This window comes from Arachis hypogaea, chromosome 7 (genome assembly GCF_003086295.3).
Source record: "Arachis hypogaea cultivar Tifrunner chromosome 7, arahy.Tifrunner.gnm2.J5K5, whole genome shotgun sequence".
NCBI classification, from domain to species: domain Eukaryota; kingdom Viridiplantae; phylum Streptophyta; class Magnoliopsida; order Fabales; family Fabaceae; genus Arachis; species Arachis hypogaea.
The window spans coordinates 71,659,157-71,731,245 of NC_092042.1; the positions used below are offsets into that span (position 1 = coordinate 71,659,157).

At 37.7% G+C, this 72,089-nt stretch overlaps 2 protein-coding genes and 2 non-coding genes across 4 annotated transcripts; 3 read left to right on the forward strand and 1 right to left on the reverse strand.

Moving 5' to 3' along the window:
• The first annotated feature begins 8,288 nt into the window (after positions 1 to 8,288).
• LOC112703378 (uncharacterized) lies at positions 8,289 to 14,140 on the forward strand. Its single transcript, XR_011864116.1, has 2 exons — positions 8,289 to 8,800; positions 13,753 to 14,140. It is a non-coding gene; the product is annotated as an uncharacterized protein (transcript).
• A 19,735-nt stretch (positions 14,141 to 33,875) lies between these two features.
• Positions 33,876 to 43,383, forward strand: LOC140173167 (uncharacterized). The gene is made up of 2 exons (XM_072199607.1): positions 33,876 to 39,989; positions 43,235 to 43,383. The coding sequence occupies exon 1, from the start codon at positions 35,273 to 35,275 to the stop codon at positions 35,882 to 35,884; it is 612 nt and encodes a 203-aa protein (XP_072055708.1). The 5' UTR covers positions 33,876 to 35,272; the 3' UTR covers positions 35,885 to 39,989; positions 43,235 to 43,383.
• A 1,031-nt stretch (positions 43,384 to 44,414) lies between these two features.
• LOC112703380 (uncharacterized) lies at positions 44,415 to 47,840 on the reverse strand. Its single transcript, XM_025754802.3, has 3 exons — positions 47,015 to 47,840; positions 44,772 to 46,539; positions 44,415 to 44,621 (listed from the first exon to the last, which is right to left on the reverse strand). The coding sequence occupies exons 1-2, from the start codon at positions 47,327 to 47,329 to the stop codon at positions 44,782 to 44,784; spliced, it is 2,073 nt and encodes a 690-aa protein (XP_025610587.1). The 5' UTR covers positions 47,330 to 47,840; the 3' UTR covers positions 44,415 to 44,621; positions 44,772 to 44,781.
• Positions 47,841 to 68,378: 20,538 nt separating this feature from the next.
• On the forward strand, positions 68,379 to 68,486 carry LOC112704503 (small nucleolar RNA R71). The gene has a single exon (XR_003155126.1). It is a non-coding gene; the product is annotated as a small nucleolar RNA R71 (small nucleolar RNA).
• Positions 68,487 to 72,089: the final 3,603 nt, after the last annotated feature.

Sequence of the window (72,089 nt, forward strand, 5' to 3'; positions counted from 1 at the left end):
ACAACCAAGCCGAGTACGAAGCCCTCTTGGCTGGATTGACACTGGGAAGGGAAGTTAGGGCCAAGAAACTAGAGGTTTGCAGAGACTCCTAAGTGGTTAGCTCCCAAGTGAATGGGAACTACCAAACACGAGACTGGTGCAGAATTTCGAATACCACAACTGAACCAGCAAGTGCACCGGGTCATACCAAGTAATACCTCAGGTGAATGAAGGTCGATCCCACGAGACTTGATGGACCAAGCAAAAATAATTGAGCGAATCACTTAGTCAGACAAGCAGAAAATAGTATTTTGGGTTCAAAAGCATCAAACAACAATTAAGGAATTAAGAAACCAATTAGTAAATTTGGTCTGAAAAGTACGTGAGAAAACAGATAAGGTTTAAGAGATATTTATTTTTCCAGATTAATAGTTCTTACCAAATACTTTAATCATGCAAGATTCAATTCATGGAAAACTTTAATTGACTAAACCCTAATTCCTTAGTGAATTAGTATCCTCTAACCTAATCAACCGCCAATTCCTTGGTCACTTAATTAAGATTAAATGTTTAGGTCCAATTCTAGTTTATTAGCCACAAAAATCCTAAATACCCAAATATAAGATGATTATATGTCACGTATCACGTTAAGTCCAGGTAATTAGTAGTCTAGGAGGAGTTACTTTCAAGTTGTTATTCAAGTGAGTTAACTTTTTCAAGAATCAATAAGAATTCATGTAGAAAAAGAGCTATTTTCCAATATACTCAAATTCATAAGATGATGAACGAAAGTAATCCTTGAATTAAAATCAATACATCAATTCAAAGTAGACTAGCAATAGTATTAATCCATAGAATAAACAGAGTTCCTAACCTTAACAGAGGAGATTTAGTTGCTCATGGCTTAGAGAAAATTAGGGTTTCAAAAATGTGTAAAGTGTAGAATGAGGTAGTGAGAAGAAAATCCAACCCTTTTATATCTAACCTAATTGATTTGAAAATAAAATAAAATTACTACTAAAGGCCCAAAAGATTGTGTTTTATTTTAACTAATAATGAAAAAAATAATTAATTAATTATTATTTAAATCCACAAATGAAGACTTCCGTACGAATCCATGTGCGCGCTACTGGCACTAAATGCCAGGTTCGGCATTTAGCGCCACTAGCGTGTGTGTTAGGCATCTTTTACGAAGCTCCCGACGCTAAACTTTAGCTTATGGAGTTTAGTACCAACCCAACAAAACGGTTGCATGCGTTACGAGATCCTCAGTGCCAAATGTCTAGTAACAGCATTTGGTGCCAGCTTGGCAACATCAAACTTCTTCCTTTTTTTTCTTCATGAACTCTGCCAAACTCGTCCGGATTTTTATGAAATAAATAAAATTACAATGCGCCTCAAAGTAGCATCCAAATAGGCTTCAAACATTATAATCTCAATAAAACTTACTAAATTCATATCTAAAATAATAAGAAAATATAGCATCTCTTAACTTGTTGTTTAGTGTACTCCTTGGGGATGAACCTCATAGCCTTGTAGTTTGCAATATCCGCAAACCACAGAGCCCTCTGAATTATAAAGATTTGTTCATCCGGAAAGGCCTCAATCACAAGAGTGGATTCTTGCTTTTTTTTCTCTTCAGGTTCAATTCTTGAGAGGCGATCAGCTACTTAATTCTCAGACCCTTTTTTTTCTATAATCTCAATATCAAACTCCTGAAGAAGGAGCACCCACCTGATCAATCTTGGTTTAGAATCCTACTTGGTTAGAAGGTACTTAAGAGGAGCATGGTCAGTATAAATAATAACTTTGGAACCAATTAAATAGGACCTAAACTTATCAAATGCATAAACAACAGCCAATAACTTTTTTTTCTGTAGTTGTGTACTTCTTTTGTGCGTCATTTAGCACACAACTAGCATAGTAAATGACATGCATAAGCTTATTTTATCTCTATCCGAAAATATCCCCTATAGCATATTCACTGGCATCATACATCAATTCATGCGATAAATTCCAGTTAGGGGGAGCTATGATGGGAGCCGAGACAAGTCTTGTTTTTAGAGTTTCAAAGGCATGCAAACAATCATTATCAAAAATAAAAGGAATGTCTGCAACCAAGATATTGCTTAAAGGTTTAGCAACCTTAGAAAAATCCTTTATAAATCTCCTATAAAATCCTGCATGTGCTAAGAAATTCCGGATTGCCTTTGCATTAGTGGGTGGTGGTAATTTTTCAATTACCTCCACCTTAGCTTTATCAACCTCAATTTCTTTGCTTAAAATTCGGTGCCGAAAAACAATACCTTCAATTATCATAAAATGATATTTTTTCCAATTCAAAATAAGGTTTGTTTCTTAGCACCGTTTCAAGACTAAAGAAAGATTCTTAAGGCAAGAATCAAAAGAATTACCAAACACAAAAAAATCATCCATAAATACCTAATGAGCTTTTCAACCATATCTGAGAATATAGAAAGAATACACCTCTAAAAAGTTGTTGGGGTATTACAGAATCTAAACAGAATCCTTTGATAAACAAATACTCCAAAGGTACATGCGAATGTCGTCTTTTCCTGATCCTGAGGGTCTACAGCAATCTGATTATAGCCAGAATATCCATCTAAAAAATAGTAAAAAGCATGGCCGGCTAACTTCCCAAGCATCTGATCAATGAAAGGCCAGGGAAAGTGATTTTTTCTTGTTGCATTGTTGAGCCGTCTGTTATCAATACACCTACACCACCCTATGACGGTCCTTGTGGGAATAAGCTCATTCTTCTCATTCTTGATCACTGTCGTCCCTCTTTTTTTGGGAACCACTTGCACAGGACTCACCCATGGGATGTCAGAAATTAGGTAAATTATCCCGATTTTCCAAAGGTTCATCATCTCTTTTTAGACCATCTCTTTCATAGTTGGATTTAGTCGCCTCTGTGGTTGCACAACCAGTTTAGCATCATCCTCAAGTAAGATCTTGTGCATACACTTAGCGAGACTAATCCCCTTCAATCACTAATGGTCCATCCAAGAGCTGTTTTATGACTCTTGAGCACTCTAAGCAATGCTTCCTCTTCCTCATGCCTTAGAGAGGAGCTAATAATCACTAGATATGAATCATTCTTGTCTAGGAATGCATACTTCAAAGAGGGAGAGAAGAGCTTCAACTCAAGCTTTGGAGGCTCTTCTTCCTTGTGAATAGCGTGTGGTTCCTCCTTTTAAGGTGGTAAGTCATCAATCACAAGTAAATCATCCTCTAGAGGGGGTTCCAAAATCTCGTCAAGCTCTTCAGCTTCAAATGCCTCTTGAATCAGTGGCTTAATAAGATCAACTCTCATACACCCCTCAGAATCACTAGTGTGTTATAAAGTCCCAAGCACATTAAGGACTACTTCCTCTTCATTGACCCTCAGAGTCAATTCACCTTTTTGAACATCAATAAGGGCTCTCCCTATAGCTAAAAAGGGTCTCCCCAAAATAATAGAGTATTCTTGTCCTCTTTCATATCCAGTATGACAAAATCAGCAGAAAAAATTAAATGGTCCTACTTTCACAAGTAAATTCTCAACAACTCCCAAAGAAAACATAATTGAACAGTCAGCAAGTTAAAGAGAAATATGTGTAGGTTTTACCTCATCAATTTGGAGCTTTCTCATCAAGAAAAGTGGCATGAGATTGATGCTAGCTCCAAGGTCACATAAGGCTCCCTGAATAGTAATGTCTCCAATGGTACAAGGAATTAAAAAGCTTCCTGGATCTTGCATTTTCTTTGGGAGATCCTGCTGAATAATAGTACTACATTCCTTACTAAGCACCACTATCTCACTCTCTTTCCAATTCCTCTTGTTAATCAACAACTCTTTCATAAACTTTGCATAAAGAGGCATTTGCTCAAGGACCTTTACAAAAGAGATGTTAATCTGAAGCTTCCTGAAGACCTCTAGAAATTTGGAAAACTGCTTGTCTTTGGAGGCCTTCTGAAGTCTCTGAGGATATGCCATCTTGAGCTTGTACTCAGGTGCTTTAGCAATGCCGGATATTTCTCAAAATCAACCGGAAAAGAGTTATCAGGTTGTCTAGGAGGGGCATGCTCCTCTTTGCTCTATACATCTTCTTGAGCTTCTTTTTCAACCGGCTCCTCACTAACCTTTGCTTCTGAACTTGTTATCTTACCACTTCTCAAATGAATAGTCTTGCATTCTTCCCTTGGATTAGGCACTATGTCACTAAAAAGAGTATTAGGAGGCCTCTCAAGTGCTTGCTTGCTCAAACTGACCCACTTGAATCTCCAAGTTTCTGAGTGAAGATTTGGTTTTCTGCATAAAACTGAGTACTTTTGGAGAATTCTGCAATAATAGATTCCAAGTTAGATGACTTTTTGAGGTTGAGATTTTCCGAGGAAACAATAACAATAACCATCAAGGAAGGAGATATGGATGACAACCTCTTAATGATTTGACTTGCATGATTTGCCGGTTCTCACTATAATCGGGTGTCCCTGGAAATACTGCCTTAGCCTCCGAAAAGAAACCAACAAAGCGAATACCACCTTTTCTAACCTTGTGTACCTTAGCTCCAACCGCTGGAGCACCTTACTTATGAAGTATACGGGTTGCTGTTGTTTGCCTTTTTCTCATACTAGAGCAGCCGCCAAAGCTTCTTCCATCACCGCGAGGTACACGTACAAAGGCTCCCCTTCTCTTGACTTTTCGAGCAGAGGTGCTTCCGATAAAATTCTCTTAAAGTGGTTAAAGGCTTCGTCAAAATATGGGTCCCACTCAAAGGCCATTTCCTTTTTCATCAGGTTAAAGAAAGGCAGCCTTGGCTGCCAACGCATCGAGGAAACGGGATATAACTGTCAACCTCCCCGCTAACCTTTGCACGCCTTTCACACACTTGGGGCTTGCCATGAGGAGCATGGCTTCAAATTTATTCAGGTTGGCCTCTACCCCCCATTGAGTGATCATGAAACCTAGGAACTTCCCTACTTCTATGGCAAAGGCACATTTTAAGGGATTTAACCTTATATTGTGTTTTCGAAGGGAGTTGAAGATGACCTGCAAGTCGGCTACTAGACTGTCCAGTTTTGCCATTTTAACTAGCATGTCATTGATATAAACTTCTAGCAAATTGCCTATGTGTTCCTTAAAAACCTTATTCATCAGTTAGTAGGTTGCCCCTGCATTTTTTAGGCCAAACGGCATGACTTTGTAAAAATATGTTTCCCCTAGCGTTATAAACATCGTCTTCTCCTCGTCAGTTCGGTGTATCGAGATCTAATTGTATCCCGAGCATCCATGAAATCAAGAACTTGTATCCCTCCATCGCGTCCACCAAGGCATCTATGTTGGGGAGGGGGAATGAGTCCTTTGGACAGGCTTTGTTAATGTCTGAATAATCCACGCACATTCTCCATTTCTTATTTGCCTTCATCATGAGAACCACATTTGAAAGCCACATAGAGTAGTCTAATTCCCTAATGAAGCCAGCTTCCAACAAGCTATTCGTCTACTTGGCCACCTCATTTGCTCTTTTCGAGGACATCTTCCTTTTTCTCTGCACGATGGGCCATGCCTCCGGTTTTACAGCCAATCGGTGGGACATAAACTCTAGGTTTATTCCCGGCATATCGGTTGGGAGCTAGGCAAAAAGGTCTCCATTAGCTCGAATGGTTTCAATCAGAGATCCTTTCAACTCATCGAGTATTGTAGTTCACAAATGTGAATTTATTCTCTGTCTCCCCTACCTGGACTTTTTCCAGGTCACCCTAGGGCTCGGGCCTCGGATACTCATACATTCTTGCATCTGAATCTGCCAAGAACACGTCGGCCGCTTCCTTGGACCTTCTCCGTAGGGACAAGCTGGCGTTATCACAAGCGACAACCATTTCCAAATCCCTTCGAATTATCCCTACTAACCCATCGTCTGCCACAAACTTCATTGATAAGAATTTTGTGCAAATGATTACTAGCAGGTCGTTGATGGTTTTCCTTCCAAGGATGACGCTATAAGTTGTGGAATCCTTGAGGACTACAAACTCAACTGTGGCGGACTTCCTACTTGCCCCAAAACCAATACAGATCGGAAAGATGACGGAGCAGTCCAGTTTGATGTAGTTATCACATAATCCCACGACTCTACTGCAGTGGTCCTTGAGGTCGCTTTCCTTTAACCCCAAGGTGTCAAACACGTTTCAAAACATGATGGACGAGTCTACCCCTATGTCAATTAAAATTTTCTTGACCAAACTCGTCCTGACTCTTATCGTAACCACCATTGGCGGGTCTTTCGTGAGGTCACCACACCACCGATTTCCAAGTCCAAATGATATTTCGGGGAGTTCTCTAAGAAAGGCCTCTCCCCGGCTACAACGGCGAATACCTTGGCATTTTTCTTTTCTGTGGACTTTGACTTTGTGGGGCGTCCCTACCGACCAACACATTCACTACTACGGTTGGGGTTGCCGGCCTGCGAGGGGTTTGGGTGGCTAGCTGCCGTTTGTTGGTAGCTACCACCTTGCTAACATTCTCATCATTTATATACTCTCTTGTCACGCGTTGTATCTCTTGCATTGTCCAAACAGTCTTGGTGATTAAGTATTTCCAAAAATCTTTATTTACTAGGTCATTGGTGAGGCACAAGCGGGCCACGGAGTTTGTGAGGTCGTCGATCTCCAAGAACTCATAGTTGAAACGGTCCAGGTACTTCCTAGTGGGTTTGCCAGCCCGTTGTGTTATCTCCAAGAGATGGATCGAGTGCTTTGCCTTGGAAATCCGAGTGGTAAATTGGGCTAGAAACTTCTGAGTGATGTCTGAGAAAGGGGTTATGGAACCTTATGGGAGAGAATTGAACCAACAAATCGCTAGCCCGCCAGGGTTACGGGAAATGCGCAGTACATATTGACTGCCTCTCCCACACTTTTAGGTTAATTCTAGCTACGAAGGCCGTGATGTGCTCTTGTGGGTCTTTAGGAACATCATACCTCATGTCCGTCGGTTTATTGAAGTTCATAGGTAATCGGACTCTGAGGATGGAGAAGTGGAAAGGGGTGGCACCAATCACCACAAGGTTTCAGCATTTCCTTTTTTGCTCGTCCCTATGCTCCCGGCTTCTCGACTTGACTCGAGAGTGAAGGAAATGGGTGCGACTGTCAGTCTAGTCGTGCCTATCGTTCTTCTCTCCGTCATGCTGCTGTTCTTCCGATCTTCTCAACGGTGACCTAGTGCAAGAATGGCTCAGGCAGGCCTGTGCACGAGAGAGTATTTCGACTATTCTCAGGGTTTTAGCAGTCTCTCGCCGCCAATTTTCATTCCAGATTTCGGACCCTATGTCTGAGCTCTTGCATGATCTGAGAATTGTCGTTGCCTGTACTCCATAATGGACGCCTTTTTAGGGATTGATTTTGGGAGTAGTCTTGATCGGAAGGGGTCGATCGACGCCTCCGAGAGGTACCTTTGCCCAGTCTACTCATGAGACAATTGGCACTCGTTGTTCTCACCTTCTCCTGGCTCGTCCTTCAGGTAGAGGAAAGCCTCCATTCTCAGCTCGTGTTAGGTCCCCACAGACGGCGCCATTGTTCATGAGTTCGTCGAGTCGGTTGGTAAAGGGATGTTGAGGATGAAGATCGGGACCTGAATGTGAGTTCTGAAGGGAGAAGGTGCATCAATGCGTCGTCAGTTGATCGACGGGTCGCGCCATTTGTAAGGGCACTCCGATGTCGAAGTCAATATTCATATAATAAGGTGGCTAAATTAGATTTTGATGACATATCTAAGGAGATGAGTAGATCCCTCTTCTTTATTCTCATTCGTCGGGTGGCCCTCTTGTTTGAACCTATCTCTTTAAAAGTTTCTACCAGTTGTCCAGCTAAAGAGATCGTGTCACATAATGAACATTTCATCGCATGACTAGATCATAGATTCGCTTAATGAACTTTCAATTCTTGTTGAGTTAGGCTAGAACATCTTTATCATTGAAACATAGCCTCGACCAAAAATTAAAAGGTTAATTCTATCCTCACTGTTTTGAATTTATTGATCAAAATAATCTTAAAGAGTTATAAGAAGTAAAATAACTATTTTAAATATTACATGTTTTCTCTTCCATTTAATAGTGTCATAATTAGTAAAATTTAAGTATTATCACACATCTGTAGAAGGCAAATTACTAGCAAGTATCCTTACGACATTTATTAAGATTTCTAAAGTAAAAAATATGGCAAAATATTTTATACATTTAATGTTATTAAAAATATCAAAATTTCTGCTTTAACATGCTTAAGAAAGTACAAATATTTGTTAGTAGTTGTTTTTTTTTTTTTTTGAATAAACAGTTATTTAAGATCAAATAAAATTGGGTGGAGGACAAATAATTATTTGACGTTGAACGTAGTACCATTTGATATTTGGAAAGTATTTCTCTTTTTTTTTTTTTTTGGACATATGGAAAGTATTTTAATTTTTATGTAGCTGCATTATTATACCACGATAATAAATATATAGTCCAAAGTAAGATGACGCGGCACGACAAAATCAATGAGAGACATTGAAAAAGTCTACATTTTTTGTCTCATCAACACAAATGTCCAAAAAAGAGGTGGCAACGTTTAACACCGCCATTTCATATATATATTCTTCATTACGTTATTATTCCTTCATCCTTAAGGTTCAAGCTTGAGTTATATATAACTTTCATCGCTAAGCAATCGTTAAAAAAAATAGCACTAACATCCTTAGCTTCTTAGTTATTATTCATGGCAGAAAAAGATGAAGGACAAGGATCAGCTAATCCTCCTCTGGAAAAGCCTAATGAGGGGTTGCCAAGTAAGTCATAATTTTTTGCTATTTCTAAATATTATTATATTTCGTGCAAATTAAAAACAAAAATTGATTCTGTTAACTCTTTAATTAATTTTGTATAATCGCAAAATCATTCATGTATGTGTGAAAACACCGAAAAATTATATAGAGGTTTAGATTAAAATTCCCCTCAATCTATACTTTTATACTGTTCTGTGTTTATGTTGGTATTTCAATTTTTACGCATTTAAGTTATAACTTTGGATTAAATTGTTGTTTATATTCACTTTTATTTATTTTATATTTTTAGTTTTATATTTAACTTACCATATCAAATAGTAATTGATAAACTCTTGGAAATTAATATAGAACAACTAAGATTATTGTCAATATTTGATATAAGAAAAAATCTAAAACTCTTAAAAATAAAATTAATGAAAACTCAACTAAGAATATCTAAAATTTAAATAGTTAAATAAAAAATTTATTTTAGTGAATTTTAGATATTAATTTTTTTTGATAACTTATTTTAATATTAATTAAAATTGACTAATATAATATTAGTTTTCTAGTATTATTTAACAGTAATTGAATGTACAGTTTAATGATTTAATTTTTTTAATCTCTTTTGAGTTTAAAATCGTGTGACCAACACTCTCTCTCCCTCTCCCTCTCTCACTCGCACTCTCTCAAATGCCTTTAAGTTTTTAAATAAATAAAAAATGAAAAAGAAGAGAAGCAGCTATTTTATCAAAAACACAAAAAAAAATTGAGCCAAAATTAAAGTGTCATGTATGACTTAATCATGACCTTTCTATAAGGTAATATTTGGTAGAGAGAGATTGAAAGATTGAGATCGAGAGATAGAGATTAAGAGACAGAAACTAAAATAAATTTTAGTATTCTGTTGGTGTAAAGTGAAAGACAGAAATTGAAATAAGAATAAAACTCTAAATTAATTTGTACAAAAGATGAAATTGGAATTAATTAATTGAAATGAGGGTATTTTAGATATAAAATGTTATTAAAATTTCAGTTTTCGTCTCTAAAAAATTCAATCTCCCATGTTCTTATTTTTTTGAGGTATTGAAATACTGAAATTTTAGGTACAGAGACAGAAATTTTAGTATTAATTTCTGAACCAAACAAATATAATACTGTATCTCAATCTCCTAATTTCTATTCCACTATCTCAAAACAAATACTACCTAACAGTCCAAACTCCAAACTTTGTTATGATTTATGCTATTATAAAATTAGTACTATGATTTAATTTGCTACCTTTGTGTGTGTATATATCCCCTAATACATTTCCGAGACAATATAAGAACCTAATCATCAACAACACACACACACACATATATATATATATATATATATATATATATATATATATATATATATATATATATATATGAAATACTACAGCTCAACTCATCCTTATCACAAAGCCGACAACAATTAATTAAATAAGCACCTAAAATTAACATCGAGTCCTAATCACTTGTGTATATGTTAGGTTATATTTGTTTATAGGGATAAAATACGAGTTAAATCCTAAAATGGTTTTTTAGATTGGCGTCATGTACTAAAATCGTTTCTGAGATTTCAATTGTACCAATTACGTTTCTGAGATTGAAAAAAATGTACCATATTAGTTCCTGACATATTTTTTATTAACGACGTGATGACATAGCATGATGACGTGGACTGTAAGTGACACGTGTCACTTCATGATTTAGCCACGAGTAATGGTATGATGATGTGGTGACCAGTGACACGTGACATGCTGACGTAGATAGCTGTGCCACGTGTCACAATGTTATTTGGTCACGTGTCCGTTTGTGTTATGTGTCGCAACAGTATTCGTCCACGTGTCATCCATTATGTCATTGTTGTATATACACCAAATTAGTCCCTCACTTTGCATTAAGTGACTCATTTTAGTCCCTAAAATTAAATATCGTGCACCAAACTAGTCCCTTCACCAATTTTTTTCATTTTTTTAAATTTAAAATTTTAATATCTTGGATACACTAATTTCAATTCTATTTTTTCATTATCGTTTAAATACAAGTGCTTTCATAAAAAATTTTAAGATTTTAGTTTTAATTATATAATTTTTTTAATAATTTAACATTGGTAAATTTTGTAATATATAAGTATGTTATTATAAAAAATAATTATATAATTGATTAGACACATTTTTTTCATAAAAAAACATGTGTTTTCAACAAAAAATTAATTATTAGAATAAACATTTTTTTCTTATGAAATACACATTTTTGTTATGTGTAAATGGGCTAGATTGAAAGCACTTCAAGCACCCTCACTACCATCTTTGACCTCGGCAGTCTAGACGAAAGTGGTCGGAGATGGTAATGAGGGAAGCTTGAAATGTCTTCACGTCAACTCCAAAACGACGGTTATTAGGGATATTCGCAAGAAAAAAATATTTTATAAAAGTATTGAAAGAGGTCGGAGATGGCAGTGAAGATGCTTGAAAAGTCCTCACGTCAACTCCAAGTCGGCGGTTAGGGTATTCGTAAGAGAAAAAATATTTTATAAAAATACTTTTATTTGAAGAATATGTGAAAAAATAGAATTGAAATTAATGCATTTAAAAATTTTAAGAACTTTTAATTTATAGAAAAAATGAAAAAAACTGGTGAAGGGACTAGTTTGATGCACGACATTCAATTTCAGGGACTAAAATGAGTCACTTAATGCAAAGTGAGGGACTAATTTGGTGCATATACAACGATGACATAATGGATGACACGTGGACGAATAGTGTTGCGACACGTGGTACAAATGGACACGTGGCCAAATAGTATTGTGACATGTGGCACAACCATCCACATCAGCATGACACATATCACTGGACGCCACATCATCATACTATTACATGTGGCCAAATCATGAAGTGACACGTGTCACTTATAGTCTACATCATCATGCCAGGTCATCACGTCTTTAATGAAAAATGGGTCAGGGACTAATATGGTGCACTTTTTTCAAACTCAGGGACGTAATTGGTACAATTAAAATCTCAGGGACAATTTTAGTGCACAACGCCAATCTCAGGGACCATTTTGGAGCTTAACTCGATAAAATACTAAGATAAAGATATAGAAATATAAAATTATATTTGACAAATAAGATATAAATAAAAATATTATATCTAAAAATATTGAATTAATATATTTTATATTTATTCCAATAAAAAAAGATACAAAAATATTAACAAAAAATATATTTTATTTTTTATTTTTTGTTATTTTGTTAATTTTATAATTTTTATTTTTTATTATTATATTTTTTTAATTTTTTAAATAAAAAAATAAATTAAATTTTATAATTTATTTTAATTTACTATCAAATAAAATACAAAAATACAAAATTTTGTATTTCTATTTTTTGTGTCTTATTTTCAATATCTTATTTTATTCTATCTTTAAAAACAAATACAATTTTAGTGTGTGCTCTAGTTTAAATTTTAAATATATATAAAAGATAATAATCGTAATTTAAATCCTTTTATGAATATAACGATATTTTTTTCTTTTTTAAATAAGTTTGTTATCCGTTTAAATATTTGTGGATAAAAATGAGAATTGCAATTTAAATAAATAAAAGTTAAAACCGTGATGATATTCAATAATTACATTGTAATTAAATTACTGTAGTTGTGGTAATATCAAGAAGGCATCAAATATATCTACAAATTACATATCCAATGTAAATATGATCTAAGCTATAAATATCTCTAAACCTAGAGATATAATGGTTACTTTCTAATTTAAAAAATAAGAAACATCAAACTTTAGAGTATTTTGATTATAAAAGTTTATTTAGTTATAACAATTAAAGCCAGAAGTGAAACTGTGAAAGTACCTAGTCTTTCTTTCTTTTGCCTCTTTTCAAGAGCTTCTTGTATCCTCCACAGAAAAGCAGTCCCCGGCCGGCTAAAAAGACGATCACAATCTGCAACCGCAGAGCAATCAAATGAAAAATTGAATATCCACGGACACATTGTTATCTTCCATAGGTTGCTGATAGTTAGTGCTGATATATATTTATATACTAAATATATGTATTTTTTTTTAAATATTATTTATATATTAAATACATATAATATTAGCCATCATTTGTTTTTTTTATAAATACACGTATAGTTTTTCTTATTATCAAAGATAATAAATTTTATTCTTTGATAAAAGATTAAAGAATACATTTATCCTGAACTTACCAAAAGACATCAGCCAATTTAAAAGTAAGTTCTGTAAGAATAAAAGAAATAAGAAAGGGAAAGTGAGCTTTCTTTAAGGTTTTCAAACACTTTGTTCTTCTCGAATCATCTTCTTTGTCGCCTCCACTATCTCAATTCATGACTTCTCTTCACCTCTTCTAAAATCTAAGTATTTCGAGCTCTCCAAATATTCCACCATTGAACCGCAAACAAAAGGATTTATTTATCTCTATCTCATAGTTGTAAAAACACAATCAATTGCCATTACGAAAATACATCAATAATAACAACCAACATCTTATCTTCTAGTTATCAGATGTCTGCTATTTTCTGAAGCATAGTCATTGCCTCAAAGATAATAAGTTAATAACTGGTAGTATCATCATTGATGTTACATCTGTACCAATATATTTCTGCATAATTTTTCAGTAACTATCTCTATTCTATCACATAGGTTTATTTCGATAATACAGAAAAGAATATTAATCATATCTAATTTGTCTCATAAAAATAAAGATAAAAAATTAAAAAAATATTTTTTTATTAAAATTTTTTTTTATCTTTTAAAATAATTGTCAGAAATTATTTAAAATTTTTTTTCAATATAAAATATAATTAAGTGATTAATAGTTGCTTAACAATTCAGAGCCTGCATAATGATGAAACTTACGGCATAGTCCACGTATATAATTTTTTTATAACATGTTTAACATCTTGTTATCAGTGTCTTACAATCAACCTGTGGGATCAAACAATCCCAAGAAAATAAGTTGGCCGGAGCTGGTAGGCACCACTTCTGAAAAAGCAAAAAAGAAGATAAAGGAGGAGATGGATGAGGCTGATATCCAGCTGATTCTACCGGGTTATTCTGTCACTTTTGATTTTCGATCACAACGAGTTCGAATTTATGTTGATGAATCTGACAAGGTCATTAGGACTCCCAGCATTGGCTAACTTTTCCAATCCATCTTGCTAATTCTGTAAAAATATATTTTAAATAGGGAAATGTTCAAGTTTTAACAGAATTTATTGTTTTTTTTGTCATTATTTTAGTCATTATTCATGAATCTAATATTTTTAATTTAGTAATTTAATAATTTATTTTTAATTTATATTTTTAAGTATATTAATAATAAAAATAATAAATTCTACTAATTTTTTAGTTTTTTATAAATAATATATATCTAAACATGGTGTACAAAACTGGCTCTACACATCTCACAGAGATAGATCGACAAGTATACTAGGTCGTCCAAATAATTCTTTAGGTGATTGAGGGTCGGTTTCACGGAGATTGTTGGTTTGAGCAAGCAGTGGTTATCTTGCAGATTTTAATTAGGCGGATAGAAAATATAGTTGTCACGAGAAAATGCATAAAAACAGACACATAAATAAAACGTTACTAAATAGGTGTGGAATCAATGGCATGAGAACGGTTGAGGCTTCGAGGATGCTTTGTCTTTCCGGATTAACTTTTTTTACTGTCTTCTTCAATAACTTTCTTATTCCTTCAATGGAAGCCGTAAGTGATTAACTCATGTCCTCTCATCAAGTTAACATCCTCTACTGCAGAAATCCACCATGTTGAAGTGACTCATGCCCTCTCATCAAGCCACCTCTAGGTTTCTCACTGTAGCAGAAGATGAAGCTTTAAACAATCCACTCCCCTTCACGATCCTACTCAAGGTGCCACAGACAAGGCAGATTTTTCGGATTAGAAAGTGCTACTTCTTTGACTCTAGCCTTAACGCCACAGAGATCTCACTTACCCACAGTCAACGAAATTTTATGTCACGTATCCAAAATTGCCTAGGTACTCCATTGAAATCTGCAATGCAATCTCTAATTTTGGTTCAATGCTATCTGGTCAAAACTCGCACGGAATCCATGTAGAATAAGGGTGATTTTCACAGGTCATCCTCAATTCATAAGATGAAGAATGAGCTTGTATAAGAGAATAGAATCAAACATATTGAACTAGAACAGTAACATTATTGATCCATAAAACTCAGCAGAGCTCCTAACCTTAACCTTAGGAGGATAGTGACTCAAACTGTACAAAAGTAGTGATGAATTCGAATGGGGGAGGAAGAAGATCCTAAACAAGGGTGATCTTCTCCTATATATACTAATCTAATGACTAAGGATTATAGAAATATGATAGACTAGTCTTAGAGGTGCAAAAATTCACTTATGGAGCCCACTTGGTGAGTGTTTGGGATGATCTTTAAGTGTCTCCACGAGCTAGTACCCCTTAAGGGTGTTGAAGGCTTATTAGGGACTTCCTTTTGGGCGTTGGATGCTAGCTGCTCCCCTGTGGGTGCTGGACGCCAGGAATGGAGCTGGTGGCTGGCGTTGAACGCCAGTTTTGGGCCTTCATTTTCGAAGCAAAGTATGGACTATTATATATTTCTAAAAAGCCTTGGATGTTAGCATTTCATAGTCGTTGAAAGCGTGCCATTTGGACTTCTGTCACTCTAGATAGACCATCATAGAAGATTCCTAGGATAAACCATTCTAAGAGCATGTCAGAAGGACACCTCTTGATCAGTTGTTTGTATCTTTCCCAAGCTTCGCAGAGGGATTCACCATCTTTTTGTCTAAAGGTTTGAACTTTCACCCTATGCTTGCTCATTTTTTGAGGTGGAAAGAACTTGGCCAAGAAAGCATTGACTAGCTTTTTCCAAGAGTCTAGGCTTTTCTTAGGCTGAGAATCAAACTATATCCTAACTCCGTCTCTAACAGCAAGGGAAAAGCATAAGCCTGTAGATCTCAGGATCCACTCCATTGGTCTTAACAATGTCACAGATTTGCAAGAATTCAGATAAGAACTAATGTGGGAAAAGTCCATGAAATTTGCAATTCTGTTGTATTAGAGAGACTAACCGAGGCTTAAGCTCAAGGTTATTTGCTCTAATGGCAGGTATGGAGATACTTCTATCATAGAAATCAGAAGTTGGTGTAGTAAAGTCACCAAGAATCTTCCTTGCATCTCCTTCATTATTCGGTTCAGCTGCCATGTCTGTACTTTCAGTTTCTTGTTCAAAAAGTTCTGTGAGATCTCTTCTGGAGCGTTGTGCTTTAACTTGTTGCAAACGCTTCCTTAGGGTCCTCAGGTTCAGGATTCAGATCAAAGAGAGGTTCTTTATCTATGTTCCTGCTCATAAACAAGAAAAAGAAAGCAAGAAAGAAAAAGAATGGGAGCTCTATGTTAAAGGATAGAAAACTCCTTGTGAGATGTGAAGAAGAAAGAAGAATGAAGATAGAAGAGTGAGACGAATAATTCGAATAAAGGGGGTAAAGAATTCAAAAATTAAGAAGTAAAAAGAGAAATTAGAATTAAAGTGTTTTTGTTTTTATTTTATTTATTTATTAAATAGGAAATTAAAAGCTAATTAACTAAAAAGATTTTGAAAATTGAAAGATGATTTTTGAAAAAGAAGCGAGAGAAATAGAACGGAAGTTTTCGAAAATAGAAGAGAGAAGAATTAGTTAGGAAGTTTTGAAAAAGAAGAAAAAGAAAACAAGTAACTAATTAAGAAAGATTTGAAAATAAGATAAGATTTAAAAAAGATTTTATTTTTGAAATTTGAAATTTGAATTAGGATAAGATAAGAATTGAAAGGATTTGAAAAAGATTTGATTTTAAATTTTGAAATTGCAATAAGATAAGATAAAGATTTGAAAAAGATTTGATTTTTGAAATGATTTGATTTTGAAATTTAAAATTAAGATAAGATAAGATAATTATTTGAAATTTAAAGAAGGATAAATCAAAGATAAGATAAAGATTTGAAAAGGTTTTTAATTTTAAAATTTTAAAAGAAAGATAAGATAGGAAAGATTCAAATTTAAAAGAAAAGATTTGAAAAGATTTAAAAAAGAGATAAGATTTGAAATTTGAAATTTGAAATTAAGATAAAATAAGATAATGATTTGAAATTAAAATTTGAACTTTTTGTGGAATTTTTGAAAAGAATTTTTGAAATAAAGATAAAAAAGATATTTTTTATTTTTTGAATTAATGAAGAAAGAGAAAAATAATCAAAAGACACCAAACTCAATTTTTTAGATCAAAAGACACTAATTTTCGAAAATTAAGAAAACAAACACCAAAAGACACCAAACTTAAAAATTTTAAGATCAAAACAAGAAAAGAAACAAGAACAACTTAAATACTAAGAAAGAACACTAAGAACAAATTCGAAAATTCAAAGTAAACAAAGAACACACAAAGAACACCAAACTTAAGAGTTGACACTAGACTCAAACAAACGACACTAATTTTAAAAATATTTTTGAAAATTTCTCAATTTTTTTAATTTATTTTTTTTTGAGTCAATGCTACTGTTGATAGCTTTTTCACCTATTAGAATATAATTAGAATCAATTAGGATCAATTAGCATTATTTAGCATATCTGAATATTTATTATAGGATATTACGTCTTTATTATTTCGATTCTCTTAGAACCTATAAATACCGTTCTATGTTGTGTCATTCTAGACAATTTGAACAGACAACTTGAATACTCACAAACATTTTTTCTATTGCTCTTTCACCTCATTCTAACATGGTATCAGAGTCATGGTATCCTCCTTGAGGATGATAAATTGATTTTCTTCTGATGAAATCACCATACTTTTTATACTTTTCTTTCGTGCTATTTTTTCCTTCTCTTTTGTTAATGCTTTGATGCTTTTTTGACCTCACCAATTAGCTCATCACTACTTACTTATTCTCATGGAGAAACCATATGTTTTTCGTCACCTTCCGATAGTTTGTCATCTCTTCGCACTTTGTCACTTTTCAATAGTTTTCCGGCAGCTCACCATCTTTTCAGTAGTTTTTCGGTAGCTAGCCACTCTTGCCACAGTTTTGTATGTGTTATCTTCCGGTAGTTCCGTCTGTGTTCTCTCGTAGCAGTTCCATCTGCGTTTCGTCTGTGTTTTCTTGTGGCAATTCTGTCTGCATTTCTTTTCGACAGTTCCGTTTGCATTTTCTTCAGATAGTGCCAGTTCCGTTTGTGCTTCCTTCAGACAAGCGGCAGTTCTATCTGCACTTCCTTCAGACAAGTGGCAGTTCCGTCTGCGCTTCCTTTCGACAGTTCCGTCTACACCCATTCTATTCGTTGTTTTTAATAAGTTTCAAACTCAAGTTATCACTTGAGTTTGAGGGGGAATGTTAGAATATAATTAGAATCAATTAGAATCAATTAGAATTATTTAGCATATCTGAATATTTATTATGGGATATTACGTCTTTATTATTTCGATTCTCTTAGCACCTATAAATACCGTTCTATGTTGTATCATTCTAGACAAATTGAACAGACAACTTGAATACTCACAAACTTTTTTCTATTGCTCACCATGTTAGAAACAAGAGACTAAATTGGAGAAAAGATGGTATATTATTGAGTATATTCAAATTGTCTGTTCAATTTGTCTAGAATGTGATACAACATAGAACAATATTTATAGGTGCTAAGAGAATCGAAATAATAAAGACGTAATATCCTATAATAAATATTGAGATATGTTAAATAATGATAATTGATCCTAATTGATCCTAATTATATTCTAACATCACCAAAAATACAAATAACTTGTACAAATTATCTTCACACTTATAGTCATTAGAAGACTCATTCCCATCATATTCATGCACATTCTTGGCAAGAATAAATTTGGAGTGGACAGTTTTGGTGGATGTATATTTTGATGGAAGATAATTCAACTACATTTAAACAACAAAAATTATTAAACTAACGCTATTAAATCACTAAATCAATTTTCGTAAGATAATGTCTTGCCCAAAATTATTCAATGTCTATTAAAGAACTATTGGCTCTCCTCCATTGATGAAAAAAGGAATAAAAACCCTATCATTTACTGATGCATGAAACTACCAAACCCAAGAATAACTCTTCACAAACAAAATTTGCAACTATCCTTTATAATGTTCAAAAAAATTATTAAAAAGAAAAAAAATCATATAATTTATCATGAAATAGTAACTTGGAAAAAAAGAATGCTCAAAGCTCTAACAACTTCACCAACAGATTCAAGCCACTAAGCAAGTTATACACAATTTGTTGGTGTTATTCTGGTATTTAGCAAGAATTGCTAACGAGAATACGAGATACTATTTTTGAATGTCAAAAGTAAAAGAGAAGAGAAAGGGGTTCACGTTGATTAAAGACTGAAGGATTTTATTTTTTTTGGTTATACACACTCACCCATTTACACACACAATGTATGGCTTTTTTATCACTCTAGTTATAGATCGAGCCTCTTGTGACATATTTGAAAGCAAAAAACTTTACCATTAGGACATAACTTCAGCCACAGATCTATAGAATTGTGCGGTAAGAGCATAATCGGCCTAAATACCCTTAGAGTTTTTTTTCCCTCAAAGGTAGATGATTTTATTTTAAAACTAAAATGAAATGTATGGTTCACTTAGGACTACAAGCATAGGAAGAAAATGAAAATTATCCAACAAAAAAACTCAAAGACCAAGCATTAGAGAAAGAGAATGTTATCAGATAGAACTTTCATCTTCTTTCAAGGGTCACAACAGCGCAAAAGGAGGGAGGGAGAGAGAGAATGAATTCATATGGGTCTTCTTCCTTCTTCTATAGCTCGACGAGCAAACTTTGCAACTAAGAGGGGAGATCTTCTAACTTTTTCAAAGGTGAACTCGTTCTTTGTTCTCCAAATCCACTATGCAGAATAAACGGCCAAAGTTGTTCTGTCTTCTCCTCATCTTTCATTTTCTACCATGTTTATAAATCTTAACCACCACCTCCATGGTTCTTTAAGTTGAGTTGGGACAAATATGGAGTTGGCTTTCCAGACTTCAATTACATCTGAACATCCACAAAAATAGTAATAAATAGACTCATCTTCAACTTGGCACTGTGAAAAGAGTGGTTATATTCAATAGATTTTTCCGTACAATTTTCACTTTACAAGTAAACCATCATACATCACTTTTCATTAGAAATTCTTGATTTCTGGTTGACATTTGAACTCCCAAATTGCATACCAGAGTTCATTGCCGCCACACTGTTCGGAGAGAAATTTGTACAAGATGTGTCCGGTACGGGTTGAGAGATGGATTGGGAACTTGCGGGTTGGGGCGGATGCCGAATTCTTTGACTAGAGCAATGAGGAGGGAGATACCTACAAAGACACTCTGACGCTCAAGGCAGAATGGATTTGAGAGGTATAAGGTATATAGAATGAATGTCGTATTTAAGAGGAGCTCAGAACTCCCTTTTATATAGGTGATGGTGAGTATCTTATCTTATATTATCTGGCCAAGATAAGGGAGTCCTTTGAATTTGAATGTTGGTTAGGAGCTCTAATGGGCCAGTTTAAAGCCTTCTAGAAGAACGGTGCGGTTTGGTCCCGGGTAGTCGGCTTCGGAGGCTATTATGTGTATGAAATCCGTTGGCCGGATCCATAACAGTTGCCCCCGCAGCGGGAGAGCGAACAAGGTCGGTCTTCATCGTTGGAGGATATGATTTTGGCCGTTCACAGCCTTCCTTGATATGCCAGAACAGGAGGTAAGGTTCTCAGAGATTTACTCGACGGGCCAGCCTATGGCGGAGGGCCGGCGTGTCGGGTCTTTAGAATATGTCAGTTTGTAGGGTTTATCAGCCTCGTAGTCTGTGTTGCGGTTGGTGTGAACTTTCTGTCTTCTTACGCTTGTTTCGTTTTCAAATGTGTGTTGTCAGTTGCATTTTTTAGAGAGAGCACTTATTGCGCGAGGGGGCTTGGGCTGCCTTTCCAATTTTGCCCTTCTATGTTTGTTGGTTGCAAAGGGTATTTTTGGTTTTTCATTCTTCACAACCGTGTTGGTTTTTTGCTTTTTCTTCCTTCGTCCGTTTCATTTTTTCAGTCTTTCTAGTTTCATATCCACTTCACTTTTTTCTGCTTTGTTCTGCTTCTGCACATTTTGGCTCTGTGTTTGTGCTGTCTCTCTGCTCTGCCCCCATTTTCTGCCAGTTGCTTTTATCAGGTTGGTATTCTATTTCAACGTCTTTCATTTTTACTTTTGTTTTCCTGTGTTGGGGTTACATTTAATACTTATTTTATCATTATTTTTCAAAAATGAAGGTAGTAATTTTATTTGGGGGAGGATGAGTGGTGCACAAAATTGCAATCACACTTTTGCAATTCTGCACAACTAACCAGCAAGTGCACTGGGTCGTCCAAGTAATACCTTACGTGAGTAAGGGTCGATCCCACGGAGATTGTCGGCTTGAAGCAAGCTATGGTTATCTTGTAACTCTTAGTCAGGATATCGATAATTATCAGGTTTGATTGTGAAAAGTAAAAGAACATGAAATAAGTACTTGTTTTGCAGTAATTGAGAATAGGTTGAGGTTTTGGAGATGCTCTATCTTCTGAATCTCTGCCTTCCTATTGTCTTCTTCTTCATGCACGCAAGACTCCTTCCATGGCAAGCTGTATGTAGGGTTTCACCGTTTTCAATGGCTACCTCCCATCCTCTCAGTGAAAATGTTCAACGCGCTCTGTCACAGCACGGCTAATCATCTGTCGGTTCTCAATCGGGTTGGAATAGAATTTAGTGATTCTTTTGCGTCTGTCACTAATGCCCAGCCCTCAGGAGTTTGAAGCTCGTCACAGTCATTCAATCCTTCAATCCTACTCAGAATACCACAGACAAGGTTTAGACCTTCCGGATTCTCTTGAATGCCGCCATCAATTCTAGCTTATACCACGAAGATTCTGATTAAAGAATCCAAGAGATATTCACTCAATCTAAAGTAGAACGGAGGTGGTTGTCAGGAACACGTTCATAAGCGAGAATGATGATGAGTGTCACGGATCATCACATTCATCAAGTTGAAGAACAAGTGATATCTTAGAATAGAAGCAAGTGTGATTGAATGAAAGACAGTAGTAATTGCATTAATCCATCAAGACACAGCAGAGCTCCTCACCCCAACCATGGGGTTTAGAGACTCATGCAGTAGAAGATACAATGAAAAACGTGTAAAGTGTCATGAGGTAGAGATACAATATCAAAAGGTCCTATTAATAGTGAACTAGTAACCTAGGGTATACAGAAATGAGTAAATGACGTAAAAATCTACTTCCGGGGTCCACTTAGTGTGTGCTTGGGCTGAGCATTGAAGCTTTCATGTGTAGAGACTTTTTCTGGAGTTAAACGCTAGCTTTTATGCCAGTTTGGGCGTTTAACTCCAATTTTTATGCCAGTTCTGGCGTTAAACGCTGGGAATTCTGAAGCTGATTTGCAACACCGGTTTGGGCCATCAAATCTCGGGCAAAGTATGGACTATTATACATTGCTGGAAAGTCCAGGATGTCTACTTTCCAACGCCGTTAAGAGCGCGCCAATTGGGCTTCTTTAGCTCCAGAAAATCCACTTCGAGTGCAGAAAGGTCAGAATCCAACAGCATCTGCAGTCCTTTTCAGCCTCTGAATCAGATTTTTGCTCAGGGCCTTCAATTTCTGCCAGAAAATACCTGAAATCACAGAAAAACACACAAACTCATAGTAAAGTTCAGAAAAGTGAGTTTTAACTAAAAACTAATAAAAATATAATAAAAACTAACTAAATTATACTAAAAACATACTAAAAATAATGCCAAAAAGCGTATAAATTATCCGCTCATCACAACACCAAACTTAAATTGTTGCTTGTCCCCAAGCAACTGAAAATCAAAATAGAATAAAAAGAAGAGAATATACTATAGACTCCAAAATATCAAAGAAACTTAGCTCCAATTAGATGAGCGAAACTAGTAGCTTTTTGCTTCTGAACAGTTTTGGCATCTCACTTTATCCTTTGAAGTTTAGAATGATTGGCATCTATAGAAACTCAGAACTCAGATAGTGTTATTGATTCTCCTAGTTAAGTATGGTGATTCTTGAACATAGCTACCTTGTGAGTCTTGGTTGTGGCCCAAAGCACTTTGTCTTCCAGTATTACCACCGGATACATTCCTGCCACAGACACATATTTGGGTGAACCTTTTCAGATTGTGACGCAGCTTTGCTAGAGTCCCCAATTAGAGGTGTCCAGGGTTCTTAAGCACACTCTTTTTGCTTTGGATCACAACTTTATTATTTTTTATTTTCTCGTTTTTTTGAATGCTTTTTCTTGCTTCAAGAATCAATTTGATGATTTTTCAGATCCTCAATAACATTTCTCCTTTTCCATCATTCTTTCAAGAGCCAACAATTTTAACATTCTTAAAGCAACAAGTTCAAAAGACATATGCACTGTTCAGGCATTCATTCAGAAAACAAAAAGTATTGTCACCACATCAAACTAATTCAACTAGTTTCAAAGATGAATTCGAAATCCTGTACTTCTTGTTCTTTTGTGATTAGAGCATTTTTCATTTAAGAGAGGTGATGGATTAATAGGACATTCATAGCTTTAGGACATGAACCTTAAATTTTATTAATCATGAATTAAGAACAAGACTCAAAGATAGATATAAGATAAGACTAATAGAAAACAAAAATTTAAATAGACTCCTAATAATAGAGGTTATCACAGAGTTAGGACTCAACAACCTTGATTTTGAGAAGTGGATGCTCCCTCAACTTGTGGGGTGAGCTTTTGGCGTTTTAACTCTTGAAGTTCACGCCCCTGCTTCTCTTGTTCCTTCAGTAATTTGCAGAGCATGCAGTTCTGATTCTGCTGTTCTTCCTTAAGTTGTTCCATAGTTTCTTGCAGCTTGGTGATAGATGCTTCTAGGCTGGCCCAGTAGTCAATTTTAGGAAATTCAGGGAGGAACTTCTGCGCCCTCTTTTTGATGGAGTTGTCTTGCATTTGTCCTTCCATTGACTTCTTGGTGATTGGATGTTCAATTGGGATGAATTCATCTACTCCCATCTTCACCCCATCCTCTTTACAGAGCAAGGAGATCAAGCTTGGGTAAGCCAGTTTGGCTTCAGTGGAATTCTTGTTTGCAATTGTGTAGATCTCACAAGCAATCAGATGATGAACCTCCACTTCTCTTCCAAGCATAATGCAATGAATCATCACTACTCTCTTGATAGTGACCTCAGAATGGTTGCTAGTGGGCAATATGGAACGCCCAATAAAGTCTAGCCAGCCTCTTGCAATTGGTTTGAGGTCTCCCCTCTTGAGTTGGTTTGGGACACCTTTTGAATTGGTTATCCACTTAGTTCCAGGGAGGCAAATGTCCTCTAGAACTTGATCCAACCCCTTATCTGCTCTCACCATTCTCCTATTAAAGGATTCAGGATCATCTTGCAGTTGAGGTAATTTGAAGACCTCTCTTATTTTGTCCAGATGGAAGTAGATAACTTTTCCTCTGACCATGGTTCTGTAAGTATGGAAAGCAGTTCCAGTCATTCTTTGCATATCTGTCAGCCACAGATTTGAGTAGAATTCCTGAACCATATTTCTTCCAACCTTTATCTCAAGATTGGTTAGAACTTCCCATCCTATGTTTCGAATTTGCTCTTGGATCCCCGGATATTCATCTTCTTTTAGATCGAATTTGACTTTCGGGATCACTGACCTCAGACCCATTATTTTGTGATAATGGTCTTCATGTTCTTTGGTTAAGAACTTCTCTTGATTCCAAGGACTCTTTGAATTATTCTCTTTCTTGCCTCTTAAATTGGTTTGTTTTCCCTTAGGAGCCATGATCTTGATGAATCTTGGCTTAGTGATCACGGAAAAATCACACCAAACTTAGAGGTTTGCTTGTCCTCAAGCAAAAGAAAGGAAAGAGGGGAGAGAGGAGGAGAGCAAATTCGAATGGTGGGGAGAAAGGGGTGGCCGAACGTGTATTTATAAGGTAAGGGGAGAGATTTCAAATATTTTGAAGGAGATTTGAGAAGATATGGAAAGAATTTGAGAAAAATTTGAGTTTTTGAAGAAGATTTGGGAAGGATTTGAGAGAGATTTGAAGAATGATTTTATTTTTTTTGAAAATTTGAAGGTGAATGATGAAAGTTTGAAATGTGTTTATGTAGAAAATTATGGATCAAAACAGGAAAGTTTGAAAAAATTTTGATTAGAAAGCGAAATGTCCATCCCCCACCTTTCTGGCGTTAAACGCCCAGAATGGTATCCATTCTGGCGTTTAACGCCCAAATGCTGGCCATTGTGGGCGTTTAACACCAGAATCCCCTTTATGACTGGGCGTTTTGCTAAACGCCCAGGATGCTGCACACCTGGCGTTAAACACCCAGAATGGTGCCCATTTTGGCGTTTAACGCCCCAAATGGCACCTTTACTGGCGTTAAACGCCCAGAATGGTGCCCATTTTGGCGTTTAACGCCCAAAGTACCCTTTACTGGCGTTTTTTTCGCCAGCAAGCTCTTTTTCTCTGCTTTTTGCACTGAATCCTTCTGTAACTCTGTGAATTCCTTTAATTTTGATATTTGCCCTTTGAGAATATATATCAAACTTTGATTAAACAAAATAGATAACCTGCTAATGACTGGGTTGCCTCCCAGCAAGTGCTTCTTTATTGTCTTTAGCTGGACCTTCACTAAGGATCATTCAAGCCTCAGTTTTTGAGCATTCTTGCTCAAAATTGCTTTCAAGATAATGCTTGATCCTCTGTCCATTAACAATGAACTTTTTGTCAGAATCAGTATCCTGAAGCTCAACATATCCATATGGTGACACTCCTGTAATCACATACGGACCCCTCCACCGGGATTTAAGTTTTTCTGGGAACAATCTGAGCCTAGAGTTGAAGAGCAGAACTTTTTGTCCTGGCTTAAAGAATCTGGATGACAACTTCTTGTCATGCCACTTCTTTGCCTTTTCCTTATAAATCTTTGCATTTTCAAAGGCACTGAGTCTGAATTCATCTAGCTCATTTAGCTGGAGCAGTCTTTTTTCACCAGCTAACTTAGCATCCAGGTTTAGGAATCTGGTTGCCCAGTAGGCTTTATGTTCCAGTTCCACAGGCAGATGACAGGCCTTGCCATACACAAGTTGGTATGGAGAGATTCCTATTGGAGTCTTGAATGCCCACAGAGCATCATCCAAGCTCTTTGCCCAATCCTTTCTACGGGAAATTACAGTCCGTTCTAGGATTCTTTTTAGCTCTCTGTTAGAGACTTCAGCTTGCCCATTTGTCTGTGGATGATACGGGGTTGTCACTTTGTGACTAATTCCATATCAGACCATAGCAGAGTAGAGCTGTTTATTGCAGGAATGAGTACTCCCATCACTTATTAAGACTCTGGGAACACCAAATCTGCTGAAGATGTGTTTCTGGAGGAATTTCAGCACGGTCTTAGTGTCATTAGTGGGTGTAGCAATTGCTTCTACCCACTTAGATACATAGTCCACTGCCACCAGAATGTAAGTGTTTGAGTATGATGGTGGGAACGGACCCATGAAGTCAATCCCCCACACATCAAACAATTCAATCTCTAAGATCCCTTGTTGAGGCATGGCGTATCCGTGAGGCAAGTTACCAGCTCTTTGGCAGCTGTCACAGTTACGCACAAACTCTCGGGCATCTCTATAGAGAGTAGGCCAGTAGAAGCCACATTGGAGGACTTTAGTGGCTGTTCGCTCACTTCCAAAATGTCCCCCATACTGTGATCCATGGCAGTGCCATAGGATCCTTTGTGCTTCCTCTCTGGGTACACATCTGCGGATCATTCCGTCTGCACATCTCTTAAAGAGATATGGCTCATCCCATAGGTAGTACTTGGCATCTGAAATTAATTTCTTTCTTTGCACCCTGCTGTACTCCTGGGATATGAACCTCACAGCTTTGTAATTTGCAATATCTGCAAACCATGGAGCTTCCTGAATGGCAAAGAGTTGCTCATCTGGGAAAGTCTCAGAGATCTCAGTAGAAGGGAGGGACGCCCCAGCTACTGGTTCTATTCGGGACAGATGATCAGCTACTTGGTTCTCTGTCCCTTTTCTGTCTCTTATTTCTATATCAAACTCTTGCAGAAGCAACACCCATCTTATGAGCCTGGGTTTTGAATCCTGCTTTGTGAGTAAGTACTTAAGAGCAGCATGGTCAGTGTACACAATCACCTTTTATCCCACTAGATAGGATCTAAACTTGTCAATGGCATAGACCACTGCAAGTAACTCTTTTTCTGTAGTTGTGTAATTCTTCTGTGCATCATTTAGAACACGGCTGACATAATAAATGACGTGATGAAGCTTGTTATGCCTCTGTCCCAACACTGCACCAATGGCATGGTCACTGGCATCACACATTAGTTCGAATGGCAATGTCCAGTCTGGTGCAAAGATGACTAGTGCTGTGACCAGTTTGGCTTTCAGGGTCTCAAATGCCTGCAGACACTGTGTGTTAAACACAAATGGTGTGTCGGCAGCTAGCAGGTTGCTTAGAGGTTTAGCAATTTTCGAAAAATCCTTTATAAACCTTCTATAGAATCCTGCATGTCCCAGAAAGCTTCTGATTGCCTTAACATTAGCAGGTGGTGGTAATTTTTCAATTACCTCTACCTTTGCCTTATCCACCTCTATTCCCTTGCTTGAAATTTTGTGCCCAAGGACAATTCCTTCAATCACCATAAAGTGACATTTCTCCCAGTTTAAAACCAGGTTAGTCTCTTGGCACCTTTTCAGGACAAGTGCTAGGTGGTTAAGACAGGAGCTGAATGAGTCTCCATATACTGAGAAGTCATCCATGAAGACTTCCAGGAATTTCTCCACCATATCAGAGAAGATGGATAGCATGCATCTCTGAAAGGTTGCAGGAGCATTACACAGACCAAAAGGCATCCTCCTGTAGGCAAACACGCCAGAAGGGCAAGTGAATGTTGTTTTCTCTTAGTCTTGAGGATCTACTGCAATTTGGTTGTAACCTGAATAGCCATCCAAAAAACAGTAATAATCATGACCAGCTAGTCTTTCTAGCATTTGGTCTATGAATGGTAAAGGAAAATGATCCTTTCTGGTGGCTGTATTGAGCCTTCTGTAGTCAATACACATACGCCACCCTGTAACTGTTCTTGTAGGAACCAGTTCATTTTTTTCATTATGAACTACTGTCATGCCTCCCTTCTTGGGGACAACTTGGACATGGCTCACCCAGGGGCTATCAGAAATAGGATAAATAATTCCAGCCTCTAGTAATTTAGTGACCTCTTTCTGCACCACCTCCTTCATGGCTGGATTTAGCCGCCTTTGTGGTTGAACCACTGGTTTGGCATTATCCTCCAATAGGATCTTGTGCATGCATCTTGCTGGGCTAATGCCCTTAAGATCACTTATGGACCACCCAAGAGCTGTCTTGTGTGTCCTTAGCACTTGAATCAGTGCTTCCTTTTCCTGTGAATTTAAAGCAGAGCTTATGATTACAGGAAAGGTATCACCTTCTCCCAGAAATGCATATTTCAGGGATGATGGTAATGGTTTGAGCTTGAGTTTGGGAGGTTTTTCCTCTTCCTAAGGGATTTTCAGAGGTTCTATTATTCTCTCTGATTCCTCCAAATTAGGCTGAACATCTTTAAAGATGTCCTCTAGCTCTGATTTGAGACTCTCAGTCATATTGATCTCTTCCACCAAAGAGTCAATAATGTCAGTGCCCATGCAGTCATTCGATGTGTCTGGATGCTGCATAGCTTTTACAGCATTCAACTTGAACTCATACTCATTGACTCTCAGGGTTACTTCCCCTTTTTGTACATCAATGAGAGTTCGTCCAGTTGCTAGGAAAGGTCTTCCTAGAATGAGAGTTGCATTCTTGTGCTCCTCCATTTCCAGCACTACAAAGTCAGTTGGAAAGGCGAATGGCCCAACTTTGATAATCATGTCCTCAATTATGCCTGATGGATATTTAATGGAGCCATCAGCAAGTTGGAGGCATATCCGGGTTGGTTTGACTTCTTCAGCCAACCCAAGCTTTCTGATAGTGGATGCAGGTATTAGATTGATACTTGCTCCAAGGTCACACAGGGCTGTCTTGGTGCAAGCACCTTCTAATGTGCATGGTATCATAAAGCTTCCTGGATCTTGAAGCTTTTCTGGTAAGCTTTTCAAAATGACTGCACTGTATTCTTCAGTGAGAAACACTTTCTCAGTTTCTCTCCAATCTTTCTTATGACTTAAGATCTCTTTCATGAACTTAGCATAAGAAGGTATTTGCTCAAGTGCCTCTGCAAACGAAATCTTTATTTCAAGAGTCCTTAAATAGCCTGCAAAGTGGGCAAATTGCTTATCCTGTTCCGCTTGGCGGAGTTTCTGAGGATAAGGCATCTTGGCTTTATATTCATCAACCTTAGTTGCTGCAGGTTTATTCCTTACAGAGGTGGTTGGAAAAGCCTTTTTAGAGGGGTTACTATCAGCACTCTCAGGTGTCTGATTCCCCATTGGCGTTTGAACGCCAGGATTAGGTGAAGATTGGGCGTTTAACACCAACTTTTCCCCTTTTTCTGGCGTTTGAACGCCAGAACTGGGCAGGGAATGGGCGTTTAACGCCAGCTTTCCCCCCTTTTTGGCGTTTGGACGCCAAGAGTATTCCTCTCTGGGCTCTTACTGTCCTCAGAAGGATTTTGGACAGTGGTTTGGTTATCCTCTGTCAATTGTTCCTTTATTGGCTTCTTGCTGCTTTGAGCAGTGTTATTCAATGTCTTCTCACTCCTCAGTTGAACTGCTTGGCATTCTTCTGTTATCTGTTTAGATAACTGCTGTTTTGCCTGATTCAACTGTGATTTTATGTTCTTGTTAGCAATTTTAGTTTCTTGGAGCATCTCTTTAAATTCTGCTAACTGTTTTGTCATCAGGTGTAATTGCTGATTAAGCTCAACCATCTGTTCTTGAGGATTAGGATCAGTGGCTACTACCATAAATTCTTCTTTTGTAGAGAACTCATTGCTAGAGTACAAATATTGATTTCTAGCAACAGTATCTATAAGCTCTTGAGCCTCTTCAATCGTCTTCCTCATATGTATAGATCCACCAGATGAGTGGTCTAGAGACATCTAAGCTTTTTCTGTAAGCCCATAGTAGAAGATGTCTAACTGTACCCACTCTGAAAACATTTCAAAGGGGCATTTTCTTAGCATACCCCTATACCTCTCCCAGGCATTATAAAGGGATTCATTATCCTCTTGTTTAAAGCCTTGGATGTCCAGCCTTAGCTGTGTCATCCTTTTTTGAGGGTAAAATTGATTCAGGAATTTGTCTGATAACTGTTTCCATGTCTTTATGCTTGCTATAGGTTGGTTATTCAACCACCTCTTAGCTTGATCTTTTACAGCAAATGAAAACAGTAATAGTCTGTAGACATCCTGATCCACCTCTTTATCACGTACTATGTCAGCAATTTGTAAGAATTGTGCCAGAAACTCAGTAGGTTCTTCCTGTGGAAGACCGGAATACTGGCAATTTTGATGCACCATGATAATGAGTTGAGGATTTAGCTCAAAGCTGCTTGCTTTAATGGGAGGTATACAGATGCTACTCCCATATGCAGCTGTAATGGGGTTAGCATATGACCCCAGAGTCCTTCTGGACTGTTCAATTCCACTTAAGTCCATGATGGAGAAAGGGAATATGATATGAATTCACAAGTAAAGTAAAATTTTTTTTTGACCGAAAAAAATAAAATAAAATAAAATAAAAGGAAAATAAAATAAATTTTCGAAAACTAAAAGAAAACAAGATCAAAGCAAATTGAAAACTAAATCAATTAGTTAATTAAAAGGATTTTGGAATTAGCAATTGAAAAGATATGATTGAAAATTATTTTGAAAAAGATTTGATTTTTTTGAAATGAGAAAAGAGAAAAACAACAAAATGACACCAAATTTTCGAAAACTTAAAGGAAAACACAAAGAAGACACCAAACTTAGAATTTTTAAGGATCAAGAAAGGACTAAGGATAGGCAAATTCGAAAAATAAAAGAAAACAAAAGCATGCAATTGACACCAAACTTAAAATATGAAACTAAACTCAAATAAAAGACTCTAAACCAACAAAAAATAAAACAGTCCTAATCTAAGCAACAAGATAAACCGTCAGTTGTCCAAACTCGAACAATCCCCGGCAACGGCGCCAAAAACTTGGTGCACAAAATTGCAATCACACTTTTGCAATTCTGCACAACTGATGAGCGGATAATTTATACGCTTTTTGGCATTATTTTTAATATGTTTTTAGTATAATCTAGTTAGTTTTTAGTATATTTTTATTAGTTTTTAGTTAAAATTCACTTTTCTGGACTTTACTATGAGTTTGTGTGTTTTTCTGTGATTTCAGGTATTTTCTGGCTGAAATTGAGGGTCCTGAGCAAAAATCTGATTCAGAGACTGAAAAGGACTGCAGATGCTGTTGGATTCTGACCTTCCTGCACTCGAAGTGGATTTTCTGGAGCTACAGAAGCCCAATTGGCGCGCTCTTAACGGCATTGGAAAGTAGACATCCTGGGCTTTCCAGCAATGTATAATAGTCCATACTTTGCCCAAGATTTGATGGCCCAAACTGGCGTGGCAAATCAGCCTCAGAATTTCCAGCGTTTAACGCTGGAACTGGCATAAAACTTGGAGTTAAACGCCCAAACTGGCATAAAAGCTGGCGTTTAACTCCAGAAAAGGTCTCTACACGAAAATGCTTCATTGCTCAGCCCAAGCACACACTAAGTGGACCCAGAAGTGGATTTTTACGTCATTTACTCATTTCTGTATACCCTAGGTTACTAGTTTACTATTAATAGGATCTTTTGACATTGTATCTGTACCTCATGACACTTTACACGTTTCTCATTGTATTTTCTACAGCATGAGTCTCTAAACCCCATGGTTTGGGGTGAGGAGCTCTGCTGTGTCTTGATGGATTAATGCAATTACTACTGTTTTTCATTCAATCATGCTTGCTTCCATTCTAAGATATCACTTGTTCTTAAATCGGATGAATGTGATGATCCATGACAATCATCATCATTCTCAACTATGAACGTATGCCTGACAACCACCTCCGTTCTACCTTAGATTAAGTAGATATCTCTTGGATTCTTTAACCGGAATCTTCGTGGTATAAGCTAGAACTGATGGCGGCATTCAAGAGAATCCGGAAGGTCTAAACCTTGTCTGTGGTATTCTGAGTAGGATTCAATGATTGAATGACTGTGACGAGTTTCAAACTCCTGAAGGCGGGGCGTTAGTGACAGACGCAAAAGAATCACTGGATTCTATTCCGGCCTGATTGAGAACCGACAGATGGATAGCCGTGCCGTGACAGGGTGCGTTGAACATTTCCACTGAGAGGATGGGAGGTAGCCACTGACAACGGTGAAACCCTTGCATACAGCTTGCCATGGAAGGAGCCTTGCGTGCTTGAAGAAGAAGACAGTAGGAAAGCAGAGATTCAGAAGATGGAGCATCTCCAAAACCCCAACCTATTCTCTATTACTGCAAAACAAGTACTTATTTCATGTTCTTTTTCTTTTCACAATCAATCCTGATAATTTCTGATATCCTGACTAAGATTTACAAGATAACCATAGCTTGCTTCAATCCGACAATCTCCGTGGGATCGACCCTTACTCACGTAAGGTATTACTTGGACGACCCAGTGCACTTGCTGGTTAGTTGTGCGGGATTGCAAAAGTGTGATTGCAATTTTGTGCACCAACAACTAACCAGCAAGTGCACTGGGTCGTCCAAGTAATACCTTACGTGAGTAAGGGTCGATCCCACGGAGATTGTCGGCTTGAAGCAAGCTATGGTTATCTTGTAACTCTTAGTCAGGATATCAATAATTATCAGGTTTGACTGTGAAAAGTAAAAGAACATGAAATAAGTACTTGTTTTGCAGTAATTGAGAATAGGTTGAGGTTTTGGAGAGGCTCTATCTTCTGAATCTCTGCCTTCCTACTGTCTTCTTCTTCATGCATGCAAGACTCCTTCCATGGCAAGCTGTATGTAGGGTTTCACCGTTGTCAATGGCTACCTCACATCCTCTTAGTGAAAATGTTCAACGCGCTCTGTCACAGCACGGCTAATCATCTATCGGTTCTCAATCGGGTTGGAATAGAATCCAGTGATTCTTTTGCGTCTGTCACTAACGCCCAGCCCTCAGGAGTTTGAAGCTCGTCACAGTCATTCAATCCTTGAATCCTACTCTGAATACCACAGACAAGGTTTAGACCTTCCGGATTCTCTTGAATGCCGCCATCAATTCTAGCTTAAACCACGAAGATTCTGATTAAAGAATCCAAGAGATATTCACTCAATCTAAAGTAGAACGGAGGTGGTTGTCAGGCACACGTTCATAAGCGAAAATGATGATGAGTGTCACGGATCATCACATTCATCAAGTTGAAGAACAAGTGATATCTTAGAATAGAAGCAAGTGTGATTAAATGAAAGACAGTAGTAATTGCATTAATCCATCAAGACACAGCAGAGCTCCTCACCCCTAACCATGGGGTTTAGAGACTCATGCCATAGAAGATACAATGAGAAACGTGTAAAGTGTCATGAGGTAGAGATACAATATCAAAAGGTCCTATTAATAGTGAACTAGTAACCTAGGGTATACAGAAATGAGTAAATGACGTAAAAATCTACTTCCGGGGTCCACTTAGTGTGTGCTTGGGCTGAGCATTGAAGCTTTCATGTGTAGAGACTTTTTCTGGAGTTAAACACTAGCTTTTATGCCAGTTTGGGCACTTAACTCCAATTTTTATGCCAGTTCCGGCGTTAAACGCTGGGAATTCTGAAGCTGATTTGAAACGCCGGTTTGGGCCATCAAATCTCGGGCAAAGTATAAACTATTATACATTGCTGGAAAGCCCAGGATGTCTACTTTCCAACGCCGTTGAGAGCACGCCAATTGGGCTTCTGTAGCTTCAGAAAATCCACTTCGAGTGCAGAAAGGTCAGAATCCAACAGCATCTGCAGTCCTTTTCAGCTTCTGAATCAGATTTTTGCTCAAGGCCCTCAATTTCAGCCAGAAAATACCTAAAATCACAGAAAAACACACAAACTCATAGTAAAGCCCAGAAAAGTGAGTTTTAACTAAAAACTAATAAAAATATAATAAAAACTAACTAAATTATACTAAAAACATACTAAAAACAATGCCAAAAAGCGTAAAAATTATCCGCTCATCAATGAGCACCACTGCAGGCTTAGTCTTCGATAGATCGTAGAGTTTTTCCTTTCTTCCATTGTTTTTTGCTGTGTAGCTTTGGTAGGCTGATAGTGGTGCTCCTCCTATTTTTTGGCATGTCTCAGCGGAGAAGGGAGGGTGTGGGTGCTCCAGCGATTCCGACGGGGGGCGTCTCCCGCCTCTATTATTGGGAGACCTCTGATGTTTGGGGGACGCTGTCCCGAATAACAGAGGCAGATCTCCGGCGGCTTCGTGACCAAGGGGCTATTTTCGGGGGTGGTGATGTCGAGCGTCAATATGAACTCGTTGTCTCTGGGGTCAACGAGAGGGTTTGTTACTTGAATTTAGACTCGCCGACCGTTCTGGACTGGATGTGGGTATACGAGTTTATGTTACGTGGCTCGGCGTATGGTTGTCGTTCTCGCCCTTTGTTCAAGTGCTGTTGAGTGCACATCATCGTATATTTGGTTTGTATGAGGATTTCTTTCACGATTTTAAGAGAGGGTTTTTTAAGGTACTCCCTGCTCGGGGGCAGCACCCTTTTTGGTTAACAATAGTGGGGGAGCGTCAGTTCCCAACCTACTGGAATTTTGGTGCCGGTCTGTCATATCTGACAAAGGTTACTTATGAGGGGTTCTCCTCGGAGGATCGGGATATTGCTGATGTCCTTTGGCATCTCTTTGGGGAGCGTCCTTTGCATCCTCATGATGTTATGGGGGATCCAGAGGCTTGCCATACTTTTCTAGGTGTGTTCTGTTGTCTTTTCTGTTTGTTGTCTTCTCGATTTGGTGACTTATATTTCTTATGTTTTCTTTTCAGTTGAGATGGTTGGCAGTTTGACCACTTTGGCGAGGTTGAAGGCTGCCATGGACCGGGAGATGGCTTCGGAGGCTTCCCCTTCTACTCCTTCGTCCCAACCTACAGATGACTCTCGCGCCATGTATCAAGAGGTAGCTGCGCCTGAGGTTGGGGGAGATGTTCACGTTGCTTCGGGCCTGGTAACTTCTGGGGGTGACAAGGAGGTAGTCGTGGTCTTGGCATCTGGTGCTTCTCGGAAGTGAAAGAGGCCGGAGGAGGTTAGTAGTGAAATTCTGGAGGAGGAAAGGGGTTCTGTTCCTTCTGTGATGGACCGGAGGTTTGATGCTTCGGCTTTCATTGACCAGCACCTTATGCCTGGCACTGAGAAATTCTTTTATGATTATGATGTTGCTTTTCAAGCGAAGTCGGTCTATCGGGCCCTTCTTCGTTCCACTATGATCGTTCGGATGGCCGAGCCCGTGATGTCTCAGGTGGGTCTTCTGGATAAGAAGCTGCGTCAGTCCCAAGCTGAGGTGATAAAGGTGAAGGAGCAGCTTGTGGTGTTGGAGTCGGCTAGGGAGAAGGTTGTCAAAAATTTTGAGGACGTTGGGGTCGATCTTCTCCGTCTGTCTGAGGTTGAGACTTCTCTGTTATCTCAACTGGGCGGGGAGCGAAAGCGGGCTTCCGACGCCGAATCTCAAGCTGCCATGCTTCTTGATGAGGTAAATATTTTGAAGGCCAAGGTTGCTGCTCTGGAGGTCGATACCGAGGGTCTGAAGAAGGAGAAGGTGGAGCTTCTGGCGGATGTAAAGAGCGCTATCACTACTATTGAGGAGACGATGAGGGCCCAAGCTTCGGTCCTTGCGCTGGACGTGGACGTGTCCGTGATGAAGGTGTTTAAGACTTTCCGTGATGGCCAGATCTTTGATCTACAGTAGGCTTTTATTGTATCTTTTGGTTGTATTCTGAGAACTTGTAGTTTTATGTTGGTGTTTTGGCCGTGTGGCCATGTGACTTTTGTTGGTATCTTGGTCGTTTTACCCATGTTGTGATACTTTGGTGTTTTATCAAATTTGCGTTTGAGGCCGTTCGGGCCAATTAAAGATTTTGTGTTTCAACCATCCTCGGTTATTCTTGAGTCGTTTTGTGTGACTCACAGTGGAGGGGGTAGGCCGTCGTTAGGCCGTTTGTCCGTGTTGTGTGGATATCCATTTTTTGGCCCCGGGTGTGATCAGTCCCAGGTGGTGGCCGTTCGTTTTTTGGAAGGGGTTTATCATTTTCTGAAATAGAGAGGAGGAGGTGAAATAAACTTTATTTTAAAATACCGGGCTTCGTTAAAACCCTCCCGTGTGGGCAGGAAAGAGTACCCGGGAAAAAACATTTAATTAATTAATGAGGTAAAAAAGTACAAGGGAAGGGTAACTTTAAACCTACATTTTCTTAAGTGTAATACCGTCGTAGGTTGGCGGCATTCCATGTTCTCGGTACCTTGGTTCCGTCGAGTCGTTTGACTTTTTTGTCTCCTTTCCTGATTATCGCCTTGATTCTGTATGGGCCTTCCCAATTAGGGGTGAGTTTCCCTTCTCCGAGGGTGGGGACGCCGATGTTGTTTCGTCGTAGGACGAGGTCATCGGGTGTGAATTCCCGTCGAACTACGTCGCAGTTGTACCTTAGGCGATTCTTTGCTTTAAGGCTAGCTCTCGCACATGGGCTATGCTTCTCACTTCGTATGTAAGGTCCCGTTCTGCCTCTTTGTCGTTGCCCCCGATCATTCTTCTAGGGCTTGGATTTCTGACTTTTACTATGATAATGGCTTCTTCGCCGTATGTTAAGCGGAACGGGGTTTCCCCTATGGACGTCTAGGGTGTGGTTTGGTATGACAGAGTTCGTCGGCCCATAGTTCTTTGGCCCCATCGAATCGTTTCTTGAGTCCTTTGACTATTATCTTGTTCGCCGACTCCACCTGTCCGTTGGTCTCGAGGTATTCCACCGAGCTGAAATGGTGGGATATATGCAGCCTTTCCAAGAATTCTCTAAATTTTTTAGTGGTGAATTGGGTTTCGTTGTCCGAGATTACGATCTCGGGGATCCTAAACCAGGTTATTATGTCTCTCCAAAAAAACTTTCAGCATTGGGTTGCTGTGATGGAGGCTAGGGGTTCGGCCTCGATCCATTTGGTGTAGTAGTCGATGGCGACGATGAGGTACCGATGTTGTCCGGGTGCCGTGGGACAAAGGTCGACGAGGTCAACGCCCTATGTTCCAAATGGTCGGTCTGCCGTTATGATGTTGAGCTGGTGTGGGTCGGGTTGGTGAAAGCTGGCATGTATCTGGCTCTTGCTGCAGTTTTTTACCTGATGCATGGAGTCCCTGATAACCGAGGGCTAGAAGTATCCAGTCCAGATAACTTTCTGGGCCAAGGTTTTGCCTCCGATGTGGTGGCCATAGCAGCCTTCGTGGATTTCGTGGAGTATGTACTCCGTGTCCCCGGGCTTGACGCATTTGAGTAAGGGCTGCAAGACTCCACGTTTGTACAGTTGTCCCGTCACGACGGTGTAGTTAGCGGCTTCACTTTTTATCCGATTTGCTTCTTTAGGGTCCTCGGGTAGTACTCCGTTAAGGAGGTATTGTAGGATAAGGGAGGTCCATGATTCCTGGTCGGAGATCGGTAGGCCGGTGTTGGTTGTGGTTGATACAAACAACGTTCTGGCGATTCTTGGATTAGCGACCGGTTTCCTTGTCCTGGCTTGGTGCTGCCTAGTTTTGAGAGTAGATTTGCCCTTGTATTTTGTTCCCTAGGGACGTTTTGTATCGTTACACGATCGAGTTCTTCCTTTAGCTTGTTTACTTTGTTGAGTTATTGTTGGAGTAGGGGGTCCCGTATTTGGTAGTCTCCGTTAATTTGGGAGCTAACTACCTGTGAGTTGCTGCATACATCCAAGATTTTTGCGCCGACCTCTTTGGCTAGTGTCAGATCGGCCAAGAGGGCCTCGTGCTCTGGTTGGTTGTTGGAGACTGGGAACTCGTACTGAACGGATTGTTCGATCACAATCCTGTTTTACTTTCGAGTATCACCCCGGCTCCCCCAGAAGTGGTGTTGGATGAGCCGTCTACGTGCAGCTTCCAAGTTTCTGTGGCGGGGTTTTCTAGAGTCATCTCGGCGATAAAGTCTACCAGGGCCTGTGCTTTGATCGCGGTCCGAGGTTCAAACTTTATTTGGAATTGGGATAGTTCTATGGACCATGCTAGCATTCTCCACGCCAGGTTGGGCTTATGTAGCACTTGCCTGACCTCTTGGTTGGTTCGGACCGTAATGGGATGAGCCTGGATGTATCGGCGAAGATGTCAGGAGGCTGTGAGGAGTTTGAAAGCGATTTTCTCAAGGCGGGAGTAGCGTGACTCTGTGTCTTGGAGGACTTTGCTTATGAAGTAGATAGGACGCTGGGCCCTATTCTTGTCTTTTCGGACTAGTACCGCCACAAGTGCTTCTTTCGTTATGGATAGGTATAGGTAGAGAACCTCTTCCGTTTGGGGTTTAGCAAGAATGGGGGGTTCTTCTAGTACTTTCTTGAAGTGTTGGAATGCCCCTTCGCACTTTGTATCCCACTTGAAAGGAGTTCCTTTCTTCATAAGTTTGAAAAAGGGGATCGCCTTCTAGGCCAACGCACCGAGGAAACGGGATAGGGAGGTTCGTCGGCCGGTCAATTTCTGGATGTCTTTGAGATTTTTTGGACTTGCCATTTCAAGGATAGCTCTACACTTCTTGGGGTTTACCTCTACCCCGCGTTGTGTGATCATGAACCCTAGGAATTTTCCTACTTCCATTCCGAAGGTGCATTTTGTCGGGTTAAGGCGCATTCTGTGCCTCCTTAAGGTGTTCATTACGAGCTTAAGGTCGTTGATGGGTTGTTTACCAGATTCAGTCTTGGCGAGCATGTCATCTATGTAGACCTCCAGCTTGCTCCCGGACAAGCCTTGGAATATCTTGTTGACGAGCCTTTGGTAAGTGGCTCCGGCGTTTTTCAGGCCGAAGGGCATGACTGTATAGCAGTACGTGCCGTTGGGGGTGATGAAAGCCGTTTTCTCCTCGTCGGGTCGGTGCATGGGTATCTGGTTGTACCCAGAATATGCGTCCATGAAGCTGAGATATTGGTGACCGGATGCAGCGTCTACCAGTCCATCGATAATTGGTAGGGGGATGGCGTCTTTTGGATAGACTTTGTTTAGGTCCGTGTAGTCGACGCACATCCGCCACTTTCCATTAGCTTTTTTGACTAGCACGACGTTAGCCAGCCCGGTCGCATAGGATAGTTCCCTGATAAAGCCTGCTTTGAGGAGGGCTTTAACCTGTTTCTTGACCTCGGCTGCTCGGTCGGGGGACATTTTTTGTCTCCTCTGTGTTACAGGCTTGGCCTTGAAATTTACGACTAGTCGGTGGGACATTAGGTTGGGATATATTCCTGGCATGTCAGAGGGAGTGAATGTGAACAAGTCTCTGCTCTGTCTTAGGAGGCGTGAGAGATCTTTCTTATGGTCATATGGGAGGTTCCTGTTGATGAAAATGATTCTTCTTGTGGCTTTAGTCATATCAACTTCTTCCTCAGTTGTTTATTTCCATTCAAAATATCAGTGTTTAAATATTTTATCGTAAAAAATAACTATTTATACAACATTTGGTATTTAGAAAGATTTTTGTTTTTTAGACATGTAAAAAGTGTTTCTATGTGGCTACATCATACCACGCCAAATGTATAGTCGAAACTCAGAAAGTAAGATGACGCGGCACGCCAAAATCAAAGAGACATTGGAAAAATCTATATTTTTTGTCTGATCTACACAAATTCCAAAAGAGGTGGCAACTTTGAACACCGCCATTACATATATATTCTTCGGTTACGTTATTATTCCTTATGCTTCATCCTTAAGCAAACAGCAAAATAATAGTGTTCATCCTTAGCTTCTTAATTATTATTTTTCATGGCTGAAAAAGATGGACAAAGATCAACTAATCGTCCTCTGGAACCGCCTAATGAGGGCTTGCCAAGTAAGTTCATAATTTCCAAATATTATTATATTTTGTGCAAATTAACAAGAAAAATTGATTCTGTTACGTTAATTCTTTAATTAATTCTTGTATAATCGCAAAATCATTCATGTATGGGAAACCACCGAGAAGTTGGATAGCCGTTTAAATTCTAATTTACCTCAATCTGTTTTTATTGTTGTGCATTTATGTTGGTATTTCAATTTTTGTGCATTGGAGTTATAATTGTTGTTTAAAGCATTTCTAATTTTAGATTTAATTTTAATTTTATTTTAGATTCAATAAAATTACTCATAAAATACTTGTATAAATACATGTTATAAATATTAATTTAAAATTAAAAATTAAATTTATTCTTCTAATATTTAATTTTAATCTAATTAAAATTTTATATTATTTTTAAATATTTATTATATAAATAATAAAATCTTATTAATTTTCTATCAAAATAATATTATATTTTTAAAATAATATTAATTTTATTTTATCAATCAATTTTACTATAAAAAGTACCTAGTCTCTCTTTTTCTTGCCTCTTGTCAAAAGCTTCTTATATCCTCTATAGAAGACTAGAAGAGCTGTCTCCAGCCGGCTGAAAGGACAATCACAACTGCAACTCCAAACCAATCCAGTGACAAACCGGATATGTACATATATATTGTTTTTTAACAAATTTTTTTGGATGTCTTTGTTATCTTACAATTAATAATAAGAATAAATCTTTATAATTAAATAATTTATTTAATTAAGTCTAATTAAATCATTTACATATACGTGAATACGCTTTTTTTTCTTTTCATTTTAATATTTTAAATTTATACGTGCATATTTTTTTATCTTTTTTTTTTTTACTTTTAATGCTGTATTTTTTTCTTTTATTATTGTTGTTACCACCATTATCACTCCCTCTTCTTCTTTTTTTTTATTAGAATTTCTTTTTTTCATTTTTTTATTGTCATCGTCATTATCATTACTTTTCATAATTTTTTTCCTATTTTTTTTTCATTTAATTTTTTTATTTTTTCTTTTCATTTCATCTCTCTCTTGCTCCTCTGTCATTATTATTATTATTATCATCATCTTCTTTTATATATAATAGAAAAAATAAAAAAATACAATATTAAAAAAGATATTTTTATTCTTTTATAATAAAATTTTGATGTAAAAACTAATAAATTTATGTGTTATTATTACAAATTCTGATGTATTTATATTCTGATAAGTTCTACATAATTTTAAACTGTTTCTTTTTTTCTTTCTCATATTCTGCTACTTCTTTTTCTTCTTCTTTTTTATAATCATCATCATCCTTTTTTTATATTCATCTTTTCCTTCTTATTTTACCTTCTAAAATTTTTTCTTATCTTACTCTTTCAACAATAATATAAATAAAAAAATAAAAAAATACATAATGCTACAAAATTATTAGGAAATTATTAGGAAGAAAATGAATCTACATTCATTTACTAAAAGAAAGGAAAAAAAAAAAGAAGAAGAAAAAATGCAGCATTAAAAAAAATATTTTTGTACATGTATAACAAAATTTCGGTGTAAAAACTAATAAATTTATGTGTTATTATTAGAAATTTTGGTGTATTTTTATTCTAATAAGTTCTGAATAATTCAAAACTCTTCTTATTTCTCTTTTTCATCATCTGCTGCTTCATCTTCTTTTTTATCATCATCGTCTTTTTTTTTATTCATCTTTTTTTTTATTTTACCTTCTCAAATTTCTTCTTGTTTTATTTTTTTTAAAAAAAATAAAAATAAAAAATCAAACAAAGAGAAAGAAACACATAATGTTATAAAATGTGAATTCTAAATTTAATTTAAGAGTTAATTGAGGTGCATTCTAAAAAGAAGTTCAGACCAAAAAGTACACTTTATTTAGATCTAGAATGCAGCGAAATTAAATATAAAATATATTGAAATTATTTAATGATAACCCTTTTAAAAATTTGTGCCACAATTAAAAAATTTTAGTGTTAAAATTGAGAAATTTTTTGTGTAACGATTAAAAAATTTTGGTGTTATTTTTTGATAAATTCTGCATAATTTAAAATTTCTCTTTCTCTTTCTTTTTCATCGTTATCTTCTTCTTTTTTTTATTCATCTTTTTTTATTTCTTTTAATAAAAATTAAAAAAACAAAAAAATCAAACAAAGAAAAAAATATATAATGTTACAAAATTAAAAAGAAAAGGGGAGAAAAAAAGATGCAGCAATAACAACAGCAATGAAAGAACGACGATGAGAATGAAACGAGCAAAAAAGAAGAATGAATGCGGAAAAAAAAAAGAGGAGGAGAAGGAAGCACGTGGAATACAAACGTTGAAGGAGGAACGCGAAAAAGAAGAAGATCAGAAAAAACATGAAGAAGAACTGCATGATTTCACATACACATTATGTAAATGGATTTTGTTGGGTTATGGTTAACTTGGTTGGTAAAATAATTTGGATGCGTAAGGAGATTAAATAATAATAATAATAATAATAATAATAATAATAAACTATACTATGCGTATATCAAAATCAGCTACTAAAGTCAATCACAATTATAAAATACGTGTTAGAATATAAATATATATTAAAAATAAATTAAATCACACATATATTTATATACATACATTGGTAGTTAATTTTAGTAATTAATTTTGTTGTACGAATAGTATTTTTGTTATAATAATAACGATTCCGCTACGTTATATTCATAATAATAATAATAATAATAATAATAATAATAATAATAATAATCCGCCTATTCTATTCTCAAATACAATCGCTGAAAACCCACGCACACAAACAACATTAAACATCTCTCCCAATGCTTTTCATAAAAACAGAAATTAAAAATCCCTCCTTCTCATCATATCAAATGTTAAATTTTAAATTGCATTCTACAGCTACAATTACCGTCACTTGCGCAATAGCAGAAGATTGCAATTGTGGTGTTGTGATGCCCTCGGTTCTTATAATTTATCCCCACAAAGAAAACAGAATTTACACCGCAATACGTATCACATAAGCCACAATGTCTCAATCGCATAAACTACAAGTCTATGATGACTTCCACAACCGAAATTTAAAACCTTGACAAATGCACACCACAGTTCCATGAAAGGTACATGCAATGTAAAAAGTAAGTGATTAATAGTTATTTAGCACTTCAGACCTGCCTGCATAATCGATAAAACTTACTATTACATACCCATATATATTTATAACATGCTATTTAAACATGTTTAGCATTTCATGATCAGGGTGTTACAATCAACTTGTGGGATCAAACAATCCCAAGAAAACAAGCTGGCCGGAGTTGGTAGGCACCACTTCTGAAGAAGCAAAGAAGAAGATAAAGGAGGAGATGACTGAGGCTGATATCCAGGTGATTCCACCGGGTTACTTTGTCACTGCAGATTTTCGATCTCAACGCGTTCGAATTTATGTTGATCAATCTGACAAGGTCATTAGGACTCCCATCATTGGCTAGCTTTTCCAGTCCATCTCGCTAATCCCTCTAAGCATACATTTAAATCATATATATTACACTTTGGTGATGGATGTTACTGTACATTGTTGTAATAAGGTCTGCTTTTTTATGCAGCCAAATGTTTTAATTATATGGTTTTATTCGCAATGACGATTGGTATAATTAGAACTAAGAAATATTTCGTTTTACTGGTCACTACTATTTTTATTCCTAACTCTTTTTTATCGAGTTATCTATCATGTCGTCATAGACAATTGTAATGCATTTTTATTAATCTTCAAAATATATTTGTGCAACTAGGATATAGAGGACTATTTTAATTTTCGCGACAAATTTTAAGAACTACGTTTATGTCTTTAATTAGTAAGGTACGGACTGTTTATTTTACTATTTCTTTGTTTTCAGAATAGTTCTCTGTTACATCTACAGTGACATCCAATAATGCAATATATCTATATTATTGTCTAGAATCGTCATCATTATTAATATCGTTTATTTTGTTTTTCTGTAAAATAATATACATACAACCATAATTGACTAGTGCCTAAAACAATTTAGAGTATGTAGAGCTACATATACTTAGAAACTACCTGTCACAATTTGGATAATCAAATCTCAACTGTTCTTTTCCCACTTCCTATAGATGCTTCCTTCGATTACAAGAACTCAATTTGTTTTTATTTATTTTAATTTTGACAATTTTTCAAGTATCTTACTTTAGAAGTTTTCATTTAAGTATCTAACCCAACCATACATTAGAGTTGTCAAACATAATTAAGAACTAGCTACCTACTTTGATCTGTATTGCATATTTCCATTTATATCATTCTTTGTCATCACAGATTAAAAATAAAATAAAATTCACATCATACATATAAGTTAGTTCTGCAAGCGTTATTCAAACAACTAGAACACCAGAGTGGAACTAAGAGACAGTTTTCCCACTAAAAGAGTATTATATTAATGCATAGAAGTTCAAACACAAACACGAGACTACAAAGCACTAATATTACATAACACTAACAAATTTTACAACACCAAAGCCACATAATATAAATGGAAATTCAGCTTCTGGCGATTCATTTTCCACTTTATGGTCCATTCTTCAGTTTTCAATTCTGCTAGAGATTGGCTATGCTTCCTCTGCAAGTTAACATCGCAATACATCGTTAGTCTTAAGCGACATAGGACTAATTACTGGCACCTTAAAATTCCCAACATTTGTTAAAGAACTCTGGAACTTAGATAGAAACTTTAAAGGAATGAAGAAAAATGTAGTTGGAATTTGTTTACCATAGCAGCATCATCTGCAAGCTTGAATATGTCCTGAATGCAGATCGAAGGCTGAGGAATTGCTTCTCATGTGAGACTCTTCACATTTTGGAATTGGCATCACTATTTCAAAAGCTTCAACAAGCAGTGCTACTTTCTTTTTCCTAGCCGGAGCGAGTTTCGTTACGACTTGTCTCAGCGCAGAGTCCAGCATCCATTCCTCTGCATTCTTTCTCTCATCCATCATCTGGTGCCTAAGATCAACCTTCTCAGGTTCTTGTACTGGAACCAATGGCAGGAAATTCGGCTCTCTTGGGTCGAAATTCCTAGCCTCAACTTCATCTTCCGCTCTCTTTCTTCGCTTAATCATGATTTTCCAGTTCTTGCTTGTGTCCTGCTCTTCACCACCATTCATTATGTTCCGGACAAACTTATTCGCTTTGCGTTGATCTTTCTCAAGAAAGTCCTTTTCTTGAATAACCATGGCTCCGCCTTCAGCCATATCAGACATTTTAATTTGACAATGGCTATTTTCATTTTCATTATCATTCCCTTTATCTTCTCCCATTTTGGAATACTCTGTTAACAAATATTGATCACAATTCAACTCACATGATGCGTAACCATTTTCTTGAATCTCAACAGCTGCATTGGCAAGTTTCGGAACAGAACTCTTTCCTTGTTGCTCTTTCTTCAATTCGCTTTCTTTTGCATTCGCTTCTGGTATCTGCATTGTTTCTTCAGAAAAAATGTCATCACAATAGCTGCTAAGTATGTCATCTAACCATGTAACCGAAACTTCCTGAGAACTCTGAGACAAAGACTCAACTTTTGAGTCATTTTCGCCATCCGAAAACACTGAAGAATCAACATCCTCTTCTTGCCCAAATCCACAAAGCAGTTTCTCCTCCCATTCCATTCCATTAGCTCCAGAATCAGAATTAGACTCTTCCATTTCAACCTCCTTTTTGAGTTCTCCATCATAGCTATCATCGCTGAAGTAGCTTCCCATGCTTATTTCTTCATGAGACCACATAGTTTGATCGTTCCCTTCATCCGAATCATCTTCTGGATTTCGCTCATTTGGAACAATTCCCTTGGAAACACAATCCTTTGGATCCTCATTCTCCACAATCAAATCGAATTTTTGCAATTCAGTTGACTCTGCTTCCTTTTCCTTAGCATAGATCTCAATAAAGCCATCCATGCCAATCTCAGAGCCATTCCTTGTATCACAAGGCACCTTCATATTTGATTTCCGAGGACTCAAAGCATCAAGCATATTGCTCTTCTGCTTCTTCAGGAGTCGCCGCCTTGCTGTCACGAAATTCTTGAGCGGAGGCAAGTCTGCATGCTGGTGACCATTAAGAGAACAATAAGTGTACGGACAAACCTTGGCCATAGAAGTTCCCTCCGACTCGCTTCCCCCGGGATTAAGCATGAGGTATGCCGGAAACTTTGAGTCCTTCAATGTCGAAGAACAAGTGGGTCTGGCTGTCGATTTTTTCGGACAAGCTCTAGAAGAAGCTTTGAAACTAGTAGTCTTTGTTAAGGATCTCACCAGACTCAAACTTGATGATCTTGTCAAATTCTTTGCAGATTTTTTGTTGGAAACAGAGCCAGCTACTTTCTTTGAATCACTTGAGAATTTCTTTTGAAGACTCTTGGAATCATTAGTACTAGGTTGAGTAGCAGTGTTTTTTAGGCTCACTGGGAAAAGTTCCTTTTTCGCATGTGAACTGCTTGTGGGCTTCATGTAATTTGGAGAATTTCCATCAAATGTTCTCACCTGCATTTCGGAAACACAAATACAAGAATTAAATATGATTCTGTATGCTTCTTAAATATATTGATAAAAATTAAAAATGTTAAATTACTATTTTAGTTTTTATAATTTCACCAAATTTATTATTAACTTTTTATAATATGAAAGTTTTTAGTTAGAACTCTGCACAATTTTAATTTTTGTAAATAGGTATTTCTTTCTAAAAAACGTTAAAGTTAACGACATATTTCTCTCCAAATTAAAAATACTCCCTCACACTTAACAGTTTTGACACCCTAAAAATTTAATTACAAAATTTAAAACAGTATATGAACCTTGTTAAGAGCTTTTAAACTATACAAATTCAATTATAAATTTAGTAAAATTATAACTACTAACATAATAAATTTACCAATAAAAATATTAATCTAATACCTTATACGTATATAATACAATCCATAAGTAACATTGAAATGTTTGTCTACGATAGTTTTCTCACCGGAGTATTCTGCTTTTGTGGGGAAGCTGCTGGTGTAGTAGTTCTTGGAACATGAAGAGATGATGGCGGTGGCTTTCCCGGCTGGGATGTGAATCTTCTAGAAGGCGATTGAAGAGCCTCAATATCAGAAAGATTGATTGACCTTATTGGTTTCTTAATTTTCTTCTTCATGTCCGTACCTTTGCTTTTTCCATCTTGGTTCTGAGAAGACAAAGAAGCAGAAGAAGAAAGCTTCATGTTTGTGAAGCGCTTCTCTGGTTTGTTAATATGATCACCTTTGATACCAACCTTCTTTAGTACCTTCTTTTGAACCATATTTATTAATTCCTTTCTCTTCCTTGGCTTTGTGGAGTTCAATAAGGGGAAGGAAAGAAACCTTGTAGTTTAAGCTTTGTCTGTCTTATGGTGAAATGAAAAGAAAAGGAAAGAAAAGGCTTAGAGAAAACCAAACTAAGAACAGAGAGAGATTCTTGATTCTTCTCTGCCCTTTTGGGTTTTCATTTTGCCATTTGGGTTGGTGCTGCTTCTTAATAGGTTTTCTTTTTGTCTTTGTATTTATTCATTTATTAATTATTTATTTTGTTTGTTTCAACGACTTTTAAGTGTGTGGTTCGGCAGATGATGGAATTTGAATATGAGAAAATGGCTCCTGTAACAGGCGCCTGATGCTGACTTCCACTAACATTATGTTATGATTTTGGGTCCCTTAATGCTTGATACTTTTTTTTAGCACTAGTCATGCTTTTTGGGAAACATATCCCATGCAAAAATCCACTTGTTTGCTTTTAGTTTTTCATGTGCTACCTTACAATCAAAAGTTATCAACAAAAAATATCTCAAGAGTATTAATTCAGTGTGTTAAAGTGAAAAGACTTGGAAAGTTCAGTTTTTTTTTTTTTATGATAATTTTCTATTTGTGAATTGTGATTACTGTTGTTAATTAGTAAAACTCATTCTTTTTTCTACTCTTAATTTGTGAAGTGTAATTTTAAAAGAACATAAAATCATCTCTTATTAATGGAATAAATTGTATTTATTTTATATATTTTTCCAACAATATAAAGTATTTTAGTTTCCTACAAAATTATTTTAAGTTAATATTTTTATATATTTTATTTTTAATGATAAAATACTAAAACTAAAATAGTTTACTGAATAATAATTTGATTCAGTCAAAAAATTATTTTTTACTGAATAAAAATCATGCTATATATATGTATAATAAAAATTACTCATCACGATTAAAATACATATTTGACCTCTCAAAAAAATTATTATACTATTATAAATAAATTTCATTATTCACTATTATTACAAGTTACATTATTTTACTATTACAGATTTAATTATTCTAATAATTAATTCTTTAGTTGAAAAGTATATAAATTAATAAATACATACACATATAGAGCTTGTTTAGGTGAGCTTATAAGAAAAGATATTTTTTCGAGTTATTTTTTATTTTAAAGATCTTATGAAAAAATAAAAGTAATTTTATGTTTGGGTATCTCATGCAAAAAGATATTTTTATTTATCAATTATGTTTGGGTATAACAATCTAAAAGTAATTTTTTTGTTTATTTATTACATGAAAAACATCTTTTTTTTAAGGAAAAAAACTTTTTAAAAAAAGATGTAAATTACAACTTCTCAAAAAAGATGTCTTTTTATTTTTTTAGTGTTTTTATTGTTACTATTAAAAATTTGCCAAACACATTAAAAAATAAAAAAAGATATTTTTACAATAAAAAAAATTTTTTTTTATTAAAATAATGGCATCCAAACAAGTACATAATGAGCTAATTTTAATGTATATGAAAGTAGTTTTGTTATCCATCAAGAAACAAATACATATATATATATATATATATATATACATATATATATATATATTATTGTATGGTATTTTTCTAAAATAAGTTAAAAAAATGCATGACTTATTTTAATGATGAAGAAAAGAATGTTTAGATATCTATCAAGATTCAAGAAATTAAAAAGTAGTGTCATTTTATCAAGAAATAACGAACGATGATTTAATTTGTTTAACAGTTAAAAAAAATTATTTCTCATCCGTTCAACACTAGCACATAAAAAAAAAATCCAAAAATCTATAAATGGAGAAACATTTAAATTTATATAAAAGCAACCATCATATAACAAAATAAATCATACAAAATACTTAAAATATTAATATCTAAAACCTCATTAAAAAAACATACAAAACGAAATAAATGAACCTACTAAAGGAAAAAAAAAGCCAAAAGAACGATCAAAACGTTTAAAAACGACCATCCGACATTACATAAAAAAACATCCACAATCTAATACTCAACAAATATTCTATTTTCGACTAAAAAAAATTATTCTCCACATATAAACTATTTTACTATATAATTATATACAAGTTATTTTTTTCTAAATCACTCTCACGTGCGCGTCTTACGCACGCACATTTCACACGCCTCTTAATTTAACAGATTTCAATCAATGCACACACATTCTTTTTCTTCTCCTCCTCCTCCTCATTTTTCGTTATCATCGTCACCAACACCACCAACTCCTCTTCTTCCTTCTTCTTTTTTCATTGGAATTTCTCCTCCTCCTTCCTTTTTCTCCTTCTCCTCCTTATCTCGTTGTTGAAAATAATGAATAATTCAAGTTTAGATTATTAATTGAATCAAAATGAAATTGATTATTGTTTTGAATCCAATCAACTAGATAACGTGTGATTCGTTTTAAGTTAATTTTTTAGTTAGTAGTTTGTGATTCTGTAGGTGAATAATGTTTCATTGTTGATGGTTTGAGTTAAATGTAATGTAAAAGTTCTGCATCAAAGAAAATATTTTTCTGTATTTGTAGTAAATTTGGGTGTAACATGAAGACATTTGACTATATTCTATTTAAGAATTTTTGGTGTATGTGTGCTGATAAATTCTACATAATTCAAAACTCTTCTTCTTCATCCTCCTCATCTTCTGTTGCTTTTTCATCATCATCATCATCATCATCATCATCATCATCATCTTTTTTTTCTTATTCATCTTTTTTTCTTGTTTTATCTTCTCAAATTTCTTCTTGTTTTACTCTTTTAACAAGAATAAAAACAAAAAATCAAAGAAAAAAGAAGAAGAAACAAATAGTGGTACAAAATTACTTGGAAGATGATGAACTTATATTCGTTCAACTAAAAGAAAGAAAGAAATAAGGAAAAAAGAAGAAGAAAAAATGCAGCATTAGAGGAAATATTTTTCTGTATTTGCAGCAAATTTGGGTGTTACGAAGATATTTTGGTGTATTGTTTAAGAATTTTCTGTGCATATGTGCTGATAAGTTCTGCATAATTCAAAAAATTTTCTCTTCTGCCTCCCCATCTTCCACTGCTTCTTCTTTTTTTCATCATCTTCACCATCTTCTTCTTCTTTTTTTCTTATTCATCTTTTTCTTTTTGTTTTACCTTTTTAAATTTCTTCTTGTTTTATTCTCTCACCAACACCTCCTCCTCCTCCTCCTCCTCTTCCTCCTCTTCTTCCTCCTTCTTTTTTCATTGGAATTTCTTCTCCTCTTTCCTTTTCCTCCTTCTCCTCCATCATCAGTTATCTTGTTGTTGAAGATAATGAATAATTTAAGTTCAGATTGTCAATTAAACCAGAACGAATTGATTATTTTGAATCCAATCAAGTGGCTAAAGTGTGGTTCGATTCTAGTTAATGTTTTCGTTAATAGTTTATGATTTTGTAGGTGAATAATGTTATTTTTGTTTGTGAAAATTGTTCTTCATCGTTGATGGTTTGAATTGAATGTAATGTAAAAGTTCTGCATTAAAGAAAATAATTTTTTTATTTGGTTGTAACACGAAGATATTTGGGTGTATTGTTTAATAATTTTTTGTGTATGTGTACTAATAAGTTCTGCATAATTCAAAATTCTTCTTCTTCCTTCTCTTCATCTTCTATTACTTCTTCTTCTTCTTCTTGGAAAAAAAAATCAAACCAAAAAGAAAAAAATAGATAATGTTGCAAAATTAATAGAAAGAGAATGAGGAAAAAAAATGTAACAACAACAATAGTAATAAAAAAACGATGATGAAGATGAAATACGCGAAGAAAAAGGAGGAGAAACACAAAGAAGAAAGAAAAGAAGAAGGAAGAGGAGGAGGAGGAGAAACAACGCGAAGTGCGCTATGGAAACCGTTGAGTAGCGCGCATGTTAACACGCTTGTATGAGTGAGCGTCCTTTTTGTTGGGTTTGACCCAACTTGTATGACTTGTAAACTAAAATAACTTGTATGTGTAGCACGTCTGAAAAAAAAATATAAATACGTGCAAAATTTAAACCTAAAATCTAAAAAAAAAATTATTACACCCACGACTAACAAAAGCACATATCCAAAAAAAATAAAAAAAACCATCACCTTCGCATAATGACATTGAAAAAAAATTCAAAATACAATGAAAAACATCTAAAATACAACCGAAAAAATCCAAAATATAGCAAAAAAAAAAAATCCAACATGATTGCTTTAAAAATATATAAAACATGACTAAAAAGAACATTCAAAATACACACATTTCTATACCTATACAAAAGAACATCCAAGATTTTAAAAATTAGAAAAATACATGCTCATCGTATTGACAACCCACAATATTCGAACCCTCAACACTTTCTTCAATCCAAGAAAAATTCATTGAGAAATTGATTATATTTGATTCTGCTTCATTAGTTGATGAAGCTTTTGACGATGCAAAAACCACTCAAAGTTAATTGGAAAGCCGTGCGGTGATATAGGTAAGGTTGCGAGAACCAAATCAGTCATTAAATCAGTCGAATAACTGGTTTAATAGTTTAATAGTACAACTGGAATCGAATTGTAGTTGAACCGGTTTAATTAAATATATAATAATATTATAAAAAATTTAATATATTATTTTAAATATTTAAACTCAATGATTTTTAAGCTAATAAAATTTAAAATTTTACAATTTCACACAATAAATTGTCCATAACTTATTATTAAAAATTCATAAACAACTTCAAATATCAAAGTTTATAACCTAAAAAAAATTAAAATACATATAAATGACAAACACAAAATATTTTACCACCAAAAGAAACAACATTGAACAAACAAGTCTTCAACTAAACAAAGACACTACTCACAATAAAGTATTGCCAAGCTTGATCAGATTTTTGTAAAACCCAGTTAATTAATAGCTAATTAACCCATAAATGAGAATTTATTCTAGAAAGCCTAAAATGTGATTTTTACGGCTTAATATGATAGAGGAGATTGAGACGAGAATTCCGGTACCAATTTTATAGAATTCGGACCAAGATTGGACCGAACGGGCCAAACCGGGTCAACCGGACCCAAAGTGGGCCCTTGACCCAACATAACTAAACCAAAACCCTAGTTTTCAGAACTCTTTCTCCTCACAACACTCAAACTCACGCTGAAAATTAGAAGGAAGGGGGGAAGAACACTCTCTCAACTTCTATTTCTCACTTGATCTTCAAACCACCATAACTTTTGATCTAGAGCTCCGATTGCCGCACCGTTTGCGGCCACGCGTTCATCGTGAAGAGCTCTAAAAAACCCAAACATTCAATCTTGAGGTAAGCCATGTTTTGCTGTTCGAATTTCCAGCCTTATTTTCAAGTTTTATGAGCAAAAATGTTGAGACTTTGGGCTCTTCATGTTATAGGACCAACTCTCTTGAAAGAGAAGGTTAATCTTGTCTCCTTGGACCTTGGGTGTGGTAAGATTCTCAACCCTAGTGTAATTTGTTGTTCTATGATGTTTGGGTATTGAGATGTTGTGTATGGGTATGATGATTGTGGCTTAGGTTGTGTATGTGTGAATATTAGAGCTTGATTAGTGACTTTGAAAAGCTTGAAAAGGGCTTTGGTGGTGAAAAATCTGTTCTTGGAGGTGTTGAGGCCTTGAGAGCTTGAGGAAAAGTGGTTTGGAAGTGCTCCGGTTGGGCTTGGGAAATCGGCTAAGGTATGGTTTCGGTTTTTCGTATCTAATACGTAATGTGGTAGGAAATACTTAGGCTAGAGGCCCTAAGATAGACATTGAGTTGTTGGTGTTGTTGAATGGTTGATATATATGATGTGATCATATATGTGATGATGATTATTGATGCCTTAATGGTATGATGTATGAGAAATATGCATGTTGTGATATATGCTTGATGATTGGTTATGGTTGAATTGTGGGTTGAACCATGTTGATGGTGAGTATGATATTGATTGTGTACAATGATAATTTATTGGAATTGGTGTTGTTGAAAATTGGCATGAGGAAGAGTATGTGATATGTCAATGTGTTTGGGTTTGAACCACTTGGGTGAAGTGGGTTAAAATGATGGGATAGTGATTTTGGTGAATTGTGGTAAAGTATCAATGTGTGAGTTAAGAAGGCTTGATGTTGAATTTGATATATTTTGATTGATTTCAAAGAAAAGGGATGAAATTGGCATGTTTTGATTGATTTTGAAAAGAGTTGAAAATGGCTTGTTTTGCAAATGACACTCTGTGGTTTTGTATGAATAACATAGTTTTGGGACAAACTTTGACGGGACATAACTTGGACTACGGATCTCTGTTTTGTGCCAAATCTATTTAGAAATGAAATTGGATCCGGGATGTCCATGCCGTTCAAAGAACGGGTGAAAAACGATTTAAAATGAGAAAGTTATGTCCGTTGGAAGATTGGGGGTTGAATCTGTGAATTTTGCATCTTTTAACTTAGAAAATTTTTAGCAGAATGATCCCCTGCGCGTAGGCGCACTTGGCGCGTACGCGCCGTTCTTCTAGAAAGCGCCATCCACACGTGCGCGTGGTGTGCGTGGGCGCCCCGATGTGCTGCACCCAATGCCCAGCCATTTTCCAGAAAGTTGTGCCAGAACTGTGCCAGATTTGTGCCTGGGGCACGAGAGCACCCACGCGTACGCGTGGCTTGACTATTTTTCAATCCACGCGTTAGCGTGCATGACGCATACGCGTCGATGAGTTTTGTGGCCATCCACGTGTGCGCGTGGAGTGCACGTACGCGTGTCCCTGTTTTCATCCCAAAGTTGATTTTTGAGTTTTAAAAGCCAAATATCATACTTGTAAGCCTCCGATCTCACCATTTATGTCTTAAATCATTATGATATGCCTAGCAATGGGAAAAGGAGATAGGGGATTTGGTAACTTGCAAGTGAAGCAAGGGAAAAATGAATGATCAATGAGGATCAAGCATGATTATGTGAGATGCGGAGGATGGTGGTGGAAGTGCTTGTTATGCCATGGTCCGAAAGGCTGTAATTGTTAATAAAATGGCTGGTTATGGATTTAACCGTGAGTCAGATGGCTGGTTATGGATTTAACCGTGAGCCGGTTGGCTGGATTATTGCCGTGTGATGATTATGGCTAAGAATAAATGCATATATATGTTGTTGAATGAATTGTGAATGTTGCACTTCCATTATCAGAGATGAGAGTTTCCCTGGGAGAAAGCAGTGGCTAGCCACCACGTGCTCCAGGTTGAGACTTGAAGCTCTTTTGACCCTATATCGTCAGGGTGGTCGGGCACTGTGAAAGCCCCGGATGAGCTCAGCCCCATAAATATTCACCAGTGAGGGTGATGGATATGGATCATGATTATGATCAAGTTTATATTGAGTATAACTCGAGTTGGGGAGACACGACAGAGGGACAGTCCAATGGTTAGCTACCAGGACTTGTCGGGTTGGCTCTATAACCGACAGATGATATCATCAGCCACTAGGGACAGGCATTCATCATATGCATACTATATGAATTGTTGAGATTTCCTATTTGACTGCATATTACTTGCTAATTGTCTAAATGCCTTATCTGTTCCTATTTGTATACCTCTTGTTTGATATAATTATGTTTGCTATATTATACTCCTGCTGGTGGTTGGGAGGTCTGAAGGAATTGGAAAGGGAAGTATTAGTTAGACTGAAGGATCTTTAGCCATATGCCCTTTATGGTTTAGCTTGTTTATAAGCTTTGAATTATTTGGAGGAAGTTATAGGATTGCCTTCGGCTTTCCTCTATTATTATGTATTATATATGTGAAAGCTGTTACCATGCTGGGGACCTCTGGTTCTCACCCATGCGGATTTTGTGGTTTTCAGATGCAGGACGTGAGGTTTCTCGCTGAGGCCTGCTAGAGACTTCTGGATTAGCGAAGATCCTTTGTTCTTGGGAACTCTGTTTTAGTTTATATGTTTTGCTTAGATACTTTTATCTCCATTAAATAATACAAACTGTGATGACTCCTCTTATGGGAGATTTTGGAGAATAGGTTTCTGTATTTGTGTCCCTTTGGGTTTCCTTTGGGGTTTTCCTTACTTTATCATATGTATATATTGTTATGCTCGGACCGATTATCTTCGCAGCCGGATTTTGAGTCTTGATATTCCTGTTTTTGACACTCCTTTGTATATATATAATCTCGCGTTGGTTTATCCTTGGTTCGTTACGTTATCGATCGGAGTGCTGTGCTTTTCGAGTTGTGATTTTTGTTTACCCTTTTTTCTACAAAGGCTCCTAGTTATAATCAATCATTCATACTACTATACGTACTACATTTTTATTTTAGAGGTCGTAATACCTTGCCATCTCTGAATTATGACTTAAGCATAAGACTCTGTATGGTAGGGTGTTACATTATGGTATCAGAGCAGTTCGTTCCTGTAGAGCCTGAGGGATGGACTGACTATGCTTCTGTGCATTATCTGTGTGTGTGTTATGTGCTATTAGTATATCTGCTTGATATAATTGGCATAAACGTTCATGAGCATGCATTTGGGGCCTTGAAGTACTAGACTTCCGATATTGAGACTGATCAACTTAATATCGATTGTTTGGTGTGTATAGGAACCAGATGGTGCCTCGTGGACGCGGTAGAGGCCGTGGTAGGGGTCGTACTAATGCTCGTGCGTAGGAGAATAACCCTAATGACCCGGTGAACTTTATGACTGCGTTGGAGAATATGGCTGCTGCTATGCAAGCCACTGCTGAGGCTCTTGGTCAACAGATGAACAACCATGGTAATGATGGAGGTGGAGCTCAGGGCCCGATGACACTGGCAAACTTTTTGAAGGTTAATCCACCTAAGTTCAAGGGAACTGCTAGCCCGACTAAGGCTGATACATGGTTTCAGGCTATAGAGCGAGCACTGCAAGCACAAGTGGTACCTGAAGGACAGCGTGTCGAGTTTGCTACCTATATGCTCACCGGTGAAGCGTCGCATTGGTGGCAAGGAATCCGACGCCTCCTGCAGCAGGGCGATGATTATATCACCTGGGATGTCTTTCAAGAGGAGTTCTATAAGAAGTACTTTCCGACTTCTGCTAAGACGGCCAAGGAGCTTGAATTGTTACAGCTGAAGCAGGATACTATGTCTGTATCTGAGTATACTGACAAGTTTAAGGAGCTGTTCAGATTCTCTCGTATGTGCCTAGGGACTCCGGTGGAATATGAGGAATGGAAGTGTGTTAAGTATGAAGGAGGACTCCGGAGTGATATCTTCAGTTTAGTAGGACCAATGGAGATCAGGACTTTCTCCGAATTGGTGAACAAGTGTAGGGTTGCTGAAGAGTGTGTGAAAAGGGCAACCGCTGAGAAAGGGAGTCACAAAGGTTCATTTCCACATAACCGAGGGAAGAACTTTGCACCTAGAGGTCCGCCTTTCAAGAGGGGAAGCTCTTTCAAGAGGCCCAACAACAACAACTCCCAAGAAAAAAGGTATGGGAAGCAGCCTCAGAATGAGCAAGCTTGTACTAGGTGTGGGAGTCACCATCCGGGAGTCCCGTGCAAGGCCGGATAGGGGGTTGTGCTACAGTTGTGGAAAAGCGGGGCATAAAGCCGCCAACTGTCCAGAGAAGCAGAAACAAGGTGCTGGAAAGGCACAACAGACTGGTCGGGTGTTCACCACCTCAGCTTTAGGTGCTGAGGGATCTGAGACACTCATTAGAGGTAACTGTGAAATGGCTGGTCAAACTTTAAATGCTTTATTTGATTCGGGAGCATCACATTCATTCATTACATTTGAGAAAGCCCATGAGTTAGGATTGAAGATTGTAACCTTAGATTATGATCTAAGAGTGTATAACGCTACCCATGAAGCCATGGTGACTAGGCTAGGATGCCCGGAAGTTTCCTTTAGGTTCAAGCAGCGTGATTTTGTTCACAATTTAGTCTGCTTGCCGATGATCGGTCTTGATCTTATCTTGGGATTGGACTGGTTTTCTAAGAACCATATCCTGCTTGATTGTTCTACAAAGTCGGTGTACTTTATGCCGGAAGATACAGAAGGGTCGGTCGTGGTGAATAATTATTACTTGAATTCGATGATGGTGAACTGTTCTGGAACCGAATGTCAGGGTATCCTGTTGTTAACCGCGGGTGTTTCGGGTGATGATCAAAGGTTGGAATAGATTCCGGTTGTGTGTGAGTTTTCGGAAGTGTTTCCCGATGATATTGATGAGTTTCCACCTAACCGAGAGGTTGAGTTTGCTATTGAGTTGGTGCTCGGGGCGGGACCAATCTCAAGTGCTCCTTATAGGATGTCATCGTTAGAGATGAACGAGCTAAAGTCTCAGTTAGAGGATTTGTTGGGAAAGAATTTTATACGACCAAGTGTCTCTCCGTGGGGTGCGCCAGTGTTACTGGTAAAGAAGAAAGATGGGAGTATGCGGCTCTGTGTGGATTACAGGCAGCTGAACAAGGTCACAATAAATAATAAGTACCCATTGCCGAGAATTGATAATCTTATGGATCAGTTACAAGGAGCTGGAGTTTTCTCCAAGATCGATTTGCGATCCGGTTATCACCAGATAAGGGTGAGGGGTGAGGATATCCCTAAGACCGCTTTCAGGACTCGTTATGGTCATTACGAGTACACTGTAATGTCTTTTGGATTGACGAATGCTCCAGCAGTATTCATGGATTACATGAACAGAGTTTTCCGTCCGTTTCTGGATAAATTCGTTGTTGTCTTCATTAATGACATACTGATCTATTCCAAGACTGAGGAAGAGCATGCGGAACACTTGAGGACCGTGTTGCAGATTCTAAAGGAGTAGAAACTCTATGCAAAACTGTCTAAGTGTGAGTTTTGGAAGAGTGAGGTGAAGTTTTTGGGTCACGTAGTGAGTAAGAAGGGAATAGCCGTAGATCCAACTAAGGTGGAGGCTGTGATGGATTGGAAGCAACCAACCACAGTAACAGAGATAAGGGGTTTTCTGGGCTTAGCTGGCTATTACCGAAGGTTTATTAAGGGCTTTTCACAAATAGCTTTGCCAATGACAAAGTTAACCGGCAAAGACACTCCGTTTGTTTGGACTCCTGAGTGCGAGGAGAGCTTTTAGACATTGAAAAAAAAGTTGACCACTGCACCTGTGTTAGTGTTACCTGAGCCGAACGAGCCATTTGAGGTGTACTGTGATGCCTCATTGAAGGGTCTAGGGTGTGTGCTGATGCAGCATCATAATGTGGTGGCGTATGCCTCACGGCAGTTGAGGCCACATGAAGTTAATTACCCTACGCACGATTTGGAACTCGCTGCAGTTGTGTTTGCCTTGAAGGTGTGGAGGCATTATCTCTATGGGGTTAAGTTCCAAGTTTTCTCTGATCATAAGAGCTTGAAGTACCTATTTGATCAGAAAGAGCTTAATATGAGGCAGAGAAGGTTGATGGAATTGTTGAAGGACTACGACTTTGAGTTGAATTACCATCCGAAAAAGGCGAATGTAGTGGCGGATGCGTTAAGTCGGAAGTCATTACATGCAGCTTGGATGATGCTTCAAGAGGAGAAGTTGCTCAAGGGATTCGAGAGTCTGAAAATTAGTGCTCGAGAAGTATCCGGAACTTTTTGTTTGAGCCGATTAGAAATCTCAAGTGACTTTAAGTCTGAACTCCTAAAGGCTCATCAAAATGATGAAGCGTTATGAAAGGTGTTACCGGCTATTGAGCAAGGAAAACAGTGGAGAGTATCGGAAGAAAAAGATGGGTTATGGAGATTTAAGGGTAGGATCATTGTGCCGGATTTTGGCACTTTGAGGCAAGATATTTTAAAGGAGGCACACAAAAGCGGATTCTCCATTCACCCGGGAAGTATTAAGATGTACCATGATTTAAAAGCGATGTTTTGGTGGCCGGGTATGAAGAATGATGTGGCGGAATATGTTTCAAAGTGCTTAACTTGTCAAAAGGTAAAGATTGAACATCAAAGACCTTCCGGGATGTTGCAACCTTTAGAGATTCCACAATGGAAGTGGGAAAGTATTGCAATGGACTTTGTGTCAGGATTGCCAAGGACTAGGGCTGGTTTTGATGCTATCTGGGTGATTGTGGACCGACTGACGAAGTCAGCTCACTTTTTACCCATTCGGATGACTTACACCCTTGAGGAGCTAGCACGGTTGTACATAAAGGAGATCGTGAGACTTCATGGTGTACCTGCTACTATAATCTCTGATAGAGATTCTCGTTTCACTTCAAGGTTTTGGGGTGCATTTCAGAAGGCTTTTGGAACCCGATTAAGCTTGAGCACGGCTTACCATCCTCAAACAGATGGTCAATCCGAGAGGACGATCCAAACACTAGAGGATATGTTGAGAGCTTGTGTTTTGGACCAACCGGCGAATTGGGATCAGTATATGCCATTAATGGAGTTTGCATACAATAATAGTTATCATGCGAGCATTGGAATGGCTCCGTATGAGGCCTTATATGGGAGAAAATGTCAATCTCCACTATGTTGGTATGAAGCTGGAGAGAAAAGCTTGTTGGGGCCGAAAATGATAGCTGAGACCACTGAACAACTCAAGAAAATCTGAGATATGATGCTTACGGCGCAGAGCCGTCAAAAGAGTTACGCCGATCAGAGGCAGAAGCCCTTAGAATTTGAGGAAGGAGACCATGTTTTCCTTAAGGTTACTCCGACCACGGGAGTAGGTAGGGCGATTAAAGCAAAGAAGTTGAATCCTCGATACATTGGTCCATTTCAGATCCTGGAGAGGATTGGACCGGTGGCGTATCAGATGGCTCTACCACCACACCTTTCGAACCTGCACGACGTATTTCACATGTCACAGCTTCGGAAGTACACTCCTGATGCTAGCCATGTGTTGGAACCTGAATCGGTTCAGGTTAAGAGAAGATTTAACGCTTCCAGTGGCTCCAGTCAGAATTAATGATACTAGTATCAAATGGTTACGTGGAAAAGAAGTTTCATTAGTCAAAGTGGCATGGAGTCGAGGCGGTGTTGAGGAACACACTTGGGAACTTGAGTCGGAGATGCGAACGGATTATCCGCACTTATTCTCAGGTAATTGTATTTGAATTTTGTGGGCAAAATTCCTAATTAGGTGGGTAGAATGTAAAATCCGGTTAATTAACGGCTAATTAACCCATAAATGAGAATTTATTCTAGAAAGCCTAAAATGTGATTTTTAGGGCTTAATATGATAGAGGAGATTGAAAAGAGAATTTCGGTACCAATTTTATAGAATTCGGACCAAGATTGGACCGAACGGGCCAAACCGGACCCAAAGTGGGCCCTTGGCCCAACATAACTAAACCAAAACCCTAGTTTTCAGCACTCTCTCTCCTCACAACACTCAAACTCACACTGAAAATTAGAAGGAAGGGGAGAAGAACACTCTCTCAACTTCTATCTCTCACTTGATCTTCAAACCACCATAACTTTTTATCTAGAGCTCTGATTGCCGCACTGTTTGTGGCCATGCGTTCACCGCGGAGAGCTCTAGAAAACCCATACAATTAATCTTGAGGTAAGCTACGTTTTGCTCTTCGAATTTCCAGCCTTATTTTCGAGTTTTATGAGCAAAAATGTTGAGACTTTGGGCTCTTTGATGTTATAGGACCCAACTCTCTTGAAGGAGAAGGTTAATCTTGTCTCCTTAGACCTTGGGTGTGGTAAGATTCTCAACCCTAGTGTAGTTTGTTGTTCTATGATGTTTGGGTATTGAGATGTTGTGTATGGGTATGATGATTGTGGCTTAGGTTGTGTATGTGTGAATATTGGAGCTTGATTAGTGACTTTGAAAAGCTTGAAAAGGGCTTTGGTGGTGAAAAATCTGTTCTTGGAGGTGTTGAGGCCTTGAGAGCTTGAGGAAAAGTGGTTTGGAAGTGCTCCGGTTGGGCTTGGGAAATCGGCTAAGGTATGGTTTCGGTTTTTCGTATCTAATACGTAATGTGGTAGGAAATACTTAGGCTAGAGGCCCTAAGATAGACATTGAATTGTTGGTGTTGTTGAATGGTTGATATATATGATGTGATCATATATGTGATGATGATTATTGATGCCTTAATGGTATGATGTATGAGAAATATGCATGTTGTGATATATGCTTGATGATTGGTTATGGTTGAATTGTGGGTTGAACCATGTTGATGGTGAGTATGATATTGATTGTGTACAATGATAATTTATTGGAATTGGTGTTGTTGAAAATTGGCATGAGGAAGAGTATGTGATATGTCAATGTGTTTGGGTTTGAACCACTTGGGTGAAGTGTGTTAAAATGATGGGATAGTGATTTTGGTGAATTGTGGTAAAGTGTCAATGTGTGAGTTGAGGAGGCTTGATGTTGAATTTGATATATTTTGATTGATTTCAAAGAAAAGGGATGAAATTGGCATGTTTTGATTGATTTTGAAAAGAGTTGAAAATGGCTTGTTTTGCAAATGGCACTTTATGGTTTTGTATGAAAAACATGGTTTTTGGGCATACTTTGATGGGACATAACTTGGACTACGGATCTCTGTTTTGTGACAAATCTGTTTAGAAATGAAATTGGATCCGGGATGTCCATGCCGTTCGAAGAACGGGTGAAAAATGATTTAAAATGAGAAAGTTATGTCCGTTGGAAGATTGGGGGTTGAATCTGTGAATTCTGTAGCTTTTAACTTAGAAAATTTTTAGCAGAATAACCCCCTGCGCGTAGGCGCACTTGGCGCGTACGCGCCGTTCTTCTAGAAGCACCATCCACGCGTGCGCGTGGTGAGCGTGGGCGCGCCAATGTGCTGCACCCAATGCCCAGCCATTTTCCAGAAAGTTGTGCCAGAACTGTGCCAGATTTGTGCCTGGGGCACGAGAGCACTGGTGCACGAAATTGTGATCAATACTTTTCACAAATCAAATAATCCCCGGTAATGAATCCAAAAACTTGGTGTTCAATACCATGGCATAAACACAACTTCGCACAACTAACCAGCAAGTGTACTGGGCCGTCCAAGTAATAAACCTTACGCGAGTAAGGGTCGATCCCACAGAGATTGTTGGTATGAAGCAAGCTATGGTCACCTTGTAAATCTTAGTCAGGCAAACTCAAATGGGTATGGTGATATGCGAATAAAACATAAAGATAAAGATAGAGATACTTATGTAATTCATTGGTAGGAATTTCAGATAAGCGTATGAAGATGTCTTCCCTTCCGTCTCTCTGCTTTCCTACTATCTTCATCCAATCCTTCTTACTCCTTTCCATGGCAAGCTTAAGCAAGGGTTTCACCGTTGTCAGCGGCTACCTCCCATCCTCTCAGTGGAAATGTTCAACGCACCCTGTCACAGCACGGCTATCCATCTGTCGGTTCTCGATCAGGCTGGAATAGAATCCAGTGATTCTTTTGCGTCTGTCACTAACGCCCCGCCCTCAGGAGTTTGAAGCACGTCACAGTCATTCAATCATTGAATCCTACTCAGAATACCACAGACAAGGTTAGACCTTCCGGATTCTCTTGAATGCCGCCATCAGTTCTAGCCTATACCACAAAGATTCCGGTTAAAGAATCCAAGAGATATTCACCCAATCGAAGGTAGAACGGAGGTGGTTGTCAGTCACACGTTCATAGGTGAGAATGATGATGAGTGTCACGGATCATCACATTCATCAAGTTGAAGAACAAGTGATATCTTAGAACAAGAACAAGCGGAATTGAATAGAAGAACAATAGTAATTGCATTAATACTCGAGGTACAGCAGAGCTCCACACCTTAATCTATGGTGTGTAGAAACTCCACCGTTGAAAATACATAAGAACAAGGTCTAGGCATGGCCGAATGGCCAGCCTCCCAGTGATCTAAGATAGCATAAGAACAAAGGTAGCTACCCAGATGTCTCAATACAATAGTAAAAGGTCCTACTTATAGAAAACTAGTAGCCTAAGGTTTACAGAGATGAGTAAATGACATAAAAATCCACTTACGGGCCCTCTTGGTGTGTGCTTGGGCTGAGCAATGAAGCATTTTCGTGTAGAGACTCCTCTTGGAGTTAAACGCCAGCTTTTATGCCAGTTTGGGCGTTTAACTCCCATTTTGGTGCCAGTTCCGGCGTTTAACGCTGGGATTTCTGAGGGTGACATTGTACGCCGATTTGGGCCATCAAATCTTGGGCAAAGTATGGACTATTATATATTGCTGGAAAGCCCAGGATGTCTACTTTCCAACGCCGTTGAGAGCGCGCCAATTGGGCTTCTGTAGCTCCAGAAAATCCACTTCGAGTGCAGGGAGGTCAGAATCCAACAGCATCTGCAGTCCTTTTTAGTCTCTGAATCAGATTTTTGCTCAGGTCCCTCAATTTCAGCCAGAAAATACCTGAAATCACAGAAAAATACACAAACTCATAGTAAAGTCCAAAAAAGTGAATTTTAACTAAAAACTAATAAAAATATACTAAAAACTAACTAGATCATACTAAAAACATACTAAAAACAATGCCAAAAAGCGTACAAATTATCCGCTCATCACAACACCAAACTTAAATTGTTGCTTGTCCTCAAGCAACTGAAAATCAAATAAGATAAAAAGAAGAGAATATGCAATGAATTCCAAAAACATCTATGAAGATCAGTATTAATTAGATGAGCGGGGCTTTTAGCTTTTTGCCTCTGAATAGTTTTGGCATCTCACTCTATCCTTTGAAATTCAGAATGGTTGGCTTCTTTAGGAACTTAGAATCCAGATAGTGTTATTGATTCTCCTAGTAAAGTATGATGATTCTTGAACATAGCTACTTATTGAGTCTTGGCCGTGGCCCAAAGCACTCTGTCTTCCTGTATTACCACCGGATACATACATGCCACAGACACATAATTGGGTGAACCTTTTCAGATTGTGACTCAGCTTTGCTAGAGTCCCCAATTAGAGGTGTCCAGGGTTCATAAGCACACTCTCTTTGCCTTGGATCACAACCTTATTTCTTTTCTTTTTCTTTCTTTTTCTTTTTTTTTTCGAATATTTTTTTTCATTGCTTTTTCTTGCTTCAAGAATCATTTTTATGATTTTTCAGATCCTCAGTAACATGTCTCCTTTTTCATCATTCTTTCAAGAGCCAACATTCATGAACCACAAATTCAAAAGACATATGCACTGTTTAAGCATACATTCAGAGAACAAAAGTATTGCCACCACATCAAAATAATCAAACTGTTATAAAATTCAAAATTCATGCAATTCTTTTCTTTTTCAATTAAGAACATTTTTCATTCAAGAAAGGTGATGGATTCATAGGACATTCATAACTTTAAGGCATAGACACTAAGACACTAATGATCACAAGACACAAACACAAACATAAGCACTAAAATTCGAAAAACAGGAAAATAAAGAACAAGGAAATTAAAGAACGGGTCCACCTTAGTGATGGCGGCTCTTTCTTCCTCTTGAAGATCCTATGGAGTGCTTGAGCTCCTCAATGTCTCTTCCTTGTCTTTGTTGCTCCTTTCTCATGATTCTTTGATCTTCTCTAATTTCATGGAGGATGATGGAGTGTTCTTGATGCTCCACCCTTAGTTGTCCCATGTTGGAACTCAATTCTCCTAGGGAGGTGTTTAGTTGCTCCCAATAGTTTTGTGGAGGAAAGTGCATCCCCTGAGGTATCTCAGGGATCTCATGATGAGTGGGGTCTCTTGTGTGCTCCATCCTCTTCTTAGTGATGGGTTTGTCCTCATCAATAGGGATGTCTCCCTCTATGTCAACTCCACCCGAATAACAGAGGTGACAAATGAGATGAGGAAAGGCTAACCTTCCCAAGGTAGAAGACTTGTCCGCCACCTTATAAAGTTCTTGAGATATAACCTCATGAACTTCTATTTCTTCTCCAATCATGATGCTATGAATCATGATAGCCCGGTCTATAGTAACTTCGGACCGGTTGCTAGTGGGAATGATTGAGCGTTGGATAAACTCCAACCATCCTCTAGCCACGGGTTTGAGGTCATGCCTTCTCAATTGAACCGGCTTCCCTCTTGAATCTCTCTTCCATTGGGCGCCCTCTTCACAAATAACTGTGAGGACTTGGTCCAACCTTTGATCAAAGTTGACCCTTCTAGTGTAAGGATGTTCATCTCCTTGCATCATGGGCAAATTGAATGCCAACCTTACACTTTCCGGACTAAAATCCAAGTATTTCCCCCGAACCATAGTAAGATAATTCTTTGGATCCGGGTTCACACTTTGATCATGGTTCTTGGTGATCCATGCATTGGCATAGAACTCTTGAACCATTAAGATTCCGACTTGTTGAATGGGGTTGGTAAGAACTTTCCAACCTCTTCTTCGGATCTCATGTCGGATCTCCGGATATTCACCCTTTTTGAGTGAAAAAGGGACCTTGGGGATCACCTTCTTCAAGGCCACAACTTCATAGAAGTGGTCTTGATGCACCCTTGAGATGAATCTTTCCATCTCCCATGACTCGGAGGTGGAAGCTTTTGCCTTCCCTTTCCTCTTTCTAGAGGTTTCTCCGGCCTTGGATGCCATAAATGGTTATGGAAAAACAAAAAGCAATGCTTTTATCACACCAAACTTAAAATATTTGCTCGTCCTCGAGCAAAAGAAGAAAGAAGAGAGTAGAAGAAGAAGAAATGAGGAAGAAGGGAATGGCTTTGTGTTCGGCCAAAAGGGGGAGAAGTGGTGTTTAGGTTGTGTGAAAATGAAGGAGTGAAGATGGGTTTATATAGGAGAGGGGGAAGGGTAGGGTTCGGTCAATTGAGGGTGGGTTTGGGTGGGAAAGTGGTTTGAATTTGAATGGTGAGGTAGGTGGGGTTTTATGAAGGATGGATGTGAGTGGTGAAGAGAAAGATGGGATTTGATAGGTGAAGGGTTTTTGGGGAAGAGGTGTTGAGGTGATTGGTGAATGGGTGAAGAAGAGAGAGAGTGGTGGGGTAGGTAGGGATCCTGTGGGGTCCACAGATCCTGAGGTGTCAAGGAAAAGTCATCCCTGCACCAAATGGCATGCAAAAATGCGTTTTTAGCCATTTCTGGCGTTAAACGCCGGGCTGGTGCCCATTTCTGGCGTTTAACGCCAGCTTCTTGCCCTTTTCTGGCGTTTAACGCCAGTCTGGTGCCCCTTTCTGGCGTTAAACGCCCAGAATGGTGCCAGACTGGGCGTTAAACGCCCATCTGCTAGCCTTACTGGCGTTTAAACGCCAGTGCGCTCTCCTCCAGGGTGTGCTATTTTTCTTTCTGTTTTTGCTTTTTTCATTGATTTTGTGACTTCTCATGATCATCAACCTACAAAAAATATAAAATAACAAAAGAGAATAGATAAAATATAACATTGGGTTGCCTCCCAACAAGCGCTTCTTTAATGTCATTAGCTTGACAGAGGACTCTCATGGAGCCTCAGAAATGCTCAGAGCTATGTTGGAACCTCCCAACACCAAACTTAGAGTTTGAATGTGGGGGTTCAACACCAAACTTAGAAGTTGGTTGTGGCCTCCCAACACCAAACTTAGAGTTTGACTGTGGGGGCTCTGTTTGGCTCTGTTTTGAGAGAAGCTCTTCATGCTTCCTCTCCATGGTGACAGAGGGATATCCTTGAGCCTTAAACACAAAGGATTCTTCATCCATTTGAATGATCAATTCTCCTCTATCAACATCAATCACAGCCCTTGCTGTGGCTAGGAAGGGTTTGCCAAGGATGATGGTTTCATCCATGCACTTCCCAGTCTCTAGGACTATGAAATCAGCAGGGATGTAATGGTCTTCAACTTTTACCAGAACATCCTCTACAAGTCCATAGGCTAGTTTTCTTGAATTGTCTGCCATCTCTAGTGAGATTTTTGCAGCTTGCACCTCAAAGATCCCTAACTTCTCCATTACAGAGAGAGGCATGAGGTTTACACTTGACCCTAAGTCACACAAGGCCTTCTTGAAGGTCATGGTGCCTATGGTACAAGGTATTGAAAACTTCCCAGGATCCTGTCTCTTTTGAGGCAGTTTCTGCCTAGACAAGTCATCCAGTTCTTTGGTGAGCAAAGGGGGTTCATCCTCCCAAGTCTCATTTCCAAATAACTTGTCATTTAGCTTCATGATTGCTCCAAGGTATTTAGCAACTTGCTCTTCAGTGACATACTCATCCTCTTCAGAGGAAGAATACTCATCAGAGCTCATGAATGGCAGAAGTAAGTCCAAGGGAATCTCTATGGTCTCATTTTGAGCCTCAGATTCCCATGGTTCCTCATTGGGGAACTCATTGGAGGCCAGTGGACGTCCATTGAGGTCTTCCTCAGTGGCGTTCACTGCCTCTCCTTCCTCCCAAAATTCGGCCATGTTGATGGCCTTGCACTCTCCTTTTGGATTTTCTTCTGTATTGCTTGGGAGAGTACTAGGAGGGAGTTCAGTAATTCTCTTGCTCAGCTGACCCACTTGTGCCTCCAAGTTTCTAATGGAGGACCTTGTTTCAGTCATGAAACTTTGAGTGGTTTTGATTAGATCAGAGACCATGGTTGCTAAGTCAGAGGTATTCTGCTTAGAACTCTCTGTCTGTTGCTGAGAAGATGATGGAAAAGGCTTGCTATTGCTAAACCTGTTTCTTCCACCATTATTATTGTTGAAACCTTGTTGAGGTCTCTGTTGATCCTTCCATGAGAAATTTGGATGATTTCTCCATGAAGGATTATAGGTGTTTCCATAGGATTCTCCCATGTAATTCACCTCTTCCATTGAAGGGTTCTCAGTATCATAGGCTTCTTCCTCAGATGAAGCTTCTTTAGTACTGCTTGGTGCATTTTGCATTCCAGACAGACTTTGAGAAATCATATTGACTTGTTGAGTCAATATTTTGTTCTGAGCCAATATGGCATTCAGAGTGTCAATCTCAAGAACTCCTTTCTTCTGACTAGTCCCATTGTTCACAGGATTCCTTTCAGAAGTGTACATGAATTGGTTATTTGCAACCATTTCAATCAGCTCTTGAGCTTCTGTAGGCGTCTTCTTCAGATGAAGAGAGCCTCCAGCAGAGCTATCCAAGGACATTTTGGATAGTTCAGAGAGACCATCATAGAAAATACCTATGATGCTCCATTCAGAAAGCATATCAGAAGGACACTTTCTGATTAATTGTTTGTATCTTTCCCAAGCTTCATAGAGGGATTCTCCTTCCTTCTGTCTGAAGGTTTGGACTTCCACTCTAAGCTTACTCAATTTTTGAGGTGGAAAGAACTTTGCCAAGAAGGCATTGACTAGCTTTTCCCAAGAGTCCAGGCTTTCTTTAGGTTAAGAGTCCAACCATGTCCTAGCTCTGTCTCTTACAGCAAAAGGGAATAGCATAAGTCTGTAGACCTCAGGGTCAACCCCATTAGTCTTGACAGTGTCATAGATTTGCAAGAATTCAGCTAAAAACTGATGAGGATCTTCCAATGGAAGTCCATGGAACTTGCAATTCTGTTGCATTAGAGAAACTAATTGAGGCTTAAGCTCAAAGTTGTTTGCTCTAATGGCAGGGATAGAGATGTTTCTCCCATAAAAGTCGGGAGTAGGTGCAGTAAAGTCACCCGGCACCTTCCTTGCATTGTTGGCATTGTTGTTGTTTTCGGCTGCCATGGGTTCTTCTTCTTTGAAGATTTCTGTTAGGTCCTCTACAGAGAGTTGTGCTTTGGCTTCTCTTAGCTTTCTCTTCAAGGTCCTTTCAGGTTCAGGATCAGCCTCAACAAGAATGCTTTTGTCTTTGCTCCTGCTCATAAGAAAGAGAAGGGAACAAGAAAATGTGGAATCCTCTATGTCACAGTATAGAGATTCCTTTAGGTGTCAGAGGAAAAGAAAAGTAGAAGACAGAAGTAGAAAATTTGAACTTATCAAAGGAGATGGAGTTCGAATTTTGCATTAAGGAATAGTGTTAGTCCATAAATAGAAGGATGTGAGAAGAAGGGAATTAATTTTCGAAAATTGAGTGAAAGATTTTGAAAATATTTTTGAAAAACACTAATTGATTTTCGAAAATGAAAGTGGACAAGAAATCAAGTGATTTATGAAAAAGAATTTGAAATTAGAAATAAAAAAGATTTGATTGAAAGTTATTTTGAAAAAGATGTGGTTAAGAAGATATGATTGGTTTTAAAAAGATGTGATTGAAAAGATATGATTTGAAAAACATTTTAAAATTTGATTTTGAAAATTAATGACTTGGCTATCAAGAAAAGATATGATTCGAACATTAAACCTTTCTCAACAGAAAAGGCAACATACTTGAAATGTTGAATCAAATCATTAATTGATAGCAAGTATCTTTGAAAATAGAAAGAAATTGAATTTGAAAAAGGTTTGATTGAAAAGATTGATTTGAAAAAGATTTGATTTTGAAAAGATTTTGAAAACTTGAAAAAAATTTGCATTGAAAACAAAATCTTCCCCCTTGTGCCATCCTGGCGTTAAACGCCCAGAATGGTGCACATTCTGGCGTTTAACGCCCAAAATGCTACCCTTTTGGGCGTTAAACGCCCAACCAGGTACCCTGGCTGGCGTTTAAACGCCAATCTGTCCTTCTTCACTGGGCGTTTTGAACGGCCAGCTTTTTCTGTGCAATTCCTCTGCTGTATGTTCTGAATCTTCATTTCTCTGTATTATTGACTTGAAAAGACACAAATTAAAAATATTTTTGGATTTTTACTAATGAAGAATAATCAAAATGCAACTAAAATCAAATAACAATGCATGCAAGACACCAAACTTAGCAGTTTGTATACTACTGACACTAATGCATATGAGACACATAAACACTCAAGTCAAGAGAATTCAAAGACCATAGTAAGAAATCATCAAGAATTACTTGAAGATCCTTAAGACACATGAATGAATGTATACAATTGACACCAAACTTAAAATGTGACACTAGACTCAAACAAGAAATATTTTTGGATTTTATGATTTTAAAATTTTTTTTGGATTTTTCGAAAATTAAGTGGAAAAAGAAAATAAAGATATCAAAATTCTTAATGAGAATTCCAGGAATCATGCAATGTTTAGTCTAAAGCTTCAGTCTAAAGGAATTAGACATGGCTAGCCAAGCTTCAGCAGAACATTTCATTCAAGAGCTAAATTGATGAAGATCAATCAGCTTTGGTGATGATAAGAACATCACCTTGAAACACTAGAATTCATTCTTAAGAACTCTGAAGAAAAATACCTAATCTAAGCAACAAGATGAACCGTCAGTTGTCCATACTCGAACAATCCCCGGCAACGGCGCCAAAAACTTGGTGCACGAAATTGTGATCAATACTTTTCACAAATCAAATAATCCCCGGTAATGAATCCAAAAACTTGGTGTTCAATACCATGGCATAAACACAACTTCGCACAACTAACCAGCAAGTGTACTGGGTCGTCCAAGTAATAAACCTTACGCGAGTAAGGGTCGATCCCACAGAGATTGTTGGTATGAAGCAAGCTATGGTCACCTTGTAAATCTTAGTCAGGCAAACTCAAATGGGTATGGTGATATGCGAATAAAACATAAAGATAAAGATAGAGATACTTATGTAATTCATTGGTAGGAATTTCAGATAAGCATATGAAGATGCCTTCCCTTCCGTCTCTCTGCTTTCCTACTGTCTTCATCCAATCCTTCTTACTCCTTTCCATGGCAAGCTTAAGCAAGGGTTTCACCGTTGTAAGTGGCTACCTCCCATCCTCTCAGTGGAAATGTTCAACGCATCCTGTCACGGCACGGCTATCCATCTGTCGGTTCTCGATCAGGCCGGAATAGAATCCAGTGATTCTTTTGCGTCTGTCACTAACGCCCCGCCCTCAGGAGTTTGAAGCACGTCACAGTCATTCAATCATTGAATCCTACTCAGAATACCACAGACAAGGTTAGACCTTCCGGATTCTCTTGAATGCCGCCATCAGTTCTAGCCTATACCACGAAGATTCCGGTTAAAGAATCCAAGAGATATTCACCCAATCGAAGGTAGAACGGAGGTGGTTGTCAGTCACACGTTCATAGGTGAGAATGATGATGAGTGTCACGGATCATCACATTCATCAAGTTGAAGAACAAGTGATATCTTAGAACAAGAACAAGCGGAATTGAATAGAAGAACAATAGTAATTGCATTAATACTCGAGGTACAGCAGAGCTCCACACCTTAATCTATGGTGTGTAGAAACTCCACCGTTGAAAATACATAAGAACAAGGTCTAGGCATGGCCGAATGGCCAGCCTCCCAGTGATCTAAGATAGCATAAGAACAAAGGTAGCTACCCAGATGTCTCAATACAATAGTAAAAGGTCCTACTTATAGAAAACTAGTAGCCTAAGGTTTACAGAGATGAGTAAATGACATAAAAATCCACTTCCGGGCCCTCTTGGTATGTGCTTGGGCTGAGCAATGAAGCATTTTCGTGTAGAGACTCCTCTTGGAGTTAAACGCCAGCTTTTATGCCAGTTTGGGCGTTTAACTCCCATTTTGGTGCCAGTTCCGGCGTTTAATGCTGGGATTTCTGAGGGTGACTTTGTACGCCGGTTTGGGCCATCAAATCTTGGGCAAAGTATGGACTATCATATATTTCTGGAAAGCCCAGGATGTCTACTTTCCAACACCATTGAGAGCGCGCCAATTGGGCTTCTGTAGCTCCAGAAAATCCACTTCGAGTGCAGGGAGGTCAGAATCCAACAGCATCTGCAGTCCTTTTTAGTCTCTGAATCAGATTTTTGCTCAGGTCCCTCAATTTCAGCCAGAAAATACCTGAAATAAAAAAAAACACACAAACTCATAGTAATGTCCAGAAAAGTAAATTTTA

What these genes read in the sequence shown, in the direction of transcription:
- LOC112703380 (XM_025754802.3), bottom strand. Translation starts at nt 47,329, where the DNA reads ATGGTTCAAAAGAAGGTACTAAAGAAGGTTGGTATCAAAGGTGATCAT. An exon ending in CACAAAAGCAGAATACTCCG is followed by an intron (nt 46,540 to 47,014) that starts GTGAGAAAACTA and finishes TCCGAAATGCAG; the next exon opens with GTGAGAACATTTGATGGAAA.
- LOC140173167 (XM_072199607.1), top strand. Translation starts at nt 35,273, where the DNA reads ATGGACCGGAGGTTTGATGCTTCGGCTTTCATTGACCAGCACCTTATG.